The sequence below is a fragment of the Megascapheus bottae genome, chromosome 13, assembly GCF_031878675.1.
Source record: "Megascapheus bottae isolate mThoBot1 chromosome 13, mThoBot2.hap1, whole genome shotgun sequence".
NCBI classification, from domain to species: Eukaryota; Metazoa; Chordata; class Mammalia; order Rodentia; family Geomyidae; genus Megascapheus; species Megascapheus bottae.
This window is the reverse complement of record NC_143521.1, coordinates 1972886-2044974: the sequence shown is the minus strand read 5'-3', so window position 1 is coordinate 2044974 and position 72089 is coordinate 1972886.

The window sequence follows — 72089 nt, the reverse complement described above, 5'->3', positions numbered from 1 at the left end:
GTTGTCATCAGGAAAGCCTAGATATGGGAGGTCTGTTTGCTCTTTGCTTCCCAACTCATTAGGGAGTCACCCCCAGCAGTGGTTACACGTAAAGGCTTTGCTATTTCTGCAAAGGCCAGAATCCACAAGCAACAGTATCCTGCTGCTCCTAGGAATTCTCACATTTTTTCAGTTGTTGGGACAGGAATTCTTAATATAGCTTGAATGTAGTGATGGGATGAGGACCTCTGGCCTAGTTTCAGTTCATACCCCAAGTAAGTTACCTAGGTGGTACCTACCTGTGCCTTCCTGGCCAATGCCCTATACTCTAGTTCTAACCTTCCTTCATGGAGGAAGCAGCTAGTAATGAATCAATAGAGTCACTTCATGGTGGCCTAGCTGGAATGCTGCCATATCCTGACTTAGGGCTTCATCAAACAAAGTGGGAGAATTCTTAAAAACTTGGGGTAGGCAGGTCCAAGTCAGTGTCCTGAAACCCCATCCTGTGAATCACTGCACTCAAAGGAAGAAATTGGTGGGCTTATCTTGGCAAGTGGGAGGCTGAAGAAGGTATTCTTTAACTCTATCTAACTCAGCAAACACCGACCTTTTGTAGAAAGAAGGCTGAATAGGGCTTATGGGTTTGGTACTGTCAGGTGGATTTTTTCCACACTTTTATTCACCTTTTGAAGGCCTTGTACACACTTATAATCACCCACATCAGCCTTTTAAAGGGAAGCAGAGGAATGTTCCCTGGAGACTGACAGGCCACTAGTATTCCATCCCTTTTCATCCTCTTGATATATGCTGCTCCTTGCCTCCTATTAAACAGGATATTGTTTGATATGCACTGGGAGGGCATTGCTGAGTAAGGGGATCATAATGGGTGGGCAATGACTGGCCAACCCAGGGGGATTATTTTCAGCCCACACTCCAGTGATTCTCAAATCAACCTCTGAATTTAGGAATTGGTTTGACTTGGGGAACAACAAACATTCTTCTGTCACTGGACAAGGGGCCATTAATCTCTCCCCTAATGCCCTAGTGGATCCCATCCTCACAAAAAGAAATGGTGGCCTGGGACTTTTGTAATAAGTCTCTTTACAACAGGGGATAGGACAGTCTGGGATCACAAGAAATGAGTGGCTGACTGCCCTCTGGCCCAGGTTGGAGACCCAACAACTGGTAAGATTCAATTCTCCCCCTAGCACCTTGGATCTTCATTTTTCTTTTGATCGCGTTCCATCTATTTGTTTTGAAACCAAAAATGAGGCTCCACTAAGAATTCTTGTCTCCTACATTTAGAGTTACCATGGGCCTAGAGCCCTGGCCCAGTCAGTTTCGTTCCACTGCAGGACTGACCTGGCCTGTTTCTTTTCCTCTGGACATTCATTCTTCCAAGGCCCAACCCAATGCAGTATGCCCACTGGTTCAGGGACAATGTTCAGCAAGTAGGAGGGTGTCCCCTTGTTGGTCACTAATTGGGAGGCCGTGTGCTCCTGTGGCTTCTAGGGCAGCAACAAGGACTTTGGCTCTCTGCTTCTGCTGTTTTTCATCAGATGAATCATGGTTATTGAAAACCTTCTGGTCTACTTCAACTAGCTCAAACAACAGCTTTTCCTCAACTCCTTCTGTTTTCTGTAATTTCTTCTTAATATCTGGGGCCAACTGGAAAACAAAGGCTATGTTAAGGATCTCTGTTTGGGGAAGATTCAGGATCAATGGAGGTGTGTAAGCCTCTAAGAGACTCTCTAAAATTGTTGCTGAAGATTCAGTAGCCTCCTGACTCATTTCATCTCACTTAGACAAATTGGTCGGCTGTCCTCACCCATGTCATCAGTCTGGCAGTAATTGGTGAGTGCCTACCTACCTGAGCCTGAGTTGTTGTTCCATTTGGGTCTGGTTGAGGGAAAAACTCCTTTCATGATGAAAGGAGTCTGGGGTGGGTTTCTGGACTGAGTCCAAGACAGACTTTAGAGCTGGGAATTCATTCTTGTTCCTTAGCTGGGAAAAGAGAGCAGAGGAGCTGCTGACATTCACCCCAAGTAGGCTGATAGGTGAACAGGATACTTTCCAGAAGAAAAATTAGTCTCTGTGGCTTTTCTGAGAAAAAAGGATTCTGATACTTCCAGTCATAAAGATCACTAGTTGTGAAAGAGATATAAACTAAAATGGGGCTTTGGCCCTGGTCCCAGGATCGGGGGGGGGATCTTGTTGCAATGGAAGAAGGGATGGGGTCACTGTCCCTGAACTGATGCTCTGATAGGTGGGCCCACTGCAAGTATGGGGAGGATTGAAAGGATCAGAAGAAAAAGGAGGGGCAGAGAGATTCTTGGAAAGGAGAGGAGGCTTTAAGAAGGGTTCCTCTTCCTCCTCAGGCATTTCCAGAATCTAGGCATACTGTGGTTTCTCCTAGTAACAAGGCCAGAAGACTTGACACGATTACACAACTTTTCACATTTCTGTAACCAAATCAATCCAAGCCAAATTATAGGGGATCTGGTGAGCTATCCAGGAACACTGAATATCATTTTTTGGATATGATAAAGAGTGGGATAATCAGAAATGTCCTGGTGGAGTTCAACACACACATAAAAAAATGGGCTATTCTAATTTGCATAGTATATGCATGAAACCTGGGTGTGTAGTGTGGGATGGCCATAGGACTTGGTTTATTCTTGATAAAAAGAAAAGTGATTAATTATGCAGTCCAGAGGGCTGCTAGGGGAGGATAAGGTCTGGCCCATCTTTGTTGACCTATAAAAAAATGAAGGAAAGACTGAAACATGAAGGAGCATAAAAAATCATTTAACCAGACAAGACAGACAAGTTGCCTCAGAATTAACTCAAACAAAACAGTTTCCCTAACTCACTTTAAGATTATAGGCTGACAGTTGATTACTTTCCCACCTAGGCCAAATAAGACGGCCACTTGGAATTTTATCAGTGTTCTGACAACACTCACAAAGGAGGAAGTTAGCATCAGGGAGAAAAAATAAGAAAAAACAAGGGTCTGTACATCCATCCTTGGTCCGACAGAAGGAGAACTAAGAAGTAAGTGTAAAGGGAAATTTCAAAAGGAGAGAAATCCTGAAGGATTTCATGATAGAAAAGATCAGTGGTCCATGACAACAAATCTCAAGAGAATAAGTAGGATAAGCCAATCCTGAAGGAAATTAAAGACAACTCATACCAACAGGACAAACAAGAAGGGCCCAGAGACATACAGACAGGATTAATTGGCAAAGCAAACAATGGACAAATGACCATTAACAACCTGGTCCTGTTTCTATGGGGGTGTGAGTGACATCTTCCCCTGATCCAGGACTACGGAAGTAATGCTGCATCCAGCCCTCCACCAAGTCCAATCAGCAATAGACTTTACCTCTGGAGGAATTTCCACAGACTCCTGCGGATGTTGAGTGTAGTGAGGGAGCACAAGGCCACAGTGTATCCTACCTCTTTGGGGATCTTCTGAGGATCGTCTCTTGGCAGCTGCCCCCTAAAGACAGTCTCCCCTTCTCTGTGCAGTGCTCTGAGCAATCGGAGGTATCTTTCTGGGACCTTTAAATATAATGTCCCGATTTCACAGAAAAGACCACCGACTTTCAGTTTACAAAGCAGGGCATCTTTACTAGCTGCACATCACTTCACGACTTGTAGCATGAAGCCCTGATCTTTGGTTCAGCAGATTTTGGGGGGTGGTTTGTTTTCATTGTTAGTTTTGTGCATCATGGGGCTTGAATTCTGTGCCTGGGCGCTGACCCTGAGATCTTCAGCTTAAAGTTACCATCCTTCCCCTGGAGCCACAGCCCCACATCTTATTTTCTTTTTATATATATATATTTTTATTGTAATTAATAGAAGGGTTACATGATATTTGCCAGATAGATGGTGCATTAATTCCCATACATTGATACCTGTTCACATGTCTTGGTCCTCATTTCCCTCCCCCCAACCCCCACGGCTCATCTTGTTTTCCCCCGTTCCCTATCCAATTTCAAATAACCAAATACAAATATATCCGATATATCAGGTAACAAAGTGAGATACTGTAACAATATGAGATAACCAAGGGACAGCAAAAGAGATTAGAGATAACATAGTACCTTAAGAACAACAATCATTCATTATATGGCTTATGTTTCTATATCCTAGAGGTCCTTTCATTTGGCATCCTACTCTATGGCCTTTTGTATCAAGGTTTTGCTTTATTGCAAATCTCTGCTAGGAGAGCCCAAGGTTTCTACTGATTATGACAAATGAGGGAAACTATTAAGCCTAAGTTCCTTTGAGTCTGGCTTACTTCACTTAATAGGATCTTTTACAAGTCTTTCCATTTCCTAACAAATGGAGCAATGTTATTCTTTCTGACAGCTGAATAGAATTCCATTGTGTACAAATACCACATCCTGTTGATCAACTGAGGGACATCTAGGTTGGTTCCATATCTTTGCTATGGTAAACAGTGCTGCAATGAACATTGTTGTGCTGGTGGATTTAGTACATGTTTGTTTCTGGATGATTGGGTAAATGCCAAGTAGTGGTCATAGGGGAGCTCTATGTTTAGTCTTTTGAGGAACCGCCATGCTGCTTTCCATAGTGGTTGAATGAGTTTGCACTCCCACCAACAGTGTAGTAGTGATCCCTCCTGGCCACATCCCCTCCAGCATCTGTTGTTATTAGTTTTCTTGATCCTGGCCATTCTAACTGGAGTGAGGTAGAATCTTAGCTTTGTTTTGATTTGCATTTCTTTTATGACCAGAGATGTTGAGCATTTCTTCATGTGTCTATAGGCCATTTTTGTTTCTTCTTCAGAGAAGACTTTCTTTAAGCCTTTGTCCCATCTTTTAATAGGATGGTTGTTACTTTGGAGATTAGTTTTGGATTGATTCAATTTTTTGAGCTGTTGATATATTTTAGATATGAGGTCTTTGTCTGTTGTGTGGTTGGTGAAGATCTTCTCCCACTCTGTAGGCTTCCTAATTAGTTTACTAGCTATGTCCTTTGCCATACAAAAACTCTGCAGTTTAATGCAGTCCCACTTATCCAGCCTTTCTCTGATTTGTTGTGATTCTTGGTCCCTATTAAGAAAGTTTTGACCTGTGCCAAGGAGGTCAAGTGTATCTCCTATTCCTTCTTGTAAAGTTTTCAGAGTGTCGGCTTTTACCTCCAGGTCTTTGATCCATTTGGAGTTAATTCTAGTACAGGGTGACAAAGAAGGATCCAACTTTAGTTTTCTGCATGTGCTTAACCAGTTCTGCCAGCACCACTTGTTGAAAAGGCTGTCTTCCTTCTATTCTCTTTTTTGGCTCCCTTGTCAAAGATTAGGTGGTCATAGTTCTGTGGTTTAATATCTGGGTCTTGAGTTCTATTCCATTGGTGTTCAGGCCTATTCTTGTGCCAGTACCAGACTGTTTTCATTATTATAGCTCTGTAATAGAGTCTAAAGTTTGGTATTGAAATTCCTCCATGGCTGTTTTTTCTGCTAAGAAGTGTTTTTGCTATATGGGGTCTTTTATTATTCCATATGAAATTTTGAATTGCCTCTTCTATTTCTTTAAAGAATGACATTGGAATATTGATGGGTATTGTGTTGAATTTGTAGAGAGCTCTTGGCAAGATTAATTGATTTCTGTATGTTGAACCAGCTTTGTCTCCCTGTGATGAATCCTGTTTGATCATAGTGTATAATTTTTTTGATGAGTTGTTGTAGACGGTTGGCCAGTATTTTGTTGAGAAGTTTTGCATCAATGTTCATCAAAGAAATAGGTCTATAGTCCTCTTTCTTTGATGAATCTCTGTCTGATTTGTGGATGAGGATTGTATTGGCTTTCTAGAATGATTTTGGTAAAGAACCTTCATTTACAATTTCGTTGAATAGCTTGAGGAGTATTGGTGTGATCTCTGCTTTGAAGACCTTATAGAATTCAGCTGTGAATCCATCTGGCCCTGGGCTTTTCTTAGGTGGAAGGTATCTTATTGCCATTTCTATTTCAGTGCTTGAAATAGGCCTGTTTAGTTGGGTTAGTTCTTCTTGGTTCAGTGTGCGTATGTTAATATTGGCTAGGAATTCATGTATTTCTTCTAGATTCTCAAATTTTTTGGCGTAAAGGTTTGAGAAGTATTCCCTCATGATACTCTGGATCTTGGTAATTTCTCTCGTGATATTACCATTTTTTGTCTGTGATTTTGTTTGTTTCGGTATGCTCCCTTCTTTTTTGGTAAGATTTGCTAAGGGTTTGTCAATTTTGTTAATTCTTTCAAAGAACCAACTCCTTGTTTTGTTGATTCTTTCTATAGTTTTTTTGGATTCCAATTCATTTAATTCTGCTTTGATTTTAATAATTTCCTTCCTTCTAGTGGGTTAGGGTTGGTTTGTTGCTCTTTTTCCAGGAGCTTAAGGTGACACATTAACTTCTTGGTTTGCAATTTTTCCGTCTTGTTGTTATAGGCACTCACAACTATAAATTTTCCTCTGAGTACTGCCTTTGCCATGTCCCAAAGGAGCTGGTATTTTGTGTGCTCCTTTTTGTTAAATTTCATAAACTGTTAGATTTCTGTTCTGATCTCTTCGATGACCCATTGGTGATTCAACAATGTGTTGTTCAATCTCCATGAGTTATAGGTTTTTTGTTGGTGGAGTCGTGTGTTCAGTTCCAATTTGATGCCCTTGTGGTCTGAGAGAGTGCAGGGAATAATTTGTGTTTCTGAATCTGTCCAGGTTTGTTTTATGGCCAAAATTATGGTCTATTTTGGAAAATGTTCCATGTGCTACTGAGAAAAATATATATTGTGTTGTTGCTGGGTGGAATAATCTGCAGATGTCTGTTAGATCTAGTTGGTCTATATAGTTGTTCAATTCTAAGGTTTCTCTGTTGAGTTTTTGCCTTGTTGATCTGTCCAAAGGGGAGAGTGGTGTGTTAAAGTAACCAACAATCACTGTGTTTTGATCTGTATATGGTTTCAGTGAAAGTAAAGATTGCTTGATGAATTTCTGAGCTCCGGTATTCGGTGTGTAGATGTTTAGGTTGGTTATGTCCTCCTGGAGGAACGATCCATTTAGTAGTATGTAGTAACCTTCTTTGCCTTTTCTCACTAATTTTAGTTTGAAGTCTATTTTATCTGATATGAGGATGGCAACTCCAGCCTGTTTATGGGGGCCATTAGCTTGATAGAGTTTATTCCAACCTCTCATTTTCAAAAGGTGTTTTTTGGGGGGCTAAGATGTGTCTCTTGAAGACAGCAGAACGATGGATCTTGCTTTTTGATCCAACTAGACAGACTATGCTGTTTAATTGGAGAGTTAAGTCCATTGATATTGAGAGTCAGGTTTGAGTAATATTTATTAGTTCCTGCCATTTTTAAAAGCTTTCATTAGGGCCTGTGTCTTGATAGTTTTTGTGGTACTTAGATGTTATGAGTTTTAGGTGCCATGTCTTTTTCTGTATTAGATTTGTGTTGGTTTTCCATATGTAGAACATCTTTGAGAATTTTCTGTAGTGTTGGTTTTGTTGCTAATGTTGAAGCTTTTCCTTGGAATGGAACGTTTTTATTGTTCCCTCAGTTATGAATGAGAACTTAGCTGGGTATAGTATTCTTGGCTGGTAGTTATTTGACTTCAGGGCATGATATATATCCTTCCAATCTCTTCTTGCTTGCATGGTCTCTGCTGAGAAAGATGGGGTTATTCTGATTCTTTTGCCTTTATAGGTGATTGTTCTCTTCGCCACGACTGCTTTTAGGATCCTGTCTTTGGCCTCTATTGACCCAGTTCACATTATAATATGGAGGTGGGATGTCCTTTTCTGATCAAGTCTGTTTCGGGTTCTCAAAGCTTCTTGTGTCTGGATGGGCCTGCCCTTCTGGATATTTGGGAAGTTCTCTGAGATGATTTCCTAACGTATATTTCCAATACCTTTGACCTCTTTCTCTAGACCTTCCTCAATACCAAATAGCCTTAAATTAGGCTTCCTAATTGTGTCTTGGACCTCCTGAAGCGCTTTCTCATATTTCCTAGATTTGAATTGACTCATTTTGTGTTCTTTTTCTATAACAACTAAATTATCTTCAATCCCGGAAATTCTCTCTTCTGCATTGTCTAACCTGCTATCAATGTTATCTACTTTATTCGTCATCTCCCTTGCTTCTAATTGCACATTTTTGATGCCTTGCACCTCTTGTTTTAGATCATATATGGATTTCTTTATCTCCTTGATTTCCATTTGAGTGGTCAGCTCAGCAGCTTTATTCTCTTTGGACATTTGTTGAAGTTCGGTCACCTTTTTGTTTGTGGATTCTATGAATTCGTCCATTTTTCTTTGAAAAACCTTTATTATGGCCTCCTTTATGTCTTCCCCTTTTTCAAATATCACCTTGATTATGGTGTCCTCTTGTTTAGCTGTGGCTTCCTCCCTTATCTCTTTCTTTATGTTTTCACATTTTTCATAATGATATTTATCAATTGCATTTGTATAGCACTTGGAAGGCTCTCCTCTAGATTTGCCACTGACTGCTCCATTGCCTGTTTATGTTGGGTGGGAGATGCTATTCCTTGATTTGACATTTTTCTTGAGTTTCTTGTTCTGCCCATTTGAGGATGGGAGCAAGATTAATACTAAACAAGATTATAATTTTTCAGCTATAAACAACCTAGACCTTTTTAGTTGGCTGACAATAGATATTAGCTCTTTTAGATTGGTAATAATACTCTCAATTTCTTTTTGTACACTTACATACAAATCTAATACAATCACAGATGACCAATTTATGACCCAAACAATAAGCCCCTCAATCCAATCTCTATTGTATTTAAGTCCCTCTGGACCTAGAGTATAATTGAACACCTAGATACACAGCATTGCTCAACAACCATCAAATGTAGATCCAGGAATTATAAGAGTTGAAGAATGAACAGAGGACCAGAGATAGAAAAATAATATGAGAGACGACATGGGAGGTAGGAATAGAATAATACAGGAGTGTAAGAATATTATAGTAGTGAAGAAAGGGTATCGTGTAAGGATAACTGACCTAAGGTGATAGACAGGTAGAGTATTTGTGTAGAAAGTGTAGATGAACGTAGATAAAACTTATCAAAATAATCAGAGTAATAAGAAGAATATACAGTGAAAAGAGGTTGATATAGGAGATTTCAATGATACCAATTTAAGAAAGAAAAGAAAAAAAAGAAAAAAAACAGCAACAAAATAAAAGAAAACAGAACACACACACACACACACACACACACACACACAATGAAAACAAAAACAAAAAAAAAGAAAAAAGTTCGGGGGAGATTCCTCACTGTTCTGAGTTCTTACCTGAGATACTAGGTTTGAGAACCTGGAGTTTAAAAAGCAGGTGACTGTATTAATATGGATATCCTTTTTGTTCAAACTGTACCCTGAGCTGTTACTGTGTTTGTAGGAATGACCACAGTTACAGCAGGATTGTGGGAAAAGAGAGGAGAAAAAAAGAAGAAAAAGAAAAAAAAGTAATGAATCATAACATTAGAAAAAAAGGTGTAGGTTAAATGGCAAAGAGAAAAATAAGAACATTTAAAAATGCAAATGAAATGGGGTAAAAAAAAGATTTAAAAAAGGGTATTCTTCAGGGTTTTGTTTTTTTTTTTTGGTGTGGGGAGAGGTTAGGAAACGTGTGTCTCCACTAAATTCGGGATCTAAGCACTTCACAGTCTTACCTCCATTCTTGATGGTCTTTGGCTCTGAAGGGAAGTTGCTAAATACCTTTTAAGGTTGCAGATTGTAAAGAGAAGAGAGTCATCATACTCTGAGAAATCCAGGTAGTTGCATGAACAAGTTACAAGGAACGTTCCAGCTAATGACATTCTATTTTAGTTGGCAGCACCACCCACCTGCAAAACAAATGAAGGAAGACACATTTGAGGTGAGATCATCCTCAACTTGTATCTGACCACATATGTCTGCAAGATCTAGGCTAATAATCATTTATACAAGAAACTAGCCTGAAAGATTACAGGACCAAATATTTTTTTAAATGTCACAATTTAGGATGATTAGTGCCAAATTTTGTACTTGAAATTGTAACCAAAATGTATCTGTACCATTTGTTTAGTTTTGGTGAAAGTGTAAAGATTCACAAGGAGGGATTAAGCAGAAGTCTAACAGCCACAAGGAAGATCTGGGATGTAAAGGAAGGCAAAGTAATGCTTTGTAAACCAGAAGAGAGCCCTCACTTGGGGGAAAGTTTGTGATTCTGTCCTACAGAAAAGCACACACACACACACACACACACACACACACACACACACACACACACACACAAACCAGAAATGCCTCTAAGAAATTGGAAAGCATAACTAAGCTGGTCTCATTACATTTCCTAGTTGATTGTTCCAAACAGAGAATTGTGAAAGAAGAGAGGAAAGGAACTGTGTGATTTTTCAAGTAAAACTCTAATGACCTATAGAAGAAATAAAATCCACTAATTTAAAATAGAAAACAGGTTTTTTTATCTCTCATCAATGGGGGAAAATGCTACAGGTTAAAAAAAATAATGATTCGATGCCAAGATTACATCTGAAGATCTCCAAGAGATTCTGTACAAAGCTTCTTAAAAGACAAAGGACTTCTATGGATCCTTTCAGGTTTTACAAATCCTCTTTGTTAAGAAGGATTCTAAAATTCTTGGGAATTTTAAATTTTATAGGGAGACTAAGTAATGAGAATCATTCTGTTTGTTTCCTGTTTATACTTGTACATTTTGTGTAAGGCAGTAAAACTCTGATAAGATTTATAGACCATGCACCAAGTCTTTAAGGTATTGTTTTCCTTTGAACATCAATAGTAATAAAAGAAAAGAGAAATCAAAAAGGAAAAAAAAAGAGAAGAAAAGAAATAAAAATCCGAGCTCCAGTATTTGTGTAGATAGTAGGCAAAGAAACATGTTGTAATTTCTTCTGCAGAAAGTATAGATAAGTAAAAAGATTGAAGTAAATCTCAGAAGTGGGAGCCAGGGCTGTGCAGAATCACTCTCAGGGCACAGCATGAGTCCTTGCAAGCACCTGCACATAGTTCCAGCATAGTCTGAACTGAGGTTAGTCACTATGGTATGAATCCTAGCTTCTCTTTTCTAAGCAGCAGTGTCTATTGATGCAATGCACTGCACTGACACTGTAAATTGGGCTTCAGAAGGGTAAAAGCTTATCTGTATGTCAGTCTGCAAATCTTCAGATTACAAATAATATTCCCAGAGGAGCTTCTCCTACCACACTCAAGCAACTTCATCTCTACTTGGATTTGATTCACATGACAAGATCTTTGTTTACAAGCTGTGTCTGATGACAATAATTAGATGAGACTGTAAGAGGAACTGACACCTAAATATGTTCAGTGCTGAAGTCTTAGCCTCATAATTAATACATTTTATTAGCTAGTTAACTCTTTGATTATGAAGCTTTCTTTTTCAATGTAACTTTTAAACAGATATTTTCCTTCTTTTTTGTTGTCATTTCTGTACAATTCCTTCATGTGAGTATTTAAGATGATATTTTCAGCTTCAGGCAAGTCACCACACTCCTCTCCTTACCTTGCTGATGATGGAAGTTGAGAAACATTCAGGACAGTGAGGAATAAAACTGTAGAAACTGATGCCAGTATACCTGAAGACTGGCAGACTCAGGCCATAACTATCCAAAGACATTTCTCCAAAATGCCATTAGAAACCAGACTTCTGGTATTTCCATTCAAAACCTTGCCTTCTCCATTAAGCTCATTTCAGTCTTCATTTGTCTGAAAAAACAAACTCTCCCTCCTTTCCTTCAAAACCCTGTTTTAATTATCTATGAATTTTTATTGAAATAAATATGCTAAACTTTTGGGAACAAGATTTTAGAAGGATCACAGAAAATTATTCAAAATTAAAAGAGTCATAAATTTTTATGTCTATGTACAAACCCTCAGCCTAATTTTAATTATGTTCTAAAATCTAAGTGCCAGTGATTGTATATAGAGATTCCCTTCTTGAATACTTGTTTGTTAAATACATCATTTGAAATATGATTAAAATCAGTGTTAATTCTTTAATAAAAAATGAAAAGAGAGATAACTCAGTCTCTTAGTGTTATAACTACAGAATAAAACTAAATTAAATGAATTCTAACATATAGAAACAAGAGGTTTATCTTTGTGACTGTTGTTCGTAATGTACTCTTTTTTTTTTCCACTTATGGTTAATCTCATGTGGTTACTGTATCTGACTTTGTTACCTTGTATACTGTATATGCACTTATTTGTTTATTTGAAATAGGGAAGGGGGAAAACAAGATGATTGGGGTAGGGAGAAGAGGTATCAAGGTCCAAGAAGTAATAAACTTACGAATGTAACTATAACCCCTCTATACATTATCTGACAATAAAATACAATTTTTAAAAAACACCCCCTTTATCAGAAGACAAAATATTTGTTTGGAAGGAAAGATCATTCTAACTGGATTGACAAAAGCTTTCTGTGGGAAAGATGTGGTAAATTTGTTGTAATAACTCATGTGTTCTATACTTTTGTCATGAAGAATTGGGGCATGGCTAGTTCCCTGGTTTTCATTAGCTTTGGGTATATTTGAGACTGTATTAGCAGAGGATGTTCGTAGATTTCTTCTGTTTTTTGGAGCCAGTTAACCATGCTCTTATGGGGCCAGGAAGCCACAGAAAGGTGTCACATGTGGTGACACCTGAGAAGAGATGCCACAGAAGTGACCACCATATCTGAGAGAAGAAGCCTCATGAAGGACACCAACTCAGCAATGATCTGTGCCAATTAGATCTGAAAGCTTGAACCAAGAAGCAGCTAGACAAGCCCAGCTATAATTCAGATAATGAGAAGTACTAATAAAGAATGACTTTTGCTTTAGCTACTGTCGGAAGGCATCACCTGTTAAGATATTTAAGAATTAAGATCAATTTATATTCTAATAGCAGGATATTGACAAACATCTTTTATCTCAACCAAATATTTTGTAGCATGAAGTCTTCATAGAATGAAGAGGTGGCTATGTGGTTCTGTCATGCTGGACCCGGAAATTGTGTTTACTATGAAATTCTCTAAATCTTAAAACAAATTGACTTTTGACATGTTATTCGTGATAATTCTTTTAACTTTTAAGTTTACTGAGGAATTACTTTCAGAAATTCTATAACATACTTAACATGTATCAGTTTTAATATCAGATCTTCTATTTTTTGTTAGTGTTTGATTTCTTTCAATTAAGAGAAGAAATTTAAATTTAGTAGTGTTTTACAAAACTTGTTTTTTTTGTGTTTTCAAAGCATATTATGTGTTCCTTAAGAATGCTTTCTCTCTTCTGCACATTGATATTTAACAGGTAGTTTATAAGCCATTTTAGTTAATAACACACCATTTTCCTTTTATTTCAATGCACTTTGATGGGGGTGAAGAGCATTGTACAGTTTGGTTCTAAGAGGCTTACTTTTGCCTACAAAAGTAAACTGTAAACCCGGAGCTAGTGGCTCATGCTTGAAATCCTAACTCAGGAGGCTGAGCTCTGAGAATTGCAGCTCAAAGCCAGTCCAGACATGAAAATCTGGTGAGACTGTAATCTCCAATTAATGACTAGAAAATTGGAAGTGGTGCTGTAGCTCAAGGGTACAACAACAGCCTTGAGCTAAAGGGCTCGGGGACAACACACAGGCCCAGAGTTCAAGCATCATAACAAAACAAAACAAAAAACAACAAAAAAAACCCTAAACTGTTTTTAAGACCTCATTTAAGCTTTATATGACATGACAAAACTTCCAACTCCTATACACAGTTTTGCATATTAAGTTAATTTAAATTTTGCTTCTTCTTTTTTTAAACTTAAGCCTGAAGAGTTTAATTTAGCTAGATAAATAAAAGGCTGAGAAAGGAAACATAAGGAATGCCTATTGTATATGCACATTGAATTAGATAAGGAGGAAATTTTAATAGTAATTATATATCTTGAAGATAAAGGATTTAATTTAAGTTCTGATGTTATATACAGGAATCATTAGATAGTGGAGATAATTTGCTAATAGGTTTTAAATATATTGGGTGAAATTTCCTGGGGGGAGGTAGTCTTTCCCTGAAAATTACAGAGATAAAATCTTGACTAGGAGGACATATAGATGATTTTATGTAATTTTTTTCATCAGTTTAGTTGATTGATGAAATTTTGAAATTTTTGTATATTGTAAATACTGAAACGTATAAATAAAATGATTCCAACTCTGTGTGTGTGTGTGTGTGTGTATGTGTGTGTGTGCTTACACACACACATGTGCCAATGCTAGAGCTTGAAAACAAAGCCTAGGCACTGTCCCTTAACTTTTGTAGTCAAGTTAGTAATCTACCATTTGAGCCATATCTCCACTATCAGTTGATTTTTTTTTGTGTGTAGGGGGGTCATAGGGCTTGAACTTGGCCTGGGTGCAGTCCCTGAATGCTTCAGCTCCAAGCTATTGCCCCCAGGGCCTGGGTGTTGTCCCTGAGCTATTCAGCTCAAGGCTACTGCCTTACCCTTGAGCCAAGCCCCACTTCCATTTTCTAGAGGTTAATTGGAGATAAGAGTCTCAAGTCCTTTTGTGCCTCTGCTGGCTTTGTGCCTTGATCCTCAGATCTCAGCCTCCTGAGTAGCTAGGATTACAGGCTTGAGCCACCATGCTCAACTCCACTATCAGTTTTGATTGTTAGTTGGTTAAGTGGAGATTAGTGCATCCAGGACTTTTCTGACTGGGCTGGCTTTGATCTATGATCCTCAGATCTCTACGTACCTGAGTAGCTAGGATGACAGATTTGAGCAACTAGCCCTAAGCTAGTTGCATCACTTTTTAGAATTGACCCAAACAATAAGAATTGCAGATTGATCCACTATTTTTTAAGGAAATACAAGAGTTTAAAAATTAATATTCAGAGTTTTATATTTTCCTTTTATTCTTAATTTTTTATTAAAGAATTTATGAACATTGATTTTTACATCATATTTCAAATGTCATATTTAACAAACAAGTATTCAAGAAAGGAATCTCTATATACAATCACTGGCACTTAGATTTTAGAACTAAATAAAATTAGGCTGATGGTTTGTATGTCCTAGGTACATATTGCTCTATGTAATAAAACATTATTTCTATGGAGTCATAGATTTTTATGTCTATGTAGTTGTGTTTATATTTCCAATACCATGTCCATAACTTTGGGTATGAGAATATTGAGTCCTCATTCTTGTAATGTTTGGCTCTTCATTTTTTTTTTTTTGCCAGTCCTTGGCTTGAGCTCAGGGCATGAGCACTGTCCTTGAACTTTCTCAAGGGTAGAGCTCTACCACTTGAGCCTCAGCACCACTTCCGGCTTTTTTCTATGTATGTGGTACCAAGGAATCGAACCCCCGGTCTTCGTGTATGCTAGGCAAACACATTAACCACTAGACCAAACTTCGGGCCCCAGGCTCTTCATTTTTTTATTTGAATCCATTTCCTCTAAAGACATATACTTACAGTTTAAACAATTTTTAAGTAATGTGTCTGTGTGGGCATGATATGCTGAGATATTATAACTGTTTTAGCTTTATTAGCTAAATTCTAAATAGGTTACTTGATGCTATTCTAAAACTGAGTCTTTAGTGAATCATTGTAGATAATTTTTTTTTACTTATTTGGTAGTGAGGATTGAACATAGGGACCTTGCTCAAATGAACCAAACACTCAAAGTATCACATTGTAATCACAATTTACCTCAAATTTTACTCCATCTCCTGCTTCTGTGCTGAGTTCTGCAATTATAGAAGTGTATTGCTACACCAACCTTCCAATTCTTAAATATAATTGCTATATATGTATATGTGTACATGACCATGTATAAACACTGTCAACTTTTTTTTACTGTCATTTATTTATTTATTTATTTTTACTGTTGGAGTAATGTATAGAGGGGCTTACAGTTACATTTGCTAGTTAGTAGGTACATTACTTCTCACAGATTGATATCCAGTCTCATGTTTTTGTTCCCATTTCTCTCCCCCAACTCCCTCCCAATCATCTTGTTTTCCCCACTTCCCTTTCCTATTTCAAATAAACAAATAATCATATATAAAATATACCCGGTAACAAAGTCAGATACAGTAACAATATGAGATTAACCAAAGGACAAAAAAAAGAGGAGAGAAATAACATAGTACATTAAGAACAACAATCACACAAGATAAAGCTCCTGTTTCAATATCCTAGAGATCCTTTCATTTAGTCTCATTCTATATGACCTTATATACCTAGGTTTTGAGCTATTGTAATCCTTTGCCAGGAAACACTGTTAACTTTTATGCTCATTTCCTTTGACAATAAGTTCATAGCATTAGCCGGGCATGGTAGATCATGCCTGTAATTGTAGCTATTCAGGAGGCTGAGATCTGAGATTGCAGTTCAAAGCCAGCCCGGGCACTAAAGATGCTGAGACTCATCTCCAATTAATCACTGGAAAACTGGAAGTGGTGCTGAGGCTCCAGGGGTAGGGTGGCAGCCTAGCCCTGCCAGGAACAGCATCCAGGCCCAGAGTTTAAGCCCTACAACTGACCAAAAAAAAAAAAAAGAATAAAGACGTTCATAGCATTATATAACATTTTAGCATTTAAAAAATAGTATTACAATAATAATAATAATACAAATTCAGTTCCCTAGACTGCTATAGTTAAGGATAAAATATAAAATTGTATTAATAATGAACGTCTTACTGAGCTGAATCCTCTTCAAAATTCATACATATTTAATAATAGAAAAGTTTAAGTCCAAAAAAAAAATCATTAGCTACCTACTATTTTCTTTTTTGTTGAAAGGAAGTACATAATGTTAGCCTTTTAGATCATGATCTAAGAAGTGAATAACTGAAGTGATTATTTCATGGTATTTCTTGATATATTAAATCACAGCCATTGTGAGCAAAATTTAAGTTTAAAAGTGATTCTATTGTTTTATTTATCATACCTTTCAGTCTTTCAGTTGTTTGTTTTCTATTGATAATACATTTAGGTGACACTTTAAAAAATGAGTATTCCTTTAATTTGGGCCACACTCCTAGCCCAAGATTATATTTTTGAAAAATAAAGTAAAATAAGATTTTAATTAGCTAAGGTGTGTGTGTGTGTGTGTGTGTGTGTGTGTGTGTGTGTGTGTGTAGGTGAGTACTGTTCCGAATACATCTCAAGGTTGAATTGTGGTACAAAACACTGGTGTCAGTTATCTATGCCTTATAGACAAATCAAAAAATAAAAATAGTTGCCAAAAGGGAATAGTAAAAGGTTATGACAAGGCTTGCAATGGAAATGATTTAAGATATAAATTCTGTACAGTGTGGAAAGTGAGAGGAAGAAAAGAAGTGAAAGAGACTTAAGTTAATGAAGAATTGAGGTTTTCATTTTCCTCATTGGACTGGCTGAAAAACTGGTCCTATTAATTAAGATTGAGCACTACTAGCTGTGTGGTTGTGAATCACACCTGTAATTCTAACTACTAGGGAGGATGAAGATCTGAGGATCACAGTTTGAAGCCTTCTGGGATAGGAAATTACCTCCAATTTACCAATAAGCTTCAATTAGAGATGTAACTCAAGAGGTAGGGTGCTATCATTGAATAAAATCAAAGAACAATAACAAATCTAAGGTACAGTGCTAAGAACCTGAGTTGAAGACCAAGTACCATGATGTATCAGAAAAAAAGAAGAAAAATGTAAAGAAAGAAGGAAAAAGCAAGAGCAAAAGAAAATACATCCACAAAGTTTGAGAATTACTGCTGGGATCTATTAGTGGGAAGAGGCTTTGATTGTGAGTTTGGTTTAAAATGTTAATATTTTCATTTTATATTTTAAATGTGGCATAAAGTATTCACTTTAGGCATATATTTTCCAATCCTAAGATTGTTCACTAGGAAAATATGGAAAAAATACTCAAATGGACATTTGGAAGGAATTAAAGGAGATGGTATAGGGGAGTGTGATGTGGCAGAACCAGCCTGTTTTTTAGGGAGACCTGGCTCCTCATCAAGATGACTGCCAATCTGCATTAATATTTTCTTAGCCAGTCTTAAGGACAAGAACCTTAAAATTTATTTTGTAATTTCCCCATCAATAAAATATTCTCCTTCCTAACTTTAAGCTTTTTTTCTGGTTATAAAGGTCAGATCTTGGATCAATCACTAACTATTGCCTTCTACTTTCTTCCGGTATCAAGTAAAATGTTAAGTTTGAGCCTTTTGTCATTATCTCTTTTTTTTTCCCAGCCCTGCACCTTGAACTCAGGGATTGGGCACTGTCCTTGGGCTTTCTCAAGGATAGAGCTCTACCACTTGAACCACAGCACCATTTCTGGCTTCTTTTTAGGTACCAAGGAATCGAAGCCAGGTCCTCGTGCATTCTATGCAAGCACTGTACCACTAGGCTAAACTCCCAGTCTTCCAGTCCCTTTTTATCATAATCTTGAAGTTACTTTTAAAATTTGTTTCTTTTATAATGAATCCACATATTTTTCTAAATAAACTATTGGGCATCTACTTTCCATTTTTGCCATGTTATATGTTCCCTCCATACTGAGCTATTCAAAAAAAATTTTGATCATGTCAGTTTCAGATTTAAGACTGTGTTAATCTTTTTATTTTTAAGTGTTGATAATGCAAATTTTCTGTTTGAAGATCACTAGAGATGAGTTGATTTTCAAAATTTGCAAACTTTTCTTAATTCATAAAACAACTTAAAGAAAAAAGTAGTGTGATATTTTCCTAATCTCCAAAATTATTCAATAAAACATTACAAATTGAACAAAATGATGTATATGACTAATCATGATCCAGAAAAAATGAGATTTATCCCAGGATTGCAAGTCTGTTTTAACATTCGAAAATTAGTTATAAATCATCGTATAAACATGCTATAGACAAAATAGCACATGACTGTATTAAACAGTATAAGAAGAATTTAGCATGAGTGCTTGGTGAAAGTAGTTGGCCAAACTAACAGAAAAAAAAAAGAAAATATAGGAGCTGGGAGTCTGACCTAGTGGCAGAGTGCTTGCACTAAGGCCAGGGTTTAATTCCTCTGTACCACATTTATAGAAAAAATGCAGAAGTGGTGCTGAATCTCAAGTGGTAGAACTCTGGCCTTGAGAAAGTCCAAGGACAGGGCTCAAGCAGTGAGCTCAAGCCCAGCACTGGAAAAATAATAAAAAGAAAATGAAAATATAAAAATCATTGTGAACTTGATAAGGAATATCTGTAAAAAGAAATCACAGCCAATGTCTACTTAATAGTGAAGATTTGCACAATGCCAAACAGGTACATGTAGTTAGCACCATACTCAATAGTGAGAATTTGCATGCTTTCGTATTAAAACAGCAGTCATGATGTCTGCTTTCCTAATTTCAATTAGCTAGGTTGTAGTCCAAGCCAAGCCATTAAGATAAAAGTGTAAAATGTATACAGCTTAGGAAAGATGAAATAAAAACATGTGTACATTCTATATATAACATAGTTATATATGTAGAAAACTCCAAAAAAATCAATAAGAATGAAAAAACCATATAGCAAATAAATTACACCAAAGCATCAGGATTCAAGGCTAATAGAAAAAAATCAATTTTCTTCTGTATTTACAATAAAAGACTGAAATTTAAAGTAAAATACCATAAACATCATTCCATTAGTTCTTAAAAATGACATATTTAGGATATAAATCTGAAAACTATATATAAAATTGATTAGGAAGAATATAAAAATCTTATGAAGAAAATACAAATTCTAAATAAGTGGTGATATATTTGCTATTTATAGACAGGATTCTTACTGATTTGATACATGAATTCAATGCAATTTCAATAAAGCTACTGGAAGTTATTTAGTGGGTAATGGTAAACTGGCTCTACAATTCATATGGGAAGACAATAACCCAGAAGAGCCAACATTATGTTAAAGAGAATGGAAAAAAAAATAACCCAGAAAGAATGGATACAACTTGAGGCCAAGGCTATCACGAAGTTACAACAATCCACAATGTGGTGGTGAACAAAGGATAGGGAAAAGAAGAGAGACAAGACATGTGTCTCATAAATTTAGTTGCTTTTCTGGCAAAGAGCAGACAATTCCATGGTTCTTGAAGAAAGGATATTGCCAAGATTGTCTATCTCTGTGACAGAAGAAAGAAAAAGGAAATAAATGAAGAGATTAAAAATAATAAAAAGAGGGACAAAAGGTAAGCAATAGAGCAGCTATACTCACCAAACACTATGGTGGAGATGAACTTTACAACTGTGTGAGGGGAAATGGGTCAGAGGAGAGGGAAAGCAGGAGAAAATCAGGAACAGGGTAACACTGAAAAGAAATGTACTCATTACATTAATGTAACTGTTACCCCTCTGTATATCACCTCTACAATAAAATAAAATTAAAAAATAAAAATAATGAAAAGAATCTAGACATCGATCTTATGTTTTCCACTAAAAAATAAATGTTAACTAAATACTTCTTTTTTTTTTTTCCTGTCTGTCGAGGGGCTTCAACTTTGGGCCCGTGCCTTGTTCCTGATCTCTGCAGCTCAAAGCTAACGCCCTACTGGTGGAACCTCAACGCCACTTCCGGTTTTCTAGTGGTTAGTTGGAGATAGTCTCTCGCTCTTTAGTGCTCAGGCCCAAGGGAGTTACAGAGCTCAGGGACAGCTTCCAGGCTCAGAGCTCAAGGCCCACGACCAACAAAACTAAAAATAAAAATGAATGAATGGACCTAATAACATCAGGTAAAGGATCAAAACAAATTGGTTAGGAAATAAACCAATTCTGTGTTATTTCTGTACATTGAACATTATAAAAATGCTAAAGAAAGAATGTAAAGAAATAAAATTAAAAAATTAAAAAACTAATGAAATGATACCCTGCTTATACAGGTTGCAAAAATTATTAAGGACAGCCAGGCAGGGTAGCACGCCTATAAACCTAACTCCTCAGGAGGCTGAAATCTGAGGATCAAGGTTCAAAGCCAGACGGGACACAAAAGGACCTGAGACTCTTATCTCCAATTAACCTCTAGAAAATGGGAAGTGGGCCTTGGCTCAAGGGTAGGACGATAGCCTTGAGCTGAAGAGCTCAGGGACAGTGCCCAGGCAGAGTTCAAGCCCCATGACCGTCCCCCCACCCCCAAAAAACACAATTAAGTATGTACATTACCCAAACTAGTCTAGATATGATGCAGTTCCCATTAGTTTCAATGACTATATTGAAATAAAAATTCTACTGTCCACAAAAGACTTAAAATGAATGTGTTAAAAACAATTTTTTAAATTCACACGTGCATTTTTCAGAAAAGATAAAGCAAAAAATTCTGTGTCTTATAATTCTTTATATACAAATAAGTAAAAGTGTAATATAGTGAAAATTCTAGATTTGTTGAAAGGCACCTGACTTTAGTGGAATTTGGAGGCATTATAAGAAAAAAAATCAACCCAGCATCTACCACAGAGCAGTGAAGTCTATTCATCTAATCATGTGTGGCACCCCTCCATGGTGGCCTCCTGGAAACCATGTAATGGGTATACCAATGGGGTACTGTCTTTTTATGTTTTTCATTCATTCCTGCTCTGATAATTTTATGTCATATGTAAGTTTACTTACATCTGTGTTACATCATATTTGTTCTTACAGCGATGTTTGAGCATTGGTCTGAGATGCAGAAATTTACTTTGCAATAATTGGCTCCCTTCTAGTCACTCTATTTCACATCTGGGACAATTTTTTTTTCTGGATTCTCTTTCCCAAGCCTTGTGAATGATAAGCATTTCCATGCTAGCTAGTGGGAATCAGCACTGGTTTGGTTCAATTAAAAGAGAAAATTGGGGCCGGGAGTTTGGCCTAGTGGTTAAAGTTCTTGCCTAGCATGCATGAAGACCCGGGTTCGATTCCTCGGTACCACATACATAGAAAAAAAAAAGCTGAAAGTGGCGCTAAGGCTCAAGTGGTAGAGCTCTAGCCTTGAGAAAACCCAAGGACAGTGCTCAGGCCCTGAACTCAGGCCCAGGACTGGCAAAAACAAAAAATAAAAGAGAAAATTGAATTCCAACTCCATTCCAGAATCTGAAAATTGTCTTCAGAGAATAAATTGGGTAATCTAGGGACCCTTCATTGTTTTCATTTTTCTCTGATATTCTAATGTAATTCTTGTCATCTCTCTTGAGATGAGTCATTATTTTGAATTATTTGTCTTAAAATTATATTTAAGAATCTCCAGAAGGATTTTCATTTAACATGTCAGTTTATGAGTATATAGTGCATCTTGATCAATATCACTCCTTCCATCACTCTACTCCATTTGTTCCAATGCCACCCATTCCTTCAATTTATCTGTTTCTGTTTTCATGTCAGTCCTTTTAATATTATGACTATCTTTGCTCACCCTTCCTCTCTGAAATGGGTGTTTAATACAGATGATATGAAATTCTTAGAATGTTTAGAAAAACTTTATATTACATTATACTGATAGTATAATTCAGCTTTACATTAACTACAGATATTTTCCATCAAAATCTTAAATACTCAGTACCACTTATTGTGTCTGGCATACCCATACTAAATATTCTTTTCACTTTTAGTTTTCTTAATTAGGCAGATAATCACATGAATGAGAAAATTTTTCTGTAGTTCATTACTATGACAGGTTTTACACAAATACTTAAAACACATGTAATTTAAAATTTTATTTTAGCCTAACTTAGGCACATTTGACTTTAAGAGATTAATAAATGGGCAAGTTTTGGAACTTCATCAAAATTCTTACGATTTCCTAGGCAGTATTAAATAATAAAATACAAATTAATCTTTCATAAGTTCTTAAAACATGCAAGCCACCTTAATGAGTAATTAAATTTCTATGAACTTTTATAATAATTTTGTAAAAATACCATACTTATTAAAGATTCATATAATCATACTTGGCCTTTACTAAAGAGAATTACCCAGCTTTTTAATTACCTTCTGTTATTTGAATATATTAAATAAAATGAAAGTGAATTAGTGCTTTTGCCCTTATACCTTGAAAAGAAAAGCTAAAAAATTCATTTCCCAATCAGCTTTCCGCTCATGTCAGACAAAATAAAGCCCTGTACTTGTAAATAACATTTTTATATTGTTCTATCCTCTTGTATCATATTCTTCTAACTCTTTAGAAGAGAAGAATGGAGGGATAAACACTAAGTTCATGTTCCTTTGGTAGTTAAACGTAGTTGTATACAATGCAAACTATCAGTGGTATAGAATCTGCAAGTTCTTATTAACATTCTTATTCTACTGAGAGAATTTTAAAGATGATAAAAAAAATTTTAAAGATGGTATTTTAACTGGTATTTTCCATTTTCAATTTCATTTTAAAAGATGGTAATTTAATTGTTCTTTTCAATGAAATCTCTAAAGATCTTTGTTTGTAAAACCTCAGCTCCTATCACTTATAATTCTCAGAATGCAAACTTTAAGATTTAGTACAAATTATTTTCATGGTAAAAGTTTCCTCTCTAGGAATATTATGTTTACTGAAGAGAAGAATGATACCATATTTTTCTGCTTTCATATAGATTTCTCATACTTTTGCTATTGAAGCAATTAAGCATTAATTTGTTTAGTAGTATTGACCATTGAATGAAATAAAATTGAATAAAGGAGAACTACTCACTCTATTTTATATGAATTGAACGTGTATTAGATTTACATATTCAAGTAGCTAATTTCTTGTACTCCAGAATTTTATACACACTGCTGTCAAACAACATTTGTTAATATTAGGGTACAGCCCCCCAGTAGTAGGGTCCATCATCAAGGGAACGAATCTGACATAAAAGCAGAAGTTAAACAGAATTTTATTCCGCACCTAGCATCAAGAATCATACTGACCGGTTAGTAAGATGTGAGTGAGAGAGAGACCCCGACTAATCTCACAGGCTACTTTTATAGGCCACCAGCCATGTTGTTGGGCTTGGCCATACACAGGTGACCAATGGAATCTCAACATACTTGAGTGAAGGCTGAGGCAACCACTGACACCTTTGCTGTTTGAGCTGACCTATCATCTAGGGCAGGCTTCTGGCACACTTCTCTGATGACAAAGGAAAGGAGAAGGGGCTTTCCTTACCCTCAGAGGCAAAGGGGGTGGGGAGGGTGAGGAGCTCTGGTAGCTCCACCTGGTCAGGCTGCTCTTGTAATCCAGCCCTGTTATCAGGGAATTTACAGCCCCCAGCTTGAGTCAAGTACTCCTTTGTCACGAGGATGGGAAATGCCTCTAGGGGATGGCAGATGGGTCTCAAAGGGGTCTCTATTTAAGGGGGAAATATAGAGAGGGGTCCCTTCAGTTAATTGTAACCTAGTGCCATATCCATTCTTTCTGTACTGTAAAAATTATCTTTAAATGTTGAAAATTTTGATCAGATGCTCCCAACTAATCAGAGCAGAATTTTCATCTCTTGATTTTTAGCTATTTCATTGGTGGAATTGGGGGATATAACTCAGGGTTTTATGCTTGGTAAGCAGGCATTCTAATTTGAGTCACACCTCCAGCCTCTTTTTGGATTGCTTATGTCTCATTCTTGGTGGAGGGAAGCGTGGGCTGCAAGTCCTCCCACTTGTGTTTCCCTGTATCCTTCTTGACATTTTCCCCAAACATTGTACTTCCTCCACAGGATATAATAGCAATGCACCACTCTGCTTAGATACTCATTGAGACAGAGTCTCATGCCTAGGCTATCTTTGAATGAATACCCTAATCTTTGTATCCCAAGTACCTAAGTTTATAGGCTTCAGCCATCATACCCAGACCAAATTAGAACTTTTAATTGTGCATTTTTAGTGTTCAGCTCTAAGACTTATTTATGTAGTTTGCCATAGCTTTGTTGTATATATACATGTATATATGTCGTATAGCTATTTGTTTCCTACATGAAGCTTTGTTTGCATCATTTTAACAGAGTAATATAGAGAATAAAAGGGGTTTCTTGTTTTATTTTTGTGAATTTTAGTTTACCACATTTTCATTTTTATGGATTTTATTTTACAGAGCCAACTTTTTGAAAACTCCACTTACTTGTTTGTGCTAAAGGTTTTCTTTATATTTTATGTATTCATATATTTATTTATTTATTGACAGTCCATAGGCTTGTGCTCAGAGTCTAGGAGTGGTCTTTAAGCATTTTTGCTCAAGGCAAATTCTCTACCACTTGTGTCATAGTTTCACTTCCAGCTTTTTGGTGGCTTATTGGCACCATGTCTCATGGACTTCCTGCATTGGCTGGCTTTGAGCTGTAATCCTGAACCTTCAATTTACTGAGTGACTAAGATTATAGCTATGAGTCACCAGGGCTAGGCCCATTTGTTCTATTTTTTAAAGTTTTATAGCTATTCATGTTATATTAAATCTGTAAGTTATTTTATATTAATTTTCTTATGACTTCTATCAATGTGATTTTTCTCCTATTGTGATTACACTGGCTGGATTCTGCTTATAGAACCAGTATTACATCACTGCGTTATTTTTGCATGTAGTTTGCTAATTTATCCTTGGATGCTAGATAAAATTATCTACTGAGATTACCCATGCTTTATTCTACTTTGGAAATTTTTGATATGTAAGTGAGAGTTGCAATAGCTAGTCATTGTATTTCTAATATTTTATCTGTTATATATTCACTGTATTAGACTTGGTCTTTGCAAAATGCATACATTGAGAATATTTTCATTAAATTAACAAATAGATTATTTTACTTGCTTATATTTTATGATGAGAATTTTTAGTGAGTCTAATAGTAACAATGAGGCCGGGAGTTTGGCCTAGTGGTAGAGTGCTTGCCTAGCATGCACAAAGACCCGGGTTCGATTCCTCGGTACCACATACATAGAAAAAAGCCGGAAGTGGTGCTGAGGCTCAAGTGGTAGAGCTCTAGCCTTGAGAAAGTCCAAGGACAGTGCTCAGGCCCTGAGCTCAAGCCCAAGACTGGCAAAAAAAAAATAGTAACAATGAATGCTAGGCACTGATGGTTAAATATGTAATCTAAGCTATGCAAGAGGCTGAGAGCTGAGGATCAAACCACTAAAATGATGGAAATAGAACTTTAACTCAAGCAGTACAGTGATAACCTAGAGCAAAAAAGTTCAGGAGCAATTTTCAGCCCTGAGCACAAGCCTACATACCAAAAAACTTCAATGAAAACAAGTTTAAAAGATAAAAGACCCTATTTGTAAGAAAACAGCATGTGAAGTGAAAGATTACATTAGCTAGAACAAGGATTATACAAATATAACCCATGTTTTTGAGATAACCAAGATGTTATTAGGCAGCATAGAAGGAGGATATATTACTTATAAAATTGATTAATATAATTTTAAATATAATGTAATCTTATAATATGCTGAACTAAATGGAAGTAATTTTGCTTAGCAAATACATCTTTAAAAAGGGTCTGGGAGTGTGGTCTCGTAGTAGAGTGCTTGACCAGAATGCATGATGGCCTGGGCTTGATTCCTCAGTACCACATTCATAAAAAGCAGGAAGTAGTGCTGTGGCTCAAGTGGTAGAATGCCAGCCTTGAGAAAGCTCTAGAACAGTGCTCAGGCCCTGAATTTAAGCCCCAGGAATGGAAAAAATAAAAAAAAGAGGAGGAAAGATAAGCTGCAGATGAGGAAATACACTCTTCATTCATAAAGCTGAGAAAGCACTCATCTGTAGACTATATGAAAAATTGCTAAGTATGAATAACATAAAAGATAATATACTGCATGTGAGCCAAAACATAAGGAATTTTACTAAAGGAGATTGTAGAATTATGAATACCTAATTCCATGATATTACATAAATATTCATAGCAGTTTTGTAATAGTTCATACATAGAAACAGACCAAATGGCTGGAAATAATACACTGGATACATAACAGATTGGGGTACATTTAACAACATACTCATGCAATAGTATACTATATAGAAGTGAAAAATAATAAATTACTCTTTCCACAATATGTCATTTTCAAAAAATGTTGCGGTCAAAAAAAGTGGCACTCAAGAATTCAGACAAAAATAAACACTTTATCAACATCTTTTTTCAGAGAATATGACACAAGCAGAATAATTACTCCTCTGTGTGATATGAATTAAATTCTGCCCTTTTAAAATTCATACGTTGCTCTGCTAGGACAATCCTAGACATACATTAATAATTAGAAATGAGGGAAACCGTAGAGACTATGTTTCTTTGGCTCTGGCTTTCTTCACTTAATATGATTTCATTAGCTATGTACATATGACCACATAAGATAAATCCAAATGAAATGAATTCCAAGATATGCAAACAAGAGGTTTTTCTTTGTGGTTGTTTTTAAGATACTACTTGAAGTTATTTGTTTTTTCTTCCATATTTTTCTCTCTATGGTTTATCCCTGTTGTCACTGTGTTTGATTTTAGTGCCTGGTGTATTGTATACATGTTTATCTGAAATAGGGAAGGTAAGGGGAACAACAAATAGCTAGCCAAGGACAGAGGGCATATGCAACAGTGATAATCACAAGATAACATGTTGGAAATGAACTTTACAACTTGTGGGGGAAGGGATGGGTAGAAAAGGGAAAGTGGGAGAAGAAAAGGGAAGCAGTGTTAGACAAGAAATGTACTCCCTACCCTACATATGTTACTGTAACCCTTCTGCTCATCACCTTGACAATGAAATTAAATTTAATAAAAGGAAAAAGAAAAAGATGAAGAGATGAGAATGAGCAATCCAGACAACATTTGAGAAGAAAAATTCAGCAATGTGTGATTGATTCTTTTGTCATTCTGTGCTTTTGAATCCATTACTTCCATCTTCTCTCCAGTACCTTCAGTAGACAACCATTCTTATAGTGTCTGATATGCAGAATGAATGCAAGTTTCATGGTAGCTATGTTATCTGCTGACCAAACACATTTGTCCCCTGTGCACATACATCATGTTCTCTATATATCTTCCCTTTGGCTGTTTACTGATAAAATATTCTCATCTATATTATTCTCTTCCCAAGAGTTTTCTAGACTTTTCTAAACACTTTTGATTAACTGCACAGCAGAGCAGGGTCAAGAAGCTTACAGATACCTGAAGTGCTTGTCACAATCCATTTCCCTCAAAATAACCTATTCTTATGTGTCTGTGTCTCCAGGGGAGGAAAGCTTAGTAGTGAGTCAAAAAATCTCCTTTTCTTAAGCTTTTAGAAAATTCTGACACGCACTAAAGATAGAGAATCATGACTCTGTGGCTATATGGCCCCAGGGTTTAGCTGGATCACTCATGGTTTTATTGCTTCCTTGGAACCCTGCACTCTACTGAGCTGTGGGGGGAGAGTTAACTTCCAACCAAAGGAGGTATCTATGATCTCAAAGCAATTAGACAGTGAAACTCCAGAACTTATTACCAGCTTCTTTTGTATGTTTTTGTCCCTGTCCATCTGGCTCACTGTTTATCTTTATTACCCTGACAAATTGCAACCATTCTTTTAACTATGGTAGTATTTCCTTTATTCAAAGAAAATACTAATTCTTTTCATCATTTCTTCCATAAAATAGTTAATCCTCTGCTTTACAACTGTCTAAAATCATATAAAATGTGGTTTTTCTCCTAGGATTGCCATTACAAGTATTTAAACAGAATGAGCAACATGAACTCTGTGTTCTTCTCATTTCTTCGCAAGAACTTCACTCTATATTTTCTCTATATCTCTGCTATGTTACACACATCTCCCTTCCTATCCTCTTGTCCATTCAACCATGTGATAGAAATACAGAGTACACATTCACACTTAAAATCAAGGCCTCATGGTGGAGTGCTTGCCTAGAAAGCATGAAGACCCAGGTGGATTCTTTGGTAACACATACATTGAAAAAGCTGGAAATGCTTCTGTGGCTCAAGTGGTAGAGCTTTAGCCTTGAGAAAGCCCACGGACTGTGCTCAGGCATTGAGTTCAAGCTCCGGGCTGGCAAAAAATTAATTAATTAATAAAATCAAACTTAATTCCTGTATTCTATAACCCTTCAATCCTCACAACCTGACTGGTCTTTGAAACTGAACTTCTTTGGTCTTGTTAAATCCAACCTGGCCCTATGCTCCGAAAAACAAGGGAAATATCTAATCATATCTCCAAAAGATTCTGCTTTGTTTTAATTTTACTTGCTTCTCCATAGTACCTAATTAACATGTACCTATCTTCTTTTATTAAACTTTCTTCTCTTGGCTTTCACTACAAGGGAATAACTTTATTTTCCTCCAACTTCTCATAGTATGTTTATCTTGCATTACTCTCTCTTCTTCATGGACCTCATTGAACAGTTCTTCCCTGGATTGTCCTTATTATTTATTCTTCTACTGGGTTCAGTGACTAAAGAGGGTCATTTTGTGCTGACTCCTAACTACATTTGAGGCTTCAAATCCAACCTGACAGAAATCTCAAATTTATATTATTTTCTCCTTTCTCTAAATTTATTTCTTAATCATTAATATATCATTCTGTGTTAAAATCAGTTTCTCAAGGCCAAAATGTTAAAAAAAAAAAAAAAAGAAAGAAAAGAATAAAAAGAAGGGGCCAGGAGTTTGGCCTAGTAGTTAAAGTGCTTGCCTACCATGCAGGAAGACCCAGGTTCGATTACTTGGTACCACATACATAGAAAAAAGCCAGAAGTGGTGCTGAGGCTCAAGTGGTAGAGCTCTAGCCTTGAGAAAGTCCAAGGACAGTGCTCATGCCGTGAGCTCAAGCCCAGGATGGGCAAAAAACAAACAAACAAAAAAGAATAAAAAGAAAACAAATTTCCTTTTTTCTCCCTAGCAGTTTTTCTTTCTAATCATCCTTCCTCTCTTTCAATCATTCTTTTACCTTCAGTTGATATTTAAAAATTCATTTTATTTTACTGATACATTATATCAGTGTATATATACACTAATTATCTGCATTTTGTGTTCATTGCAGATCTACTCACAGTAGGTAAGAAATTAACTTATATTTTGCCTTTACTTCTGATTTCCAATATTTTAATTTAAACACATCTTCTTCTTTAGTATGAGTGTACAATAACTTCCCAATTTCTTTTTCTTTTTTGCTGTGACTCATCTGATACATCAAATGAAAAATTACATTGCATAGAGGGCTATGTTTCAAAACAAAAGCCACAGCACATTCCTCCATGTATCAAAAGACTTCTAGGCCTTCCTACTCTACTTAATAGAAAACCAAACTTTTTAAAATGGCCTTAGAGGCCATGGGACCTGGATAACTCTACATTCGCTAGTATTTTACTTTATCTATTTGCTGCTGGAGATAGAGTAAATCAAGGGCCTCACTGGATTAAGGGCATTCCTTACTCCGTGGCCTATGGAGTATGGGAGAAAGGCCATTCTGAAGGGGGAATATGATTTATGACCGTTAGTATTTAAATTATATAAGCATGGTGATAATAGCAAGCAGGCTGATTTTGTTTCTTAAAAGTCCTAAACCCTCAGCCTAATTTTAATTGTGTTCTAAAATCTAAGTGCCAGTGATTGTATATAGAGATTCCCTTCTTGAATACTTGTTTGTTAAACATGTCATTTGAAATATGATATAATAATCAGTGCTAATAAATTCTTTAATAAAAAAGTCCTATGTACCTAGGATACTGGTGGGTTATGCCTAGCTACTCATGAGACTGAGATCGGAAAATTCAGTTCAAAGCAGGTCAGAGCAGAAAAGTTCATGAGAGTCTCTTCCCTCCATGTAACACCAAAAAGCTGAAAGCAGAAGTATGAATCAAATGGTGGAGTGTTGGGCACCGAGTAACGCCATGTCTAATAACTTTCTGCTGAGGCTTATAGTAGAGATAAAACACGTGGACCTCTTTGTCGTGTCCATCTTGTATACTGATAGGCTCCCTCACCCAATATAAGGAGGAGGGATTTAGGGAATAAAGAGAGAGAGATCTTCCTGCCTTGATGAAGCTGCGTGATGTCTCTGTTTGTGCTCCAGGGTAAGAAGGCTGGGTGCGGGAGGACATTGGGCCCCTTCCTCTCGGGGCTTGGCCTGGTCGGGGTGTGTTTTTCCCCATCCCCCCTACTAGTAGAGAGGGACTGGGACGAAGGACCCCGACAGTAGAGTCCCACCTTTAGTGAGAAAGCCAGCAGAAAACATGAGTTGATTTCAAGCTCCAATAAGGGCATAAGAAAAAGTCCATTGTATTCAACATCCTGCTAGTTGTTTGAAAAGCTACCTTTATATATTACTCTACCTTTCTGTATTAACCTATATATCCACAAGTTTCTGCATTAAATATATACAAATATATATAACATGTAAAATTTGTTATATAATATTCTGCTACATTATGCATTTAGAATTTTTAATCTGAATTAAGAAAAACTAATATACTAGAATAACGATCAGAAACAATAAATAGCTCTTTGTTTTTTTCTCTCTGTAAGATCATATGTTTTGTAGAAGAAATAAATCAAGGCAAGAGAATTGCTATATGGTTATGATGGGCCAGTGCACTGAGTACGTGTGTGTGTACTTAGGTATAAATATATAGAGATGCATACTATGCTTTTATCTAACTTGTAGTTTATGTTTTGGATTATATTATATGTAAAGTATTGTGTACATTTCTTCCTTATTATATACACTAGTTTAATCTTTAATTTTTAAGTATTTATTTCTACAGTTCTGCAAGACCTGGGGTAATTTCTTGCATTTATTAGAAAAATAGTGTTTTTGTTTAGTTTTGTTGTTTTTTGGGGGGGGTCTTTGTTAGTACTGAAGGCATCATATTTTCTGGGCTTGTTAAATTGGTGTTCTTGCACTTGAATCACAACATCATCCCTGCTTTATGCTAGCTATATTGGAGATGGAGTATTATACATGGACATTTCTTCTCACGCTGGCCTCAAATCTCAATACTCCACATCTCATTCTTCTCAGTAGCTAGAATTACATGCATAAACCACCAAATTCTGAGCCTCAATAGTGTTTTAGTATGGTTATATTGCAATTTAATTTTTGTAGACATTTGTCTATGGATAGTTGCTTGTATCTTTACTGTACCCTAATATATCATCATTTCTGAGTCATTTTACTTGTGCTAATATAATTCTAACATAAATCCACAGAAAATTATGTGCCTCCTTTAGTATTCATAATCAAAGCCTAATTAGTTTTACAGTATATGGAAATTTTAAAATAATTGAAAATTTAAATTTAGTTCTGTTCATATTTTTTTGGAGGGAAGATCCTAGACTTTCACAGATATGTTTTAAATAGTTTATTTAACAAACCCTGATGTTACCTTTAAATTTTCTGTTCTTTGCATACATTCCCCAAACCAAGTAGACATTGGCACTATTTCTTCATTTTACATTTTATTAAGAACACAAAGAATATACTAGATTCTTTCATTTCTCTATATGACATATGCTAGAATCTGTTCAGCATTTAGGAAACTGAGCTCCTTGCCTCTTCAATTTGTCTGTTTCTTAGATGAGCATCATTATTTCTCTTTTTTTGTGTGTGTTCTCCAGGTTATCCTGACACATAGTCTGAATTGAGAAGAATGAATTATACAAGTTTGAAAGGTTTTGAAGTACTATTACATAAAAGCTGCATTTCACTTATTAAGCAATGTGCTTCATTTTTAATTGCCTGTTGTCTTTTTTATACAATCTTAACAAGATATTTAAAAATGTATGTGTTTAGAATAGTTTGAAGATATAATAGTCATACAATATATATGCTTCAGGTCTCATTAACATTGAACACACTAATAGTATCACATACAATGGCAGGGGCTATCTGTGAAGTTTGAATTTTAGAAGTTCTATTGTCTTTTCCTTTTTCCCTATTCTTTTAAATTATAAGAAATAGTTGACATTTAACAAAACTGTTTATGAATACAATTTCTTTTCTGACAGGTTATCTCACACTCTTTTTTCCATATATTTTTATTGTAATTAATAGAAGGATTACATTATATTCACCAGATAGAAGGTGCATTACTTCACTTACATTGATACCCTTTCTAATGTCTTGGTCCCCATTTCCCGCCCCTCATCTTGTTTTCCACCCTTCCCTATCTGACTTTAAATAACCAAATACACATAAATACACTATATCAGATAACCAGGTGAAATACTGTAACAATATGAGAAACCAAGGGACAGCAAAAGAGATGAGAGATATATTGTAATTCAGAACCATAATACTGTCCTAGTGACCAGGATTAAATAATGTTACTTTCTACCATTCTATTTTATACAGATTTAATAAATCATGATATGAGCTTACTTTTTTCTTTCTGAACACCAAATTAGACAACACCATAATGTAAGAAGGGACTAAATGATGCCTGAAATAGACCTAAGGATACTGTTTGCTACAGCTTTGTGGACAGAAGCACAATAAAAATTCCTAACAAAAAATCAGCAGCAAACTGAAGTTAAATCAACTTATATCATGAATGTATATTTGCGTGCCACTTAAGAAAGACAAAAAAGTCAATCCATAAATTTCCAATGAACCTAACTAGCACAGTAAATGAGCTGTTTGATGAGAATGTGCTTTCTTTGACTTTTGTTTGTAGAATTGAACTAAATAGCATTTTGTATTTTCATTGTATATAAAAATTGCTTCCAAATTGAATGAACACTGATCACATGTCTCCTGTATATTATAAAACACAAAAAGGAGAAAATGAGGACCAACTTCTAAAGCTTTTATTGGTCTGAAAGGTTGGGCTCAATAACACTTTTGTTAATCTGTAACTTGTATTGCCAGAAGGACAGATATAATAATTCATTCCAACCAGCATTATTTGACAGAAATGATAGTTGAATCACTCTCAGTGCATATAGACAGAACCATCTGCTTCCAATCCCTAAAGTTAGGCCTGGTATGGCAAAGTAACAATTGGCAGAACACTCTGGCTTTTCCCAATCCTACACCGTTCATCTGCTGTTATCTTCATTTTATCACCTCAATGTTAACAATATCTATGAAGATTTTTAAATTTTCTTGGTTAGAATTTCAAGGTTAGAATTTATTGTTGATAACATCTCTCTAACATTCAATTAGCTAATAATATAGTTCCAAGCATCTCTGTTTCAAGCATCATTTGACTTTATTTTCATTTTACTGAGAATATTACTTCTGCTTAAAAAGTGTATTCTACCAAAGAAATGTTGTTACCTTTACTTTCATGTTTTTGTTTTGGTGTCAGTACTTGGGCTTGAACTCAGAGGTTCATGCTCTTCTTTGGCTTTCGGATTATGGCTAACACTCTATTACATGAGCCACAGTTCCATTCTGTGAATACAATCTACATGCAAATGCTCTGTGTTTAGTACATGTTCTGTGTGTGTGTGTGTGTGTGTGTGTGTGTGTGTGTGTGTGTGTGTGTGTGTGTGTGTGATAGGGCTTTTGAACTAGGCCTGGGCATTGTCCCTGAGCTCTTCAGCTCAAGGCTACTGCCTTCACGCTGGAGCCAAGCCCTACTTTCTGTTTTCTAGAAGTTAGTTGGAAATAAGAGTCTCAGGTCCTTTTGGGCCTGGGCTGGCTTTTTTGTACTTTGGGCTGGCTTGATCCTCACTTCTTAGCCTCCTGAGTAGCTACGATTACAGGTGCGAGCCACTACGCCCAGCTGCCTCCTGAGTAGCTACGATTACAGGTGCGAGCCACTACGCCCAACTTAGTACATGTTCTTAAACAAGTTTTATTCCAGGTTTCCTAGCAATCTATGATAACTCCCACTTGTGTTTATTTTTCTGATAGCATAATATAAGAAAGAAAAATAATAAAAATCACATTTCTTCCATAAAATCAATTTATTCTTGATTTTATAAACCATCTGCTGTACAAAAATAATTGATTGGGCTGGTGTCATGACTCAAGTAATAAGGAACAAGCTAAGGTAGTAAATATAACTATACTTTGGTAGCCTGTTAACAAAGACAGCAATCAAAATAATTTTATGATTCTTGTAATATATAGATATCATATAACTCTATTAGTCATTTTAAATTAATACACATCTTAAAAATTGTTCTTTTCTGCTCCCCTATGCCCAGTTCAGCTGGTGCCCCTTGAGTAGTCTGCAATGACAGTTGGAGGACACTGTGACCAGTAAAGGTTCTGATATCTGGCCCTGGATCAAAGAGAGCTTAACCTCTGTATGTGCTGCAATTAATTTGACCTACAAAGCAAGGATCTACATAACTTCCACTATGATTTCTTTTGAAATATATTTATTTCTTTATAATCAATTTTACAGTTTTATGGCATCATTTAGAGATGTGTATTACTAATTAGAATTATTATATAATCTACAGCAGAAATTGACATAGTTTTTTGGTTTTGTGTTTTTCCTGTACATGGCCATAGAGTGAATATGTTCTGCTATTTGTCCATATTGTCCTTGTCATAGCTTTCAGCCCTCCTGTAGTCTATATTCACTGCTCAATAAGGCAGTATTTTTAACAAAACGAGGCCACTGGATGCCCTCATGTTCTGGTACACAATCTGAACAACAAAAAATACATTTTTGGATTTATTTTAGAAGTGAAGCTTGGCTGAAGTGTAGAAAAAGTTACTAATAAAGTAAGGAGTGAATATTCTTATTATAGAATTTTGTGAGATTATTTACAAAGAATCTTGCAAAGAACAAAGAAAATATAGATTTTTCTCTTCAAAATACCTTGTCCTATCCATATATGTAACTAAAATAATCTTGACTTCTGAAATTATTTTTATTTTAAATCAGTTTTGATGAAAGTAAAATCAATAATTGAACAAATTACTTTCCTTAGATATTAAATGATTGTTTCTTAGGATTAATTTATTGAAAGATAATCTTGGCTTATTCTTTGCCATTTGGAATTTTGTCTGCTTTTTTGTTCTTCCCTTTTCTTTTCTTTTTTTGCCAATTCTGGGCTTGAGCTCAGGGCCCGAGCACTGTCTTTGGATTTTCTCAAGGCTAGAACTCTGTACCACTTGAGCCTCAGCACCACTTCTGGCTTTTTTCTATATATTAGGTACCAAGGAATCCAACCCATGCAGGCAAGGCAAGCATTCTACCACTAGGCAAAACTTGTGGCCCTTGTCTGCTTTTCTTATATTCACCAAATTTGTATATTCTACAACAAATATAGCCTCATGCACAGGTTTATTCTGGGTCCATTAAAAAAAAGTCAGTTGTAAAATTCTGTTAATTATTATAAAACAAATTAAAAACCTAAGTGCCACTATGTTTTCCATTGTATGTCCTTGGTAAAATTTTAACACACCTATGAAAACAAATAACAAAAATGTTGACAAAATGATGGAAATTATTTCAGGAGTCTTGGAAAAGATTAAATATATGGGTAAAATGTATTAGAACTTTTTTCATATTCCCAGAGATGAAATGAAACATTGTGAAGCAACAAAGATGCCTGGAAGGACTCATGTTGCCCACTCTGTACTTAAGGGCGACTAACACTTTTGTATACTTTTCACAATTATTTAAAAAGATAGCTCATGGAATTAAAATAGATATCATGCCTTTATTTTTTAAGACAATTTTCTTTGCCTCATTTTTTAAAGCAGTGTTTGACCTTTTTTTGCCAGTCTTGGGGCTTGAACTCAGGGCCTGGGCACTATCCTTGGACAATTTTTGCTCAATGCTAATGCTCTGCCATTTTAGCCACAGTGCCACTTGGGTTTTTTTTTTGAAATATGTGGTACTGAGGAATCTAACCCAGGCTTTTGTACATGCGAGGCAAGCACTCTTACCACTAGGCTGTGCACCTGGCCCCTGATTTTAAAACTATATTAATAGTTGGGCCTTGGTGGCTCATGTCTTTAATCTTAGCTACTCAGGAGACTGAGATCAGAAGATCTCAGTTTGAAACCAGCCTAAGCAGAAAAGACTATGAAACATTTATCTTCAGTTAATTAGCAAAAGTCAGAAGTGGCTCAAATGTTGAAGCACCAAAGTTGAGCAAAAATGCCAAGCAAGAGTCAAAGGCTCTATGTTCAAACCCTGTTTTGCCATGCACATGCACATATACAAACACACACACACACACACACACACACACACACACACACACACAGAGTATATCACAGTAACCACAAACTGTAAGAAAATTTAATCTATATATTTTATCCATGTTTTGAACCTATAGTTGTTATTTTATAATACATTCATTAAATTTCTGGTGAAAAAAATGAAATATGTGATTGATACCAGGATAACTTTCAGGTTATCCCAATTAATTATCTGAAAGAAATTTTTGACAGCTTTAGGTAAGATAATACTAAATTGAAATTCCTATCAGTGTATACCTTAATTCCTGAGAAGTGTCATTAATTATCAGTTGTCAGGATTGTTAAATGTTTGCTACATAAAGCACATTAAGCTTTTGCTACTTAGCCCCTGATTTAAAGAGTATAAAATCTTATTAACATTCCAGGTATATACTTTTACTATTAGTTACTATAGACAGTAACATAAAGCCATTAGAAACATGGATTTCTTGTACTAAACATTTCTCCTGTTATGTATGTGATGTATGATAAAGATAAGCTTTAGAATTGATGATCGACTATCCAAAGTTAATTGAATGTTTATTTGAAGAAAGGTTCTTATTTAGAAATTAGTATCGAAATATAAACAACAGCTTTAATGTTAGTATGGAAAATGAATCACATAATAATAACAAGATTACTTTTATTTTACCGCTTTCTAGTTTTCTGTATTAGTTATAGGATTTTACAAATTATATTAAGGCAGCAATTTTATACAATTTCACAGGAAAGTAACCTTCATATTCACAGTGGTTGAGAGAAGAAAACTGTTGTGGAAAGTATTATAGTGTTTTCCTTGCACAATTGGAATTAGTTATATTTGTATAATAAATTTTTTGGCAGTCCTGGGCTTGTAGTCCTGGGCTTTATAGTTGTGAGTATCCTGTACCAGGCTTCATTACTGCTTTTAAATAAATAAAAATAGCTATTGAAATAATAATGCCCTAATCCTCTGGGACAGAAAATTTAAACAAAGAGTATCATTAAATACAGTCCAAAAAAGAAATACTTTTCAAAAATGCTACATAAATGGAAACAGAGTGGCCTTCAAAAGTACTATGCAAATTGGATAACAGTGTCCTAAATTCCTATGACTATCTTTGGAAAAGGATACTTACAAAGTACTCAATCTGAGTACTGGAATGAGAGGAACTAGAATGATGTGTAAAAAGATTTTAAGGGGAGAGCTAAATAAATTGTATAGATGTTGCAATTCTAAGCCTTAAAAACCACCTTCACTATATCCCACTCTATAGGTATAGATTTAGTACATATTTTCTTTGAGTCTTGTATACTATTTCTGCTTCACAGTTAAGCTGTGAAATTAGTTTACCATTGTCAGTTATAAAGCTGCCTTAATAAAACAATTTTGTTTTATAAATAATTGAGTTACTAGGCTGTTAGAACTAAGGCTTTGGGATCTTTAATACATTGCTCAACTTGCTTTCAAAATTTAATTTTCAGTTGAAGATAAATTGAGATTGACATGATTGAAAAGAACAGTTATTTAATTGAGCAATATTTCATACACACCCCAAAAGCACTTAAATTATTATCAAAGACTATGAATAATTCCATGACAAAAAAATCTTTGATTGATACAATCCTAAATTCACTTTTTGGGTAGTTGATATTAATTGGTGCTTAAGAGAAGCCTAATGTCAAATAAAAGCACATTTATATTTTAACTTAAAATGTACATGTTTTCTTGGAGAGATTTCAATAGAATTAGGTAGAGTTCTGCTTCCTAAAGTCACATTTAATTTTAGCAACTTTTCAAATTATTAAATTTAATTAACAATAAAAAAGAAAATTTCTCTATATTGAAGATCCAAATACAAAATGGATGAGTAGACATGTTCTCACTGTATCTTATTCCTCAAATTCTAATGAAATATTTCAAAACAATAATACTGGCAATTAAGATGTGGCTCAAGTAAGAGTTGTAGCACATATGAAGCTCAGGTTATATATTCACAGAAAAAAAATCCAGAGCCACAACTTATTTACATAACAAAGTGAATTTCAAACTTTATCTAATTATACAATGAAACATAAATTGGAGGCCATAGAATGCTTGTAATCATAAAGGGATATTCAACAAAGTAACATATATGAAATTATACTTGGCCACAGTGTGTCACAGCTGCATACTGCACACATAGACACACATGCATACCTCCGTACAAACATGCACTTTAGCAAAGAAATGAATCTACAGGTTCTGTAATCTGAGTCAAGATCAATTCTGAACCATGAAGGACCTTATGTGATGAAGAAAGGATGTTATCTCTAGGGGTCTTCAGTAACCACCCAAGCAGGCGTTAAGTTTATATTGGGAACCTTCCAGAAATAAGAAAGACCTCAGACTTATTTGTTTCTTCTTACCAAGTCTTCTACCTCACAAAATTTTCCTAATAAATTCTTCTACTGGTGTCTTGTGGAAAACTTGAGCAGTCATTACCAAAAGCTAGCCTACAAACCAACCAGGTCTGCCCACCTTCCTGAAACCCTGGACAATTGTTTAAACAACCCACCCAAATTAACTTGGTCTGTCCAAAGCCCTAGAATATTGATGAGAAAAACATCCAGCACTGTTGGTCTTAGAAATCAGTCCGATAGACTACCCTGAGCATACAAAGCCACCAAGACACTACAAGATTAATCCTGTAACCCTCAGACAGTCTGTAGACTGTCTGTAGACTGCAAGCACCATCAGCAACTGAAAGGTATAGTATCACATTACCATAAGCATTACACTGAACCTGTCAATGCCTCCAGTGCCCAGAAGGTATTTTGCCTTTGAGACTGGGCACACCATACTCACCTACATTAATTAAATTTCTGTACCTTTACGAGAAACATAGAAATGGATTATTGTCACATCCAAAACCAACAAATTTATTGGGAAAAGTTACATAGAGACTCAGTACAATTCCCATCTTAAATTTAGCTAGTCTATCCTACCAAACTAAAATCATAAGACATTCTAGTACACTTTTATACTGTAAATACTAGTATACTATGGGACCAGACATTGCATTCATCTGATGTAAACTGTCAACAAACATACCACGATGCCTCTAAAACAACACAGTTACAGATTTCAAGACAAAAATTGATGAAATGCCTGAAAAAAATCTAAGTAATGATCTTAAGGATTCATTCAAATATATGAGAAGAACAAATGAAGCCACCAGATGCTGGTGGCTCTTATTTGGAATCCTAAGCTACACAGAAGGCTGAGATATGAGGATCAACAGGCAAATCCAGCCCATGCAGGAAAATGCATGAGGCTCTGATCTCCAATTAAACACCAAACCGTTGGATCTGTTGCTCAAGTGGTAGAGTGCAAGGCTTGAGCAACAAAGCTCCAGAACAGTGCCCAGGCCCTAAGTTCAAGTCTAAGGACTTGCACCAAATTAACAACAAAAAAAATTAGAAATTGTGAAGGTAAAGAAATTCAGTGTGTCAATTTAAAAAGATGCCAAAAAGAGCCACATGCCAGTAGCTCATGCCTATGATCCTACTTACTTAGGAGGCCAAAATCTGAGGATCATGGTAAAAAGCCAGCCAGAAAAGAAAATTCCATGAAACTCACCTCCAATAAACTACTAAGAAAAATCTGGAAGTGGCGCTGTGGCTGAAGTGGTAGAGCACTAACCCTGAGCACAGAGAGGATCAAGAACAGAACCCAGGCCCTGAGTCTGAGCCCCATGACTGGCAAAAAAGAGGCTTTAATAGCAGAATACAGTGGTTGCTTGCTATGTCATAGTTCAACAGTTTACTTATTATGACTTCACTGTATTGTGGGGTTTAAAAAATTCAGTAATCTAATTCTAATTCTGTATCAAGGAGTTTTTGCTATATTACAGGGTTTTACTCTATGCAAGTATTTATATGGAACAAACAAAGTGTTTGTAATAGTGTGGAAAAGCTTAATAAGAGCATGGGAAATGTTTATGGGATAATGGGAAGAGTCTATAAAGCCTTAAAATATATAATATATTATAATTATATGTAATATATAATATATTATAATAGCATATTATTATACTATACAATATAATAATATTTTTATTAAAATGTATTATATATAATAAATACAATGATGCTATTTTTCAGGTCTTTACCTATCACAGGGATATCTGGAACTTAACTGCCTTGATAGATGGGTGCTCACTGTATATGTGAGAAAAGCTGTTTTGTTTTTCTTTCTAAGTGGGCTGCTTAGAGGTTTCCACTTCACTCTGCTCTCTGGCTCTTGTTGATTATTCTGTTAAGACAATATCAAAAATATAAAAGGCAAAGAGGAAATAAATATTTTGGGATAAGGATGGATTTTTGAACTTTAAGGTTTTGTCTTAACTGGTTGTTCCAAGATGGAATTAAGAGACGTCTCTAAAGACACATCTTAGATCGTTCAAGGAATAGTAGGGGTTGTGAGCATGCCTTGAGATTATTTATGTACAATTAATGTTATTTCAAAGTATTTTAATGGTTACTTTATTTAAACAAATTGTATGTTATTCTAATTAGCTAGTTAAGAGCTAATTGTGAACCTGGACCCAACAAATTTGAGCTGAGAAAGATGGCCTGAGAAAGTTGCTGCATTAGGGATCAGTAGGTGAGCAGTCTGCATGATGTATGCTTGCTTTCCAGATGTTTTACTGATTATTCACCTTTCTGCAGGTGTAAATTTTGCCTTACTCTGAGAGTTCTTTGTGTGTTTTTATTATGACTCCAGTGGTTCATGAAAAGAATATTTAAAATACAGATAAAACAGAAAAAAATTCTGAAATTAAAGACAAGTTTCTGAACAGTTAGTTAATGACAAGTTAAACAGACAAGTTAAAATGGTATAAGAGAATGACGATATCCTCTGAGGGTTAGGAGAAATGACTATGCAAAAATAAGTTCTTGCAGGACACTGGTAGTTCAAGTCTATAATCTTAGCTACTCAGGACACTGACATCTGAGGATCATAGTTCAAAGCCAGCCAGGCATAAAAGTCTGTGAGATGCTTATCTTCAATTATAACCATCAGACAATCTGAAATGGCATTGTGCATTAAAGTGGTACAGACCTCGCTTTGTTCAAAAGAGCTCAAGGACAGTGCCAAGGCCCCTAGTTCTAGCCCAACATCTGACAAAAAGGAAAAGAAGGGAAATAAAAGACAGAAAACCTATTCAATTATGTAAAGAAAATTACCAAATCATGGGGGAAAAGTGGATATGCAGATGTAGGAGGTTCAAAATTTTCATATGATTTTGAATAAATATATTGGCTCTGGGACATTACAGTCAAAATGTTAAAAGTGTAAGACAAACATAATTCCACATAAAGAAATAAAAAATGCAGAGTTACATACAAGGAAATTCCCATCAAATGAATGGCAGATATTTTTTACTAGAATGTTTATAGTAAGAGAGAGAATGGGGATGACATTATATGAAGAAACTACCAATCCAGAGTACGATAGCCAGCAAAACTACCCTTCAGACATGATAAAAAAAATTCCTCAAAACCAAGCAAAACTTGAAGGAATTATCTTGAAGTCAAATGTCATGAAGATGTTGAAGAAGTCCTATATTTAGAACTTAAAGAATGAAAACTATCATCAGGAACATCCATTAAAGTATATACAGAAACCACTAGTGCAGCAGATGCAAAAAAAGAGAAAGATAATTATGCCATATAATAGAAATTCACCACAAAGATGAACATAGGAAGAAAGAAGAAATGATATATAAAGTCACCAGGGAAAAGTTCAAATCATAGCAGTCTTTTTATGTCAATGACAATCTTTAAAGTAGATGAAAAATAAATGTTTCACATCGCCCCATTTGTTACGAAATGGAAAGACTTAGAAAAAATCATATTAAGTGAAGTAAGCCAGACTCAAAGGAACTTAGGCTCAATGGTTTCCTTCATTTGTCATAATCAGTAGAAACCTTGGGCTCTCCTAACAGAGATTTGTAATAGAGCAAAACCTTGATACATAAGACCATATAGTATGACGCAAGTGAAAGGACCTCTAGGATATAGAAACATAAGCCATATAATGAACGATTGTTGTTGTTAACGTACTATGTTATCTCTCATCTCTTTTGCTGTCCCTCGGTTATCTCGTATTGTTACAGTATCTCAATTTGTTACCTGATATATCGGATATATTTGTATTTGGTTATTTGAAATTGGATAGGGAAGGGGGAAAACAAGATGAGGGGTGAAGGTGCGGGGGAAGGGAAATGGGGACCAAGACATGTGAACAGGTATCAATGTATGGGAATTAATGCACCATCTATCTGGCAAATATCATGTAACCCTTCTATTAATTATAATAAAAAATATATGAAAAAAAGATTAAATTTTTCCAGAAGGCATTCTTTTGATAACAAATTGACTGCACATGTAATGATATACATAAAAATTAAAAGTAAAGAAATGAAAAAGATATCTCATACAAATAAATAAGAACGAACAGAAACGCTTCATTTCCGGCTCAGGATCTGCAGATTTGTTTCATTCAGCCTTGAATGAAAATCCTCCCAATAGCCAATGCACTGAGTTCAAGCCCAAGTTTGGCATACGCAAAAACTATGAACTCAAAAATTATAAAGAATACCAGGTCAGAAGTTTGGCTTAGTGGTAGCATGCTTGCCTAACATGCACAAAGACCCAGATTCAATTTCTCAGTACCACATACATAGAAAAAATAGCCTGAGCTGGGCATGGTGGCTCATGCCTGTAATCTTAGCTATTCAGGAGGCTGAGATCTGAGGATTAAGATTCAAAGCCAACCCAGGCACAAAAGGACCTGAGACACTTATCTCCAATTAACCTCTAGAAAATAGGAGGTGGGTCTTGGCTCAAGGGTAGGGTAGTAGCCTTGAAGTGAAGAACTCAAGGACAGTGCCCAGGCTGAGTTCAAACCTCATAACCCACAAAAGAAAAAAAAAAGCCAGAACAGAAGTGGTGCTATGGCTCATGGTAGAGCTCTAGCCTTGAGAAAGCCCAAAGACAGTGCTCATGCCCTGAGTTCAAGCCCCAGGACTGGCAAAAAAATTATAAAGAGTACCAAAAAAGGTCATTTTATAGTGATTAAGGGATCAATAAACCAAAAAGATATAGAACTTGTGTTCCCAATGCTGAATCTACGGATTATACAGAGCAAAATTATTGGATTTAAAGAGACAGATAAATTTCACTTTACTAGTAGATTGAATTTCAAATTCTCACGTCCATCAGTGAACAGATCATTAGAAAAATAATGATCAAAAGGAAAACTTCAGAGTAAACATATCTCATATAGAGATGAGTATGTTGATATGCATGTGTCATACCAGCCACTCAAGATAGAAGATAGAAGATATACATACATACATACCAGTCTGGAGTATAGCTCAAATAGCAGAATACTTTCTTAGCCTATGGAAGGCTATGAATTCAATCCAGTAAAACAAAATTAATCAAGTAATAGTATACTATAGACTAAATGGATCTTTCAGATCATTTTAGAACATTTCAGCCAACAACTGCATAATACATATAGAACATTCTTCAGGACAAATCATACTAGTTCTCAAAGTTTTCATAATATTAAGAAACATTATGCAGATAATACAAGTTAAGGAACTAGAAAAATGAAAAGAAGCCAAATACCACTTTAATGTAAAAAAGAAAAATAAAAGATAAGCTAAATTAAAAAGTGATAAAGTTATAAGAAAAATGAAGAGTTGTTTTCCAGATAGCAAAACAAAGTTAACAAAACATTGGTTAGATTATTTTTTAAATACCCAAACAAACTGAATTGGAGACCAAAATGAAAGACATTACTTCAAAAATATATCATTAGAAACAAAATATCTTATCTCCAATTAGATAGTAAAAATCCAGAAATGGTAGAATGCCATCCTTTGGGTATAAAAGAAGCCAAATGAGAGCTCAAGACCCCACGTTAAAGCACCAGAACTGGTACAGACATCCCAACCACTCCACACACAAACACAACAACAACAAAAAAACAATAAAAACAGCAAAACTCATTCTTGGAATGGATGAATAAATATGGCAATAAAGTTAACAATAACCCGAAATGATGGACACATTCATTGAAATGCTAATCAAAACATTACCTGTGTTTTCCTATAAATAAAAATGAATTAAAATTATTTTAACTTCACAAAATTACTTAAGAAACAAATCAGTTTTGTACAGATGGAAGAGAGCTAGAGGCATTGCATCATCTGATCTCAAGACATATTACAGAATTTTACTAACCAAGAGAATGTGAAATTAACATAAGAACCCACACAGCTAAATGGTACTAAAGACAAAATTCCAAAAATCTATGAACATAAAGTTAATTGAATTTAAACGAATTGTTAAAAAATATATACCTTAGAAAAACTAGTTCTAAGCCAGGCTCATGGTTCACGCCTGTAATCCTAGCTATTCAGGCAGTCTGAGATCTGAAGATCAAGGTTTAAAGCCAGCCCCAGCACACAAGGACCTAAGACTCTTCTCTCTAATTAACCTCTAGAAAACAGGAAGTGGGGCTTGGCTCAAGAGTAGGGAGGTAGATTTGAGCTGAAGAGCTCACGGACAGCACCCAGGCAAAGTTCAAAAGCCCATGAAAAAAGAAAGAAAAACTAATTCTAGAAATCTGAAATCTACATGTAAAAAGAATTGAAAATGACTATTTCTTATCATATTCAGTAATTGGCTCAAAACGAAACAAAGATAAGACCCAAACATATGGAATTCCCAGAAAAAAATGGGTAACACTTCAAAATATTGGAATAAACATTATTTGATAGTTAATGATCCAAATGTATAAGACAATAAAGCAAAAAAGAGACAAATGCTGTTAGGTCAAACTAAGAAACCTTTACTATGCAAAGAAAACCGTCAATAGATTGAGGGGACAGTGCAGCAAGTGGGTAAACATTTTTTTTTTTGCCAGTCCTGGGCTTGAGCTCAGGGCCTGAGCACTGTCCTTGGACTTTCTCAAGGCTGGAGCTCTACCACTTGAGCCTCAGCACCACTTCCGGCTTTTTTCTATGTATGTGGTACCGAGGAATCGAACCCGGGTCTTCATTCATGCTAGGCAAGCACTTTAACAACTAGGCCAAACTCCCGGCCCATGGGTAAATATATTTGCATGCCATTCATCTGAGAAATGATTAATACCCAAAATAAAGAAGAAATTAAAAACAACAAAAAGACCAATAATTCAACAATGGAACTAGGTGCTAGTGGTGACACACATATAATCCTATCTACTCAATATTACAGTTTGAAGACAGTAGAGGTGGGGTATTCAATAAATCTTACCCAATTACCACAAACAGGCTGGAAGCATGGCGCAAGTTGTACACCAGTCAGTCAAGAAAGATGAATGAGTATAAGGCTCTGAATTCATGCCTTGAGACACATTAAAACTGGGAAAATTATTTGAAAAATGATATTTTTCATGAGAACATATATAAATCAACAGCATGTATATAAAACAATGTTCAAAATCATTAGTCATCAGGGAAATGGAAATCATACCACAATAAGACAGCTTCTGTCAGAAGGCACTAATCAAACAAGGAAAACACGAATGCTAGAAGAGAAGAGGAGAAAAAAAAACACCTTATTGATTGTAGTAACTATGTAAATTAGTAGACTTACTACAGAAAATGTAAAGACCGCTCTTAAAATCTTTTTTTTTTCTTTTTGCCAGTTGTGGGGCTTGAACTCACGCCCTGAGCACTGTCCTTAGACTTTTTATTCTCAAGGCTAGAGCTCTACCACTTAAGCCACAGTACCACTTCCAGCTTTTTTTCTATATATGTGGTGCTGAGGAATTGAACCCTGGTCTTCGTGCATGGTAGGCAAGCACTCTACCACTAGGCCAAACTCCCGCACCTCTTAAAAATCTTAAAAATAGAATATCATATTACTTAGCAATCTCACTCCTGGGTATATAGCCAAAAAAAGTGAAATCTGAGTGCCTATTTCACTGTAAAAGTATTTGAAAGGAAACTTTCACAAGCTGCCAATATCTCATCTACAAAGTCATCTACCCACAGATCAAATGTCTTTGCTCCTAATAAATTAAACTTCCCTGAGTATATACTGACTCTCAAAGTTTGTGCCTGTATTGTTTCTCATCTTTTTCATCAATGTTTTTCTCTCTATTATTTTTTTCTTTTCTTTCTAGCCATATAATAAAACATCATTTTACTGAATACGTTGTAATCATGCATTTCTTTCCAGAAGCCACTAATAAACATACAATATCAGGAATATCTTTGTTGCTAAGTTTTATGACCAAACCTTGTTTTCAAGTCATTTGGCTGAAAGTTGTTAGTGTTAACATTTTGCCTGCCATCTTTATATTACTACAGTCATGAAACTTTCTTAGACATCTCTCATTCTTGCAGTTCTTTTCTGAGTTGTCCTTATGACCTGATTTTCAAATACTAGAGTGTCTAGGTTAAATACTCCCTTCCACGTCTATACTGACTCCTTTACTCAGCACATTCACACTTTAGTCTATATAATATTAGCATGCTGATTATATTGTGGTTATTTCATTATTCAATTGGCAACCAGCATCAAAGGTTTTGCTCAAATTACCTCTGGATCTTTTGCTTATTGAAGAAAGGAATTTTATTCTCTTAACCATTCAAGTCCAGAAGTTTGGAATCATCCTTTAATCACTCTTTCCTTGCCTAGTATATCAGCAAATATTAGTAATTCTATCCTAAATGCATTCTAAATCTTGCCTCCCCAAGATATTTATAAGATTTCTATTATTTCCAGCTGGTTTAGTGAAACAACTTTTTTAAATCTTCTCCAAATGAGCGTGTAGAAGCACAAACCTAAACATAAGTAAATATGTTTGCTATTTTCACTAATTCTTCCATATCATCACACACAGTGGTGATTCTTGCTTCTATACAATCCTTATCCCAAAACCCTTTTCTAATCCCATCTTTCACTGGTTCACATGTAACTCTAACATTCTATGTATGACGTTTTAACATTTACTATTTTTAGGCCATGTTATTATATATGAATAGCGTATATTAGCTAGATAATTATTATGACCCTAAAGTACATTGTTAATAGGTAATAGGATGCAAATAATAGCCACTTAATACTATTTTACTAAATAAAATTGAAGGTGAAATACAATAATCTATAGTGATTTTCATGAATGTTTTAAGGATACCCTGAAACCCACAAGCAGAAAGAGAGGAATCTGGAGTAAGCATTAATCACTAAAATCTGTGGTCTTAAAAAAATAAATTGGATGTCATTCCAAGGCTCATTCTCTTGTCAAAAGAGAAGTATGGGAGGATGTGACTCACACACTGACAGGTCTGCCATGAAGACTAGGCTCATAAGTCAAAATACACACATAGATCATGGTGTGGAGAGAGTTTCTAAGCCCATTTCCATCTTGTGGCCCTCATGAAATATTAGACATGATTCAGTCAAACACTGTAGACACCCCTTCCTAGAGCCATGTCACTGGTTAATTTATGATGTCATTGTGGATAATGGAAACATTTGGGGAAGAGCTCAGCTTTCTCAACTCTAAATCTAGATTGCACCAAACTTTATGATATCCACACAGATTTAATGCAATTTTCAAATGCAAAAATTATTTGACAGTGCTATGAACACAACTTATAATAATTCAAATAGATTAAGTAACACACCTTTTGAATGCTCAAAACAGTTTTTCAAAAGCTCAGTTTCAGTCCAGATTAGAGATGGTAGAGAGGTCAATATATTTGTATAATCAAATAAATAGTACAATTGAAATTAGGTTCTATGTCTATCTAATCTCAAATCTCATTTCTTAAATCACATCAATCTTTGTCTCATAGTTGCATTCAATACTGAGTAGTAGGAAAATTTAAATCTAAGAAAAAGAAATTCATACTGTTATTCATCTAAACTGTTACATATCCCAAATAACCATATCCTTTATGGCAGTGCTCAAATTACTTTAATTTATACAAATCTAAGTTGGAAAACTAATTAAATTTAATACAACTAATTACTATTGACATGTGGTCTAATATAACCACTCTAGAGTAAAAGCTAAAGTTTACCTTTATTTATTGTAATTGTTAGCTGTGACCATTATAACATACCCATATTTGTATAAGTTAGTACACATAGAAAAGTAAAGGAGGAAAAAGTATACATCCTATGCATCTTTATTTATGATATGTAGAAAACATTTTTCCTTATAGTATTTGACCTTTTTAATATTCCTATTCAGAATTACAACAAAAACCTGATTAAAGCAAACCTTTGTAAATGTCAAGGGAGAATACTGCCATGCCTCAGAGCACAAAAAGCAAATGAAATGTCCTGTAATAAGTTCTATGCTAAAGATGGGTACAAAGAGATTTCGGTGAGCCTTCAGAGAAGAGTAATGGATTCTGCCCAAGATGGAGGGGGAGAGATGGTAACAGAAAAGCCTTAGAGAAAAGATGCAATTTGAACTATGCCTTGAAGCTATGCCTTTTCAAAACTATTGGGTTGAAAAGAATGAAATAAAATTTTAGGTAGAGAGAACAAGAATGAAATCCCAGAGAAACAAGAAAACAGCATGTTCATTAAATGTTAGAATTCTTTGGAGTCTAGAATACAGGATTCTTGAAAGTAGAGTCAGAGAGGAAATTACAAGATACATGTTTAAAGGAGAGATTGATACTGCCCATAAATTCATAGAGGTTAGAGTATACTTAGGAGAAACAATAAATTCTTCACATAAAAATTATATTTAAATCGATATGAGTTCATTTATCTCATTGGGAATGAGTGCAAGGATACGTTCATTACAATAGCTGAATGAAGAAAGGAATTATAAAGGTTTAAAATAGACCTAGATAGGAAGAGAAGCATGTCAGGATGTCATTTGATAATTACATTAAAATATATAGTTTGGACATCCATTCTTCTCTGTATTTTTTGCTGTAAGTTGTACATGTAACAATTTAAATAAATTGGGAAGAATAAGACTTATAAATGTGTGTTTTAAAACAGGACAGCTTCATACAGGTACCTCTGATGCTTGTAAGTTGGGTAACTAAATGAATACATTAATTTTTAAATGTTCACCATACAAAATACAATGGTTCTGCATTTTTCAAAGCTGAGTTGTATTTGTCATCAAAGCATTTCAAATGGATATGCTTGATAGTCACTTGGAATATAGGTCAAGAGAAATTTGGAAATTGAACTAATATTAGCAAACATAATTGAAGATAATTCTAAGACACTGGTTAAAAGTTCAGGAGCTAAAGTCTGGCAAATTTGTAAACTGTTTCCACAGTTATGATGATGATGATGAGCATATAACTTAACAAAGTTTCCCCTATTTTTTTTTTACTTGTCCTGGAGCTTGAACTCAGTGCCTGTGTATTGTTCTTGAACATCTTTGTGATCAACTCTGGTACTTTACCACTTGAGCCACAATGCCCCTTCTGGCTTTTTCTGAGTTATTTATTGGAGATAAGAGTATCAGAGACTTTTCTGCCTGGGCTGGCTTCAAACTGGAATCCTCAGATCTTAGCTTTCTGAGTAGCTAGTATTACGGGCACTGGTGTCCAGCAGTTTACCCTATTTTTGATTGGAAAATAATGAGAGTCTCTTCTCAAGAAGGGAGTTTTATAATTAAAGAAAAATACAAATTAATTTTTCTTGAACCAAGAGAAATATTACTCATTATTATTGTAGCTGGGAAATAGATAATAATCCAACTAGCTGATACTAGTAGAACTGTCCAGAGAAAATAATTGTATAGAAAGAAAATAAAACAAGGAGTAAATTAAACCAGATGGAAGCATCAGGGAAAAAATTTCTAGAAAGTCATATGGCCAATCCCAGGAAGAGAAAGAACACAAAGTCTTTTAAGTAGTTTAAAATTGTAAAATACAGAGAAGAGAAATAAATGGATACTGAAGAGCTGGTATTGGAATTTGCAATTACAGGCATCATAAGGAAATAAAATCAGTAGGAAATCTATCCCTTTCCTTAGAAAGCTTATAATTTATCCAAGAGCCTAACATTCTGAAATAGTTCAACTAATCAAACATATACTATAAGCCCATTAGGTGCCCAAAACTCTAAAAATATCAGGCTAAAGGTAATAATACATAGTACTGTTTTAGACAGTCTTTGTATAGGCTGTAGAAGCCAGAGAACACAGGGAGGAAAGAGGGAGGTGAGCACCTGAACTGGCAAGAGAGGGTTGGAGAAGATACTTCACAGAGAAAGCATGATGGACAAGTACAAAAACTAAGAATAATCATTGAGTTTCATTTGGAATTTGATGAAGAAACTCCACTAACTTTCATCCTGCAGCTACACACACACACACACACACACACACACACACGAACAGAGAGAAAAAGAGACAGAGACAGAGAGAGACAGAGACAGAGAGGCAAAAAGGCAAGTGAAAAAAAAAGACAGCTTTGTAAAACAAGGAAATTCAGTACATTTTAGTCATATTCAGAAATAGTCCTTGGGTTTGTGATAAAGGCATAATGCCAAAAAGTCAAAAACATTATCATTCACATGTTTGGAAGAGAAAAGAACATAACGTTCAATGTTTCGATTCTTACAGAACACATTACAGTGTGCAAGAACTCTGTTGAAAACTGAGTCTTCATCAAAATTATTGTACAAGGGCTGGAAGTTTGGCCTAGAAGTAGGATGCTTGCCTAGCATGCATGAAGACCGGGGTTCGATTCCTCAGTACCACATATGTAGAAAAAAGCCAGAAGTGGTACTGTGGGCTCAAGTGGTAGAGGTCTAGCCTTGAGAAAGCCCAAGGGCAGTGCTCAGGCTACTCAGGAGGTTGACATCTAAGAATTAGGGTTCAAAGCCAGCATGAGCAGGAAAGGCCATGAGACATTTCTCATCAATTCATAACAGAAAAGAGCTGGAAATTGTGATGCAGCTCAACTGGTAGAAGGCTAGACTGAGCCAAAGGCCAAATTTAAGGCACAGGACTAGCAATAAGTGAATGAGTGAATGAGTGAATAAATAAATAAATAAATGCAATGATGAAATGTATTATTTCAAAAAGTTTTCATTTTGTTTAGAAATGTCGTATTTAAAAAATTTAATGTAATGTGAATTTATACAGGCACAATTGTTCAAAGTGTTTATAAAGTATTTATATATATATGGACATGATTAACATTTTCAGAATAAGAATAGTATAAGAGACTAAAAGTCCATATGTCCTTCTAAGTGAATAATAAAATGTCATACTGCACACTATCAATAAGCTAATAATGCTCTATACATAAAAAGTGAATTGTATGAAAATATCAACTTTACTATAAAATTAAATAATAGGACCTCATGTAGTTGAGGGAGCATAAGATGCTCCCCGGACCAAGAACATATAGACTGAAGTAAATTTAACTATAATTGACTTCTATTACAAATTCACTTATTTTATTTGAATTATTTTAAGCAATAATTACCTTAAAAGATACTAATATCCAGACATGCACAGAAATGAAAAAAAATTAAAGCAAACAATTTACTATATACAAAAGAAAAATCATCTGTCAGACACTTCTCTAGAAAAGATAACAAACTATCAAGATGTTCAGAAGATAATACTCTACATTATTACCCAGCAGGGAAATATAAATCAAAACCACAACAATATACAATAAGCTACAACAACAACAAAATGGCAAAAATATCAGATACTTGCAATGATGTGGAGAAATAGGAATCATTAATCCAGTTGGTGGGAATGCAAATTGTTATAGCCATATGGAGATGAATGGGGAGGTTATTTAAAACAGCAATCAATAATTACCATAAAACTCTCAAGAACAATCCCCCAATAGTAACTAAAATTATACTACTAGGTATCTATTTGCTGGAAGAAAAATCAGTTTGTAAAGGAGATAGTTGTACTGTTCAGTTTTTAATTGATGTTTCTCATGAAATGGAAAGATTCAGATGAACCTGACTTGGTGGTGGCAAAAGAGACAAATATGAAGTGTCCTCTGATTGCAATTGCTTTTTATAAAGAGAGACTAACTTGGCATTCTTGTCTATGAAGCTCAATAATTGTTTGCATTGTTTTTTATTTATATATATTTATACATATATTTATATATGTAATCTGAATTAATGGTGTGCAATAACTATATTCTAATGAAAATCAAGTTTGATATGTTGGTTTTGAAAGTAGTATTGGGAATTGTTGAGGTTTTTTTTCCCCCTCAATAGCACTGGTTACTTTGAACAAATATAATTAAGCCTTTCTATAGTTGCTTCCTTTATCAGAAAATAATATTTAATACTATGATATATTTCCTCTGTATTCAGGGACAGATTGTTTTTTTTTTAATAAGGCAACTTTTTTGGTCATTACTTAGTCAGAGCAACTTGTCTTTAACTGCTATTTTGAAGAACCATCCTGAATTCTTTTGTGTGTTTGTGTGTGTGTAAACAAAATTCTTACATAGGTACTTTTTAGTTTTGGAGATTTTCCTTGTTTAGAGGTGTTGGGCATCAGACCCAGAGCCTTGCATATGTAGGCAAATGATGTGTGTTTCATCCCTGGCCCTTGTTTTATTTTGTTGCTGTTTAAGACAGGGTCACTAGGCAGCTCAGGTGAACTTGAACTTATTAGGTAGCCAGGCTAGCCTCAACTTTAGGTCCTCCTGCCTCTGCTATAGATAGCAAATGCAATATGTTTGCAAAATGTGTTGAAAGAAAAAATACCTCTATCAACAAGTTTCCTCACCCAGATGAGACAACTAAGATAAATTTTGATTTCCTTTCATTAAAAGTTTCTGTAATGAGCATTCCTTTACAGAATATTAGAATCTGTATAATAAAAGTTCATAGATCATGAGCTAGCTAAGACTCTGCTCTTGGAAATGCAAATTCAACTGGTTAGAGATTTCGACTATTCAGGACCTGCTGCCCTAAATGAGTGCACAAATTTTTTTTCCTTTTTTTTTGTTGTTTTTAAATTTTCATGTGTGTTTGTTGAAGGACAATGTGTCATTCTGTAGCCTAAATCACAGTGCTCTTATTCCACTTACTAAATAAGTGCACAAAATTTTATAATTGCTCACCTGCATGCTTTTACTTTACCCCAACTCATTCCTAATATGTAGGCTCAACTTTTTTCAGTATTGGATTACTGGTTCTACAAAAGAAAAACAACTTTGTAGTAATCAGAATGTTACCCAACTGTATATTGTTTACTTTATTGTAAATGATGGTGAACAGTGGTCAATAAATAGTTTTATATTCCTTTAAAAAAAAAAGAAATTGCAGAGAGAATTTGAAGCTTTTCAATACAAAGAAATGTAAGCATAATTGTCAAGAAGAGAAAAAAATATTACTTTTCCTGATTTAAGTAAATAAATTACACATTAGCACTATTAATATATTTTATCTATATGTGTGCATGTATTTTTGAGGGCAGTGAAAATTGAACTGAGGGCTGTACTGCATACTAAAAATCTATGGTATAAAAACTTGTCCTCAGGGAAGTAGTGCTGTGGCTCAAGTGATAGAGTGCTAACCTTGAGCTAAAGAGCTCAGGGACAGCATGCCAGTCCAGAGTTCAAGCCCACGACCAGCAAAAAAAAATGTCCTCATCTCTGTTATTTTTATTTATATTTTATGTATTTTTATTGGCTAGTATTAGTTATAAATACATGTGTTTTAAGAAGATATCTGTTAAGTGTAATGCTTTTATATATCTATGTGATTATATTTTACAAATGAATTTAGTTAGAATATGTGTTGAAACTAATTATATATAGCCACATATTTGGGTTAACATCTTATTTTAGTTTTGTCAAAAATTTTAATATTTGGTTAGAAATCTGATTCAATTACTTCAGATTTTCAGAGAGGAATGGAGGGGGAAAATGAACCTAAATAAATTTCAATTATATTTGAATGCTTTGTTAGCATTGTACCACAGACCCATACCTGATTATGCAGTGACTTGGTTTGCAATACTTTTACTTAATCCCTAATGAGCATGATGGAATTTTCTACAACAGGCTTCAGTGTTATATGGCTCTTTTAGTTAATGAGGCATCATGGGTTTTCTAAATAAATATATCAATAAAACAATTTCAATTCTCTGTTTCACAAAGAAATGATTCACTCACCTTAACTGCTAAATTTAGGGAATAAGTTCTAAATCATGTAACTCCTAACCATGGGAGAAATTGAGTGCTTGCGGATGTGATTGATGTTTTATGCATAACATAAGTATACACATCCATCTTTTGAAGTCAATTTTGCTAAAAGAATGGTAAACACTTGTGTTTCAGCTTCTATTAGTTTTAAAAGTAGTAAAACAAAAGGACCCAATTGTTTCCTTTTTTCTGATTTAATTCAGGGTGGCTGTAAGACTATCTACAAGGCGTGCTATTCTTGCAGTTTTCCTACATAGAGTACTTCTTGATTTATTAGCTTTCAGATCAAAGCTCTGCTGTGCTGTTACATTCTTTGGCTTACACAGCACCTGTGTAGATCCCATGTTATAGTTTATTATTTATGCAACATTAAGAAATAAATGGGAGGCAAGATGGTCTGGAGGTCACCAATACCCATTAAGTCAAGCTGCTTGACTTCTTTAGTCCCTTTGATAATGTTCTTTGGCATACCCTAATAAAATGGAGAGTCTAATCAGTTAAAATATAATATAAAAATAAGTGTACTCTGGAGAGAAGATAAACTAAATGAAAAGAAATTTCCTTAAGTGTGCCATTTCTGTTCAACTTCACATATTATATTGCAAGTTCTTATGTATGTACATCTTTTTGAGGCCAGGTAAGTACATGGAGACTAAATGTCATCAATCTCCAAAAAGAATAGTCTGAGGGTAAGGCTTGTGCCAACTTAACTTGACCATTTGTTATCATTAGAGAACTCTTTGTAAAAAGCAGAATTTTCTTCTTCGCTGACAGTGCACAAACCTCAAAGACCTAAATAAAACTCAAGAAAGAATTGCAGGCCCATATATCATTCTTGAATACAAGGCTTTCCTAACTCAGCAACACACGTGTTTATATTTCAGACCTCAACTATTCTCTGCACACTTGGACTCAGAGTGTAAATCAGAACAAAATGTGACTTTATAAGCTAATAATTAGAATATGCTCATTATTAGTAATTAGATGATTGGGGAAAATAATGAAACTGAATTTTATTAGATCTTATAAAGCAGTAAACATTCATAAGTACCTTAAAAATTTTATAATTTGCATTTTCTTTACTAGTTTACTCATAAATGTCAATGGTGATGTTTAGAGACTCTCAGGCTAATTTTTAAAATTTCACTTATTTCAACAAGTATTTGTTTTTTTATTGTAATATATAGTGTGGTCACAGTTACATTCATCAGAAGTATATCACTTCTCACACATTGACACCCCCTCTCATGGTTTTGTCCCCATTTCCCTCTCCAAGCCCCTCCCAATCATCTTGTTTTCCTCTCTTCCCTTTCCTATTTCAAATAAACAAATAAACATATATACAATGTACCAGGTAACAAAGTCAGACACTGTAACAATGTGAGATTAATCAAAGGTCCACCAAACAGAAGAGAAATAATATAAGAACAACAACCACATAATACAAAGCTCTTGTTTCCACATCCTGAAGATCCTTTCATTTAGCCTCATCCTATATGTCATTACATACCTAGGTTTTGAGCTATTCTAGTCCTGTGCTTGGTTTGTACTAATTATTACAAATGAGGGAAACCGTTGAGTTTTGGGTTCCTTTGGATCTGGCTTACTTCACTTAAGATGATTTTTTTCCAAGTCTTTCTGCATCCTTACAAATGGGGTGAAGACATTCTTTCTGACTGGCAGCATTCTCAATAAAGACCCAGAAACACAACAAACTGAAGAAAGTTTGAACAAATGGGACCAGATTAAACTGCAGAGTTTCTCTGTGGCTAAGAGCATAACTAGCAAGTTCAACAAAAAGCCCAAAGAGTGGAAAAAGATCTTCACTAACCATAAACAGACAACGGCCTCATATCTAAAATATATCTACAGCTAAACAAATTGAATCTCCCTAAAACGAATCTTCAAAGAAACAACTATCCCATTAAAAGATGGGCCAAAGACGTAAAGAGAGACTTCTATGAAGAAGAAATAAGAATGGCCTATAGACACATGAAGAAATGCTTAACATCTCTAGCCATAAAAGAAATGCAAATCCAAACAATACTGAGGTTCACCTCACTCCAATTAGAATGGGCATGATCAAGAAATCTAATAACAACAGATGATGGTGGGGATGTGGCCAGGGGGATAACTACTACACTGTTGGTGGGAGTGTAAACTCGTTCAATCACTCTGGAATGCAGTATGGCAATTCCTCAAAAGACTAAACATAGAGCTCCTCTATGACCCAGCAATTCCATTTCTTGGCATTTACCCAATCATCCAGAAACAAGGCCATCCTAAAGCCACTATCTCATACATGTTCATTGCAGCACTATTTACCATAGCAAAGATATGGAACCAACCCAGATGGCCTCCGTAAATGACTGGATCTTGAAGACGTGGTATTTATTTGAAGAAAAGTCTGGAGTTCTTAATACAGAATGGTAGTTTTTCTTTACATGTCTTGTCTAAATTCTATAACTTTGAGCCTGGTTGCTACAGATTTTTTCTCTATTCTTTTGCTTTACCTCCCTGTTCTATATTCCCATAAGTCTCCTAGCTTCTAACTACAAATACATCACTAATATCCTCTGTGGCATCCTTTTATTTGATTACTTGTAGTCTTTACAATGGCCTCTGCAATTACCATTGTCTCCAGTAACCAAGGCAATTGTTTTACAATACTAACCATTTAGATTACCATGCTTTTCTTTTCTTTTCCAGTTATAGTTAATTCCAATCTCCTTATCTCTAAAGAGCTCCTGGTATGTAGCATCTATTGACTATGTTATCCTAGAATCTTACCTCATTCTGAAGGTGTTTTGTATTTGCTTAGATAACCTGACTTCAGATTGTTTTTGGTTTGGGTATTACTTGGGCTTGAACTTTAGGCCTTGCATTTGCTAGGTTGTGCCAAACCCAGTATTATTTTCCAGTGGCTATATTTAGGATCTGATCTTGCTTCTGGTCAGATGTAGACCTGCACAATGATCCACTTACTTTTTGGCTTTTCTCTGTTTCTGGGTTTAGGGTCATGTACCACTCTAAGCATCTTCCCCACTTGGAGAAGTCTCAGACTTTGTTGGTGCTGCTTGGTTCAGTGATCTCTCAATCTCAGCTTGCAATGACAGTTGCAAGCTCTAACACCCAGCTATAGACTGAGAAGGCGTCTTTTGAACCTTTATGCCCCAGGTGGCATTTAACTGTAATATTCCTGTTCTTGACCTTGTATGTATTTGTAGTTACAGGAGTGAGCCTCCATTACTCAGACTGATCTCCAGTTACTGATGTTTGAATGATGGAAGATTTTAAACTTAACTTCTCCCTGGGCCACCCCTGCCCCAGCACTCCATAGCTGTCCAATTGATTATCCTATCAAGATGGTCAACCCAGAGATGAAATCATTGCCTAAGTGTGAGAATCCTAGGTGTAGCTAAACCTACTGCATTTCATTTTCTCTTCTTTCCATTTTTAGATCTGCTTGGGAGGCATTCTACTCAGAAAACATTATTTTTTGAATTATTCTTTGTGTACTCATGATGCGTTTGTGTTATCAGAAATGACAGACAAATTCTAGTTCTGTGGAATGATAAAATAACTTGTTAGCATATTTTGGAAGATACTTTGGTCAGAAGGCTTATTTTGAAATGTTAATACTAATATATAGAAAGGGAAATATTCTTGATTCTGTGTTTTTATAAGAAATCTGTTCATAAAAATTTATTCCTTTTTAATGTAATACATCTATTTCTTCTAATACATCATATGACTATATTCTTAGTATTGTACTATTTGGTTTTAAGAAAAGATACTAAGAAAAAATATATTATTTTAGTATCATATGAATATTTTAATAATAGTGAAATGTACAATCAATAAACCATTTATATTTTAGTTTGTGCTGGTACTGAGATTTCAACTCAGGACCTTTCTCATTCAGCTTCATTAATTACAGCTGATGCTCTGCCACTTTAGTCACACCTCCACTTCCAACATTTTGCTAGTTAAACAGAGGTAACAGTTTTCTAGCCTGGCTTTGAATAGTACCTTCAGATGTCTGTTTCCTGTGTAGCTAGGATTGTAGGTGTGAGATACCAGTGAATGAGGAAGAGTGTAATGATTTTCACTTCTGAAACATTCTAATATATTTTGTAATTTTCAATCTTGTATCTTTTCTTCCCTTCACAATTGGTATAAATGTGGAGAGCGACTACATTAAAGATAAAAAATATGGTACTGATATTTTTTACTTTATTCTAGTTACTTAGTGATTACATATTTTTTTCAATTCCTTCTATAAGGCTAGCCTATGTAAAATAAATATTTTTTAAAGTGTAGCAAAACAAAACTTTGAATTTTCAATGAGATTTCACATATAAAGAAGAGTGCTCTATTGCTAGAAGCTTAAGAAAGCATAACTACTTAATCATAAATTAGGACTAATAGGAAGAGTATAAGTGTTATGTGCACTCATTATTCACTAGAGAGACTTCCTCATGTATCTTAATGTTCTTTGTAATGACTCTAAGAAGTAGGTTCCTCCATTGCTTTGTGTTCCTGAAGGTATTTTATTTACTTATTCATTTATTAATTTTGTGGGCTTGCACTGGGATGTGAACAAAAAGCCTCTGTGTTATATTTTCTTTTAGCTCCATATTGGCCCTCTACCACCTGAACCACACCTCAATTTCTGATTTTTTCCTGAATTTTTACTTTTAATTAGATATTTGAGACTCTTAGCTTCCTGAATAGGTAGGATTTACAGGCATAAGAGAACCCTGGATAATTAGAGAAAGTGTTTTTCTTCACTACAAAATCAATATGATTCTGAGTTGGATCCAGAGTATGTTGGCCAGTGCCTGTACTTTCCGTGGCTTGTAGACAATCCAGATTATGTTACAAAATATTATTTTCCTTTTCTCAGAAAATGACAGCCAAGCCACTTAGATATCATATTTAATACTGAAAGCATTATAACATCAATGTCTTCAAAAGCAATAACTTGACATATACTCAGTTCATCTAGGGAAAGGCTTCATATTAAAATGTCAATGTTACTATATCTCAGTTGTTGGTAGAATAGATAGCCAAACCACTTCAGGTAAACTAAGGAGAGATGAGCTTTGACAGGGCACCCAGATGAAGTTCAAGGGCATATGAATATGAATACTGGAAATAGCTTATTTTTCCCTTGACTAACAAGGCTTGCAACAGAACTGCTACAATGTATGGGTTAACTCATTTAAGAGGTTTGCAATTTGTTCTCTGGAAGTTGAAAAGACAGATTGGATGACACTGTAGCATTCTCCTAGAGGAGACATAGGAGGGTGATGTAAAGGCAGCCCTTGTAGACAAACATTACAAGAAGGATGTGTATCACAGATTGCTTTACTGGATGGAAGGCATCATCCAGCACATAATCTCTGAGCAGGAGGGATTCCTATTCCTGATTCACTCATCATTCATCCATGTAGTCCTGTGAGGAAACCAGGTCACATCAATTTTCTAGAAATTCATAGCTACACTTAACAATTTTCCAGGTGACCAGGAAAATCTACATACAGTCAGAATTATCTAAATACAGGGAAAGTTATTTAATCAAAAGGAAAACAGAAAAGACAAAAAGATCAACATAAAAACAAATGCCATAAGAACTTAGCTCCTGTGAATTCCTACAGGATTCCAAAAATGATGGCTCACAAAACCTCAGCCATGATTAAATGCCCCACGGGTAGCCCAAAGCAAGTAAGAAACCATTTCTGTGGGATGAGCTTTGCTGCATAACCACCAAATAAAATCAAACTGGGATGGTTATTGGGGACTAGGTTGGAAGTCCTGTTAAATGCCACCTCCCTGCTTCATAAACATCTCATTATTCATCATCTTTCATCCTTTAATTATTCTGAGTCAACATTTATTTATCCTTTTAGCAACCGGAACCAAAGAAACCCATCAGTATCCAATTTAAGCAAAACACTCATAAAGACAGCCATGGAATTGCTACTCTTTCATCAATATCAAGATAGTTGGGCTTCTAAAACCAATTCTTTTCTTCCTTGCTGCTTTTCTCTTCTATTCCACAGATTCTAATTAGCTAAATCAACATTTGCAGATTCATTTGCATTTGTTTTATTGTATTTATTAATTGGTATTCAGGCTTATTGTACATAGCACACAAATAATTTGGATCACCGAATTAGTAAAAATTGCAAAGAGCAGAAAAATTGTATTGTTTAGTAAGCACAAAATTTATGAACATTTTATATAAGATGAGCACCAGACATCTTTTAAACAAAATTAAAAGAAACAGATAGTTCTGACTAGCACATATTTTGTATATATAATATGTACAAGCATATATATGCAATCAATGTTTAATTAAATGCAAATATTAGCCTTACATTGGTTACATATTATTTTAATAAATTTTATATACTATATGCTATTAAATACCTCATAACTTATTTTATATGAGTAATAATTTATTATTTCTTATTTTTTAATTAACCATTATATTGTGTATGTTTCTTGTATGTGGGATAAAGTCTCAAGATATTATTCAATTTTATTATTCTATGTCATTTTACACTCTTGTTTGGCTTGTAAATTTTCATGGAATGATGAGAAAAGAAGCAAAATGATGTGAAGAAAAATATGATTTCTTACTAATTACAGTTGATTTTATGTGTGAAAAAATTAACTGGCTCTCTGCTCCTATGAAGTAGATGAATGGAAAGTTGAGGGACCTAGGACTTGTGGTAATAGTATGAGCTACAAGCCAGAAAATAAGAGGAGTCAAGGTTAATAAAGAAGGTAATATAAATAAGGAAGGCATAGAGAAGAGAAAATTGGGGTGAGGTACCACGCTTCAAAATATAGAATAGTCCTGTTATGGGAATGGAGAATGAACTCAAGGAAGTTGATGGCTCAGTTTGTAAAATACTGGTACACAGCTCATAGAAATTCCACTTTGACTTTCTGTGATTAACATGTGCCTATAAGTCTACAAGTAAACTCAATGGATTGTAAAAAATAAATTACACTTACATATGAGAAATTAAACATGACTAAAGATTCACAAAGTAAGACCAAAGGAGGATATTCTTTTTGTTTCATTTTATTTTATTTTATTATTATCAAGGTAATGTATAGAGGGGTTGCAGTTACATTTGCCAGAGAGTATGTGCATTACTTCTTACACATTGATGCCCCTTCTTATGTTTTTGTCTCCATTTCCCTCTCCCAACCCCTCCCAATCATCTTGTTTTCCCACCTTTCCTTTGCTATTTCAAATAAATAAATAAATGTATATACACTATACCAGGTAACAAAGTCAGATACAGTAACAATATAAGATTATCCAAAGGGCAACAAAGGAGAAGAGAAAGAACATAGTACATTAAGAACAACAGTCAAGCCAGCCGTGGTGGCTCACACCTGTAATCCTAGCTGAGATCTGAGGATCAAGGACCAAAGCCAATCTGGGCATAAAAGGACTTGAGACTCTTATCTCCAATTAAATTCTAGAAAACGGGAAGGGTAAGTCAGGTAGCCTTGAGCTGAAGAGTTCTGGGACAACATCTAGGCCGAGCTCAAGCCCCATGAACCTTCCCCCCAAAAAGAACAACTGTCACTCAAGATAAAGCTCTTGTTTCCATATTCTAGAGCCCCTTTCATTTAGTCTCATCCTATATGATCTTATGTATCTAGGTTTTGCTCTATTGTAGTTCTCTGCTAGGAGAGTTCTATATATGTAATGATTATTACAAGTGAGGGAAACCATTAAGCCTACATTCCAAAGGAGGATATTCTTAGGAGAGGATCACAAGAGCTACGTAGCTATTTGCATATGATCTCATAAAATGATGCCTACCAAAATGAATTCCAAGAAATAATAGGGTTTCTATTTGTGATTCTTTTCTTTCTTTCCATTCTCCCCCCTTTTTTACTCTACCCTTTGCCTTGTCTTTTAGTTTATCTGATGGGGGTGGGGAGGGAAGCACAGAAGCAGTGGGACAAAGCATGAACTGATTCAGCAGTGACACTCACTAGTCACTATCTTGGAAATGAACCACACATCTTGGAGGTTGGGAGGGAAAAACCTTGGAGAAAGTAAGGGAGGGGTCACAGTGTACTGAAAGAAATGTACTCATGCTGGGTGCGATGGCTCATGCCTAGAATCCTAGTTACTCCAGAGGTTGAGATCTGAAGATCATGGTTCAAAGCCAGCGCAGGTACTAAAGACCACAAGAGTTTTATCTCCAATTAGTCACCAGAAAACTGAAAGTGACACTTTGTCTCAAGGGATAGAGCAGTATCCTTGAGCTGAAGAGCTCATGGATAATGCTCAGGCCCAGAATTCAAGTCCCACGACTGACAAAAAAAGAAAAAGAAAGAAAAAAGGAAAAAGAAAGGTACTCATTATTATGTAACTGTAATACTTCTGTACATCACCTTTACAATAGATTTTTTAAAGCTTAGCTATGCCTATTTTTCAATGGTTTAAGTATTTTGCTAGCTTTTTTAATATTTAAGACTCTAATATTATTAATATGAACTTAGCATATTAAAATGATGTCAAATAACTTTTATTATATACTAGCATTTTTAGACTCTGTTAAAGGGTTCACAAGTCAACTGGCATTTAATTCACAAAGTACCGGAAAAGAGTATTACCATTTTTAGCATGTCAATGACTAGAGGGAAGAGATTTAGTGAGCTGACATGATTTTTTTCACAGACTCCTGGTAAGGAATTTTACATCCAGTGAAACCCTAGAAAAAATAGCTTCGCAAGTAAGCTTCTTATTAGATTTCTAAATACAATGGTCATATGCTTATGAGAAGCAGAAGAGGATTATCAGGATTTGGTGAGAATAAAGATCTGTAAGGACAAGAAATGCAAGTCAAGGGTGTACAGACAGGAGCAATACTGTTCTTGAAGGGTTCTTTCCCATGACCATTCCCACTCCATACTTATAAGTGAACATGCCAATGTTGCTTGCAGCCAGGGAAAGAATGAAATATAGATGGAGTAAAGATAAGGGATGAAGCTGAATCTTCTTAATGAAAAGGCACTGTTTTATGTTGGGACAGAAAACTTCAAACGTGTAATTCAGGTAATTAGGCCATTTGAGAAAGTGTTCTCTCAAAATCCACTAACCAGTTCATGTTCAAACCATAACTCTTTGTCTTATATGTAAGTTTACCTGATTTGGGAAGGGCCTTGGGAAGCAGAGAAAATGCTGGAACAATATGCGGTTAACCAAAGGGCAGCAAAGGAGAAGAGGAATAACATAGAACATTAAGAACAAAAATCACTCAAGATAAAGTTGTATCTGAATTCATTACCTTGTATACTGTATATACCTTTATTTATTTATTTTTTGAAATAAGGAAGGGAAGGGGGAAAAACAAGATTATTGGGAGGGGCAGGAGGGAAAACAGGGACAAACACATAAAAAGGGGTATAAATGTGTGAGAAATGACACACCTACTATCTGACAATTGTAACTGTAACCCCTCTATACATTACCCCAATAATAAAAAAGAAAATAAAAAAAAAGAAAATGGGGCCGGGAGTTTGGCCTACTGGTTAAAGTGCTTGCCTAGCATGCATGAAGACCCGGGTTCGATTCCTTGGTACCACATACATAGAAAAAAGCCGGAAGTGGTGCTGAGGCTCAAGTGGTAGAGCTCTAGCCTTGAGAAAGTCCAAGGACAGTGCTCAGGCCCTGAGCTCAAGCCCAGGACTGGCAAAAAAAAAGAAAAAAGAAAATGGTGGGACAAAGGGTCAACTACTTCAGCACTGGTACTCATTAGACACTATGTTGGAAACATAGGGGGCACTGTTCAAAAAGAAATGTACTCTTAGAGTTGTTTTGATTTGCATTTCTTTTATGACCAGAGATGTTGAGCATTTCTTCATGTGTCTATAGGCCATTTTTGTTTCTTCTTCAGAGAAGACTCTCTTTAAGTCTTTGGCCCATTTTTTAATGGGATGGTTGTTACTTTGGAGATTAGTTTTGGAGTGATTCAATTTTTTGAGCTGTTGATATATTTTAGATATGAGGCCTTTGTCCGTTGTTTGGTTGGTGAAGATCTTCTCCCACTCTGTAGGCTTCCTGATTAGTTTACCAGCTATGTCCTTTGCCATACAAAAGCTCTGCAGTTTAATGCAGTCCCACTTATCCAGCCTTTCTCTGATTTGTTGTGATTCTTGGTCCTTATTAAGAAAGTTTCGACCTGTGCCAAGGAGGCCTAGTGTATCTCCTATTCCTTCCTGGAAAGTTTTCAGTGTGTCAGCTTTTACCTTCAGGATTCCACCTCACTCCAGTTAGAATGGCCAGGATCAGGAAAACAAATGACAACAGATGCTGGAGGGGATGTGGACAGGAGGGATCACTACTACACTGTTGGTGGGAGTGCAAACTCGTTCAACCACTATGGAAAGCAGTGTGGCAGTGCCTCAAAAGGCTAAACATAGAACTCCCCTATGACCCAGCAATTCCACTACTTGGCATTTACCCAACCAACCGGAAACAAGGACATACTAAACCCACTAGCACAACAATGTTCATAGCAGCACTATTCACCATAGCAAAGATATGGAACCAACCTAGATGTCCCTCAGTTGATGAGTGGATCAACAAGTTGTGATATTTGTACACAATGGAATTCTATGCTGCTATCAGAAAGAATGACATGGCCCCATTTGTTAGGAAATGGAAAGACTTAGAAAAAATCATATTAAGTGAAGTAAGCCAGACTCAAAGGAACTTAGGCTCAATGGTTTCCCTCATTTGTCATAATCAGTAGAAACCTTGGGCTCTACTAGCAGAGATCTGCAATAGAGCAAAATCTTGATACATAAGGCTATATAATGTGAAGCTAATTGAAAGGACCTCCAGGATATTGAAACAAAAGCCATATAATGAATGATTGTTGTCCTTAATGTACTCGGTTGTCTCTCATCTCCTTTGCTGTCCCTTGGTTATCTCATATTGGTATAGTATCTCACTTTGTTATCTGATATATTGAATTTATTTGTATTTGGATATTTGAAATTTGATAGGGAAGGGGGGAAAACCAAGACGGGTGGGGGGTGGGGGGGAGGGAAATGGGTACCAAGACATGTGAAAAGGTATCAGTGTATGTGAATTAATGCACCTTCTATCTGGCAAATACCATGTAACCCTTTTACTAATTACAATAAAAAAAATTAAAAAAAAAAAGAAAATGAGGAAATCGGAGAAGGCTAACACTGTTCAAAAGGAAACGTACTCATTACCTTACTTATGTAACTGTAATCCCTCTGTACATCTTCACAATAAAAAACACAACTTGGTGAATTATAAAAAAAAAGAAATGTACTCATTATCTTACTTATGTAATGGCAACCCCTCTACACACCTTCACAATAAAAATGAAACTTTAATTAAAAAACATGCAATTTTAATTCTGTTCTAAAATGCATGTGCCAGTGATTGCATTATAGATATTCCCTTCTTAAATACTCATTTGTTAAACATGACATTTGAAATAAAATCTTTTAATAAAAAACTTACATTGTATTCAGAAACTGCTTTAAAAATAACAAAAAAATGTAATACATAGTCTAAAATTAAGATAAGTGAAGGAAGTGTAGGTTGGAAGAGGTGGATGGGTGTTGCTACTGAGGAGCAACTCAGGAATGGGAAGGGACACACAGGGCCAGCCTGGAGTCCCCCAGAGCTGAACAAGATGGTAAGTATCGATGACCCACCCCTCCCCCAACTACCGGGGAAGAAAAAAACCACACTGAGTCAGGAGCTGAGTCAGCCATGAAAGCGCATCAAATCTCACTTTATTGAGTCAGGCAATTAGTTATATACTGTTGGGGTAAGAGAAGGTGGGAACTGGGAAGCTAGCCAATAGGAAGAGGGCCACCATGCTACTCCTATGGGTATGGGGGAGACATTTAGGTACTGGGCGGGACAAGTGCTGGGAGACCCGCGTAGCTGTGGGGGACTCAGTTGAGTCACGTACACAGAGGTATGCAAGGAGTGAATGCCTGGCCAAAGCCCTTTAATGGCCACTGAGCCAGAATCAGGCCTCAGAAATGAAGGTCAGGCCCTAACAACTCCCCCTTTTTTGTTTATTAAAATGGGGGGGGGGGACAAGCACGCTAAGCCCCTGTCTTAGGTCATCTTCTTCAGGGGATCTTACCCATCATTGAGTGCTCTGCGGCCTTCTGTCCCACGGTACAGATCACCCCCGGGCCTGTCTTAGGTTGTCCCGGCTCCAGAGATCTTACCCATCTTTGGCTCTCAGGGAGACATCTAAGGGGAGTCGAGGGATTCCTCCTCACCACAGGGCTCTCTTTGGTCATAGGGGTTATTGGCATCGGTAGAAAGCCTCTGGTAATGCACCTGTACATTCATCAACTGAATGGATTCTATCCTGCTTTGAATGAATTGTAGGGCCCAAAAGTTAAAAGTAAGAACAAGAAGAGTATAGGACCAAGAAATGGAAGGAGACAGGGTAGCCATCCGTGCAGTCCAGTCCAGAGGAAGTTGGCTTGTAGCTCTTTTCTGTGTCTTAAGAAGGCGAGTCCTCGATGATTTTGCAGAACTACAGCAGCCAGGGAGTCCAGTTGTTCCTGGAGATCTAAAAGAATACTAACAACAACTTATAAATCATTAATCATCTGTTGAAATAAAGCTTTATAATAATATAAGGAGGTTCCCAGTCCTGCCACCCCAGTAGTGGCCCCAGCAGCCACTCTGAGGCCTATAATCGTAGGAATAATTTGAATTAATAAGAATAGCATTGGCCTGTAAAGGCCCAGGCTTTATAAAAAGCCAGCAGTCTCCTGAAAATTTTGGATTTGTACTGTTGAGTAGATTAAAGGCAGCTTGCAGTATCAATTGTGTCTCGGGGTCAAGAAACAGTTTACTTCTTATTTCAGGTATAGCAAGAGGATGATAGAATGGTGGGGTCTGGCTCTCAATAATTTTATCTACTATCTTTTTAGGGTCTGGCCAAATGTAAAGGACAGGCCCCTGATAGCTGGCTTCTCTTCCCTGTATTAGAGGGAGCCGGATTTGGTGATGCGATAGCATATAAGAACTGCATGGTTCCCCAATGGTCTTTTGTAATAAAACTCTGGCCTGGCTGGGGTCACCAAACCCCGCACTGATGATGGATATCTTGATTCCAAGAAGAAACAGGATCAGCACTGTAAGGTCCATTATTTATCCTGAAAAAGAAGAGAGATATCCTCAGGAGGCAAAGAGCCTTCTGGGTCCTCATCAGTATTATTGGGGTCCCTCCCTATTTGGGGACAATATTTAAGATCCCTTGCAGGGACCCAAATTGGCTTTGCTTCATCAGTGGGGAAAACACAACCAAATCCTCTTCCAGCTGTTATGAGGGATCAGGATCCCTCCACTCCGCATTAAGGGGGTCCTTCCACTGGACATAGACAGTTCGATAGGGAATAGAAGTTGTCCAGTGTTTCTGGAAGGGTGAGAGATGTTTCCCTTTGGCAAAATTTAAAATATTGAGAGTAAACAAGGCCATCTTTACCTCATCTTTACCTGATGAGGGGGAGTGTTCCCCCTTTTTGTTTTATTAATTGACATTTAAGGACATGGTTATATCTTTCTACTATTGCCTGTCCTTGGGGTTTATGAGGGATGCCAATAGTATGGGTAATTTGCCATTGTTTAAAGAAGTCATCAAGAGACTTGCTTACAAAACATGGACCATTATCAGTTTTTATTTGGTCTGGCACTCCGAGAGTAGCAAAATATTGAAGAAAATGACTGATAGCATGTTTAGCTATTTCCCCGGAATGGGCTGTAGCCCAACATGCATGGGAAAAGGTGTCTATTGCTAAAAAAATGTATTTAAGTTTTCCAAAAAAGGGAAAATGTGTAACATCCATTTGCCACAGATTATTAGGCCTAAAGCCTCGAGGGTTAACACCACCCATTTGGAGCAGTGGAACCTGTAAGAAACAGTGGCATGACTTACAGGTCCTAATAATCTTTTTTAGGTCTTTAGTAGACATGCTCATGCATGTCTACTGTAAAGTGTAACATTCAGGATTAGAGGTTAACTGGTCAGCGAGGGCATTGCCTTTGGTCAAAATACTTGGAAGGCTTTGATATCCCCTCAGATGTTGAATAAACATAGGAGCAATCCTTTGTTTCAGCAAATTTCTAGCTTGAATCATCAAAGGATTAACTGGGTTACTATCAAGTTTAATATGAGCTTCTATGAGGTTAGGTAACAAATTGACCACATAAAGGCTATCTGAGAAGAGGTTAAGAGGACCAGTAACCTCAGATAGCCCTAAGACCACAGAAAAAGTTTCTTAAATTGCGCTGAGCCCTGTATTTCATGAGACAGGGTCACTGAAGAGAAGAATTGCCTTTACCTGGGGAGAAAATAACATCGGAAGCCCCCTTCTTGCCTCCATCTGTGAATACGGTGGGGAAGGAGGGATTGGCTTCACTTAGAAAAAGTTTTGGAGGTTGCCACTCCAGCTGACTAAAGGAGCTCATCCATTTATGGGTACCATAATGACAATCCACTTTACCTGGAAAGCCTTCCATGGCTATTGCTAGTCTAGCATTATTTCTTTGTAGCCAAGAGAAATCATTAATCCTAAAGGGGACAATAAGAAAGTGGGGTTCACTCCCAAAAAGACGAGTGGATAAATCTCGTCCTTTGACAATACAATCTGCCATCTGGTCAATTATGGAGTAAACTCTAGGTGTTCCTCTGACTGACAGGTGAATCCAGTGAAGAGGTTCCCCTTCCTTGCCTAAAAGGGCAGTAAGTAGGGTCTGTCCTGATAGGATATAGAGCATTAGGGGCATAGCATGATCATACCTCTTTAAGGCTGCTTCATTAATAGATAATTAAATTTTATTTAGAACCTCTTTATGATCAGCTGACAACGTTATTATGGAGGTCAACGTTACTATGGAGGTCAGATCAAGACCCTTTAAAAGATCAAAAAGAGGTGTGAGGGTTGCAGTGGTTATAGGGATCCATGGCCTCATCCAATTGATTTCACCAAGAAGTTTTTGAAGTTGGGGCAGGGTGTAAGCGTCTTGGATAGATTATTGGGGTTTTAAAGGAGACACAGCATCCAGTGTTAGGACAGATCCCAGGATTTTAAAGGGGGGTATCTTTTGGATTTTTTCTGGGGCAATTTGGAAGCTATTATCTTTTAACAGTTGGAGACATTTATTAAAAAGACAATCTAAATGCTGAGTGTCTGGGCTTCCTACAATGATATTATCCATATATACATAGAAAAGTGAGCCTGTCTCCTCGTTAAAAGGGGATAAGACTCTAGACATATAGTCCTGACATATAAGAGGACTATTGGGCCATACCTTGAGGTAATCCTGTCCATTCAAAATGCAAATCAGGGCCTTTATAATTTAATGAAGGAAGAGAGAAGGCAAACTTCTCAGTATCTTCTGGGTGGAGAGGAATAGAGAAAAAAAAAGTCTTTGATGTCTATGACTACGAGATATTAGTCATTAGGAATGGCAGGTATCCTGGGCATCCCCCTTTGGGGGTCCTGAAAAGTTCCATCCTCTCATTTATTTTTCTAAAATCTTGGAGTAGTCTCCACTTGCCCTTAGGCTTTTTAATCACAAATACTAGGGAGTTCCAAGGACTCAGAGACTTTCTTTTTATGCTCCCCTCAACTCTATCAATAAAAGTGGACAGGTCCTCTCCTGGTCTTTGGTTAAATCCTGCTATCGGAGACTCAGAGGGACCCTCAAGTTTTCTCCGGGCCGCTAGGCCCAAAGTTCTAATCTGATCCTGATAGGGAGGGGGTATGGCTGCCTGCTGGACCCCCGTTGAGTATTGATCAGAGGTCCCTGCAAGAATCCCCAAAGTAATGGGGATTACATGTTGGGCATGTTGGTTCCTCTCTGCCTGTTGGCGGCATTCTTCTTTATACAGGGCACACCACTTAATGAAAAGGGGGCCTGGAAGAACTGCTTTGCCACAGCCATCCAATCAGCTGCAGTACATGGTTGATGAGCAAGGCCTTGGAGGATTGTTTCCGTCCAAGGAGCATTAAGGCTGTCTTCTAAGACAGCCTTTTTGAGTTCCTTAAGGTCACCAGGCTCCCATGGATACCCGGCTACAGGGCGGTTACCGCCCGGGTTGATATTAACTGGGAATAGCTGGCAGGACTCCAGACCAGGTGGTGGATGGAGCACTGGCGCCATGGGGGTTGGGAAGCTAGCAGGGCAGCCCAGGCCCAGACCCTCTTGCAAGACTGCTGAGGCTTCAGGGTCTGGGTATGATGGGGGAGGAGCAGAGGGTGTCTCCTTTGCTTCTCTCTAAGAGGAACCTGGCCCTTCTGTAGACAATGAGAGGTTAGAATCTCCACAGGGAGTAAGGGAGCCATCTGGCCTCTTTGTTTACTGTGTCCCTAGGGGACCCAACCCTCAGCTTGGAGAGGTGAGGAGAAAAACAAGTCTTTAGAGCATACAAAACCAGATAAACTAGTGGAGGAATCTCGCCTTCATTAACCTGGGCATTTCTGATGACCTGTTCTATTTGGTCCCAAGTGTTCCAGTCACACAAATTACTAGCTGGCAGTCACGGGGCGATTTTAACTGGAGTATCCCAAACTTTAGCTGTCTGTGTAGCTAAAATCTCTAACCCTCGACTTTTAAGTAAGATCTTAAGAGAATCAAGGGAAGGGTCATTCTTAGAAAGGACCTTTCACATATTTTATGGGAGTATACTCACCCGCAGT